Genomic DNA, 72,089 nt, shown 5'->3' on the forward strand with positions numbered 1-72,089 from the left:
TAGGTAGCTCTAGGAGTTACTAGAAATTCTATGATTTGACTATAGAGTTTCTGGCAATTCCTAGAGCTATGCTATGTCACTTCTTTCTTGCCAGTAGGAACGTAGCACCTCATAGAATTACAGAATCACAGAATCATAGAGTTGGAAGGGGCCATACAGGCCATCTAGTCCAACCCCCTACTCAACGCAGGATCAGCCCAAGCATCCTAAAGCATCCAAGAAAAGTGTGTATCCTCCCCGCTGTCAGTTAGGGGGAGCTCATAACCTCCTTAGGCAGCCTATTCCATTGCTGAACTACTCTGACTGTGAATTTTTCCCCCCTGATATCTAGCCTATATCGTTGTACTTGTCGTTTAAACCCATTACTGTGCGTCCTTTCCTCTGCAGCCAACAGAAACATCATCCTGCCCTCCTCCAAGTGACAACCTTTCAAATACTTAAAGAGGGCTATCATGTCCCCTCTCAACCTCCTTTTCTCCAGGCTGAACATTGTATAAGCATGCCTAGAAAGCCTTCTGGTTCAGCCAGGGGAACTGCAAGCCAGGGGACCAAGTCCCTCAACCTATCTTCATAGGGCTTGGTCCCTTGGCCCCAAGGCACATGCAATGCTACAGCTTTGAAAATTTTCTCTTTCTGCTCCTCAGAGTGGTGGCGGGCAATGGGAGTCCCCCACCAATCCCATATTGGGAAATATCTGGAGATCTAGGGATACAACCTGGGGAGTGAGGGATCTGCCCAATTCTAGCTTAAATGCTAAACAGAAAATATTTTAATAACTTTATATCAGTTCTGTCTACACTCCTATACAGAGAAGAGAAAGAATAATCCAGCACTCCTTTGAATGACTCTCATTAGCGCAAAGACATTGTCTTACCTTGCTTAGTAAAGATTTTTGCCTTGGATCTTCGGTTTTCATTTTAAGCTTTTGAATTAAAAACAGCCTAAACAAAGATTTGAACTTTTTGGATTCAAACAACCCCAGTATTTGCTGATAAACTCTGAAAGGTATTTCTTTAAATCCTGAGCTCAGGTACGTTCTTGCAAATCCCACTGAAACTGGATGATGCTGGCATGCACAGGACTTCAGCAATGTGGCCTTCCTGTCATGCTGAATTTGCTGATGCATTCACATTTCAGTCATTTAAAACCATGGTGCTTAGAGTCACAATATGAAAGAAGGCAAGATTTGAAAGGTTATAGCTTGGAGGAGGGCAGGGAACTGTTCCTGTTGGCAGCAGAGGATAGGACCTGCGAGTATGGGTTCAAACTTTGTTTAAAATGATATTGTCTAGTTATCAGGAAAGGGTTTTTCATGGTCAGAGTAGCTGACTGCCTATGGAGCTGGTGAGCTATTGTTCATTGGCAGCGGCTGGACAAATCCTGGATGCTTTAGGCTGATTCAGCATTGAGCATGAGGTTGGACTAGATGGCCTGTATGGCCCCTTCCAACTCTATGATTCTATGTGCAAATCGGGGGCATGTAGGTGCTGGGTATAAGAAAGGCATAAAGGTCCCAGTAGTGGACAGATGGAGACCCTGGGACATTGTTTGCCCAGGGCGCCCCAAAAATTGCAACCAGAATCTGCTGGAGGGCCTCCATTGGTTACACATCTCATAGTGCTGGCCCCATCTCATGCATTTGTTGATATTACTTAGGTGAACATTGGAACAAGACACTACCATAAAATCTGAAATCCCAGGAAGGTTCATATGAGCAGAGGGAGCTTTTAGGAGCTTTGGTCCTGAGCCAATTTGGCATTAATGGTCAGCACCAGCATCTTGAAATCTAGAAAGTAGTGAATTTCTTCTTCTACTTTCCTGCATTTCTTCATCCTGTGCCCTAAAAACTTGTTCACAAAGGAAAAGATCATTCAAAATAGTCAACACTTTTTTATTCTGACTTAAACCATACTCTGCACGATCGGTGGCTGAAACTCACAACACAGATTCTCTTGAGTTGTGTACCTGTGACAGATCTCTGCCTGCCGAAAGTCCACTGGGACTTTATCTTGAGAGCAACTATTCTCCATCTTTGACACTTCTTTGATATGCTAACAGCTTCTTGTCAGGAGGAGACATGATGTACTGAAATATTTGTACTCTTTAGTATGTTTGTTTGACATTTCAACTCCTGTTTCGGTTGCTTCCATTACTTCACTGTTCTGTTTTATATTTCTTCCTCGTGCCCAGTGATATTCATGTGGCTCAGATACCAGAACACTCTCATCTTGAAGGACAGTGGTCCAAGCCAATCCTTGGAGGATCATCTAGAATTAAGGGATTGATGCACACGAAGCTGCCTTCTACTAAATCAGACCATGAATCCACCAAGGTCAGCATTGTCTACACCAGGGGTAGTCAAACTGCAGCCCTCCAGATGTCCATGGACTACAATTCCCACGAGCCCCTGCCAGCGAATGCTGGCAGGGGCTTGTGGGAATTGTAGCCCATGGACATCTGGAAGGCCGCAGTTTGACTACCCCTGGTCTACACAGACTGGCTGCAGCTCTCCAGAGTCTCAGGTGGAGGTCTCTCACATCATCTCTTGGTTGATCCTGTTCACTGATGATGCCAGGGACTGAACCTGAGAACTTCTGCATGCCAAGCAGAGACACCATCATTGACCCATAGTTCCTCCCCCAAATAGAGAGTACCCTGGCAACTAATCCGCCCTCCTACATATAATGATTGAGGAAAGTCTGCTTCATTGTATCCAATGAAGTGTCCTTGCAATGAAAGCTTATATATATTTTGAATAAAAGTTTATTGGTCTTAAAGGCGCTACTGGACTCAAACATTGTTCTACTGCTTCAGACCAACACGGCTACCTGCTTGAATCTATAGTAGTCTTACTCAACTTTTATACCATGAAAACCTCCTGAAACATTTTTCAGGCTTTGAGAAACCCCAGAAGTGACATGCTTGTGCAGAATATGGTTGGGAAGCATAGCTGTGTGGATGCCCACCTGGGGCCCCTCTCTGTCCCACCCCTTCCAGGCCTATCACTGGCCGTGGGGGGGGGGTGTGTGTGGCATGACCAAATATGGTCATATCATCCAATAAATGTTTAACAAACTTTAAAAAATGTATTCAAAATTAATTAACTCCCACCCATTTGGGAAACCTTCCAGGGCTGTCATGAAACCCTGGTTGAGAAAGCCTGATCTATAGGGACAGAGATGATTTGCTTGAACCAGCGAGATCAATAAGGGCAGCAACAGGCATTCAGCGTTTTTAATCATTAGAACTGTTTGTTTGAACTGTTTGTGTGTTGGGATGACATTTCAGTGCCGTTCATCAGCAGAAATACCAATCATTTTATCGAGTCCTTCTATCCAATCAATTTGTAAGAGAACATTTGAGACACTGATCGGGGATTATTAGCAATTTACAGGCTCGTGTCTGACGGTTCTCACCTGAGGGTTCTTAAGTAATTCGCATATAAAATTGTCAATCAACAGAAAAATATGCAACTTGCAAATCGGCCTCCTCAACAGAGGAATGGAAAGTAACAGACACAGGCCTGATTTTAAAGTAGGACTCAAGGGCAGATCTTGGAAATTATAAAGTCATTAACCTAAACATCTGTTCCTGAAGTGGCTTTTGAAGAGCCCCAGGAGGATCTCTCCAAACTGGGTGAGTAACCTGGTAAATGAGATTCAATGTAAATGGGAAATATATACATTAGGGAGTCAGGCTTTTTAAAAAAATCCCCTTTGCTCTATGTATATAGGCTTGGGGGTCTGAACAGGCAATGAAGGATCGGAAGCTGCTTTGGGTATCCCACTTGACTAGCTGAAGGAGTTTCAACGAGACTTATTACTGGCCCTTTCCCACCCCACAGGAGGGAATCAAACCTGGTTCTCCAGACTAGAGACCGCCACTGTTAACCACAATACCAAGCTGGAGAAGAAAGAGGATACTGGACTCCATGGAAGGAAACTTTGGCAAGCAACCTTCTTATTTTTCTAGAATCATGAAAGGAGAAGGAGAAGGAGAAGGAGAAGGAGAAGGAGAAGGAGAAGGAGAAGGAGAGGAGAAGGAGAAGGAGAAGGAGAAGGAGAAGGAGAAGGAGAAGGAGAAGGAGAAGGAGAAGGAGAAGGAGAAGAAGAGTTGGTTCTTATATGCCGCTTTTCCCTAACCGAAGAAGGCTCAAAGCGGCTTACAGTCGCCTTCCCATTCCTCTCCTCACAACAGACACCCTGTGAGGTGGGTGAGGCTGAGAGAGCCCTGATATCACTGTTCGGTCAGAACAGTTTTATCAGTGCCGTGGCAAGCCCAGGGTCACCCCACATGGGTGCATGTGGGGGAGCGCGGAATTGAACCCGGCTCACCAGATTAGAAGTCCGCAGTCCTAACCACTACAACAAACTGGCTCTCAATACATGACATCAAACATGATAGGAAGGGCTGTGAAGAAATCCAGGTGAAAAGGTGCTTCTCAGGAGTCCTTTCCCCCCCAAGCACAGGGAGATGTTTTTTTTAAAAAGAGGCTGTTCATAAGCATGACTGACAGGCTCCTGAATATAGAGGCGCCGGAACGCATGGCTATAATAGCAAACATTCCCTTGTCTCTCTTTGTCCTGGTTACTTCATTGATCCATTTTAGATTCAGTTACTCAGTGTGTCCTCTCTTGATATCTCATCAGTACTGGAAATCCAGGGTGGATAAATGCATCAAATACCATCCAGGGATGGACAGCCTCAGCCGTCACACTTGTCATTAGAGTCAGCCCATTAATCATCTGCCTCATGTCCCCCTTTGCAGTCCAGCTCAACAAAGCAAAAGGAAGAAAAATCCCATCCTAGCAAATGAGATGGATGATGTAAGGTCTGTGGTCATTTCAACCTCACTGATGAAGCTGAGGCTGCTTTTTAGGAAGGTTGGAGATCATCTGTCTGGGAGTGAAGGCTATGTTCTTTCTTCATGGCTGTGCTCAATATGTTTATACCTTGAGCATCCTGCATCTTCCTTTGCATTCGTTTTTGCCTGCCTAAGGATCAGGCTATACATCAAGATGTGATACAGAATTGGGAACTGTGACCAGAGCAGTTGGGGAGGCTTTAGTGAAAATGGGAGGCAATGCCCTGGAATGGATGGAAATACCTTTCTTCTTCCCTTAGAATCACCTTGGAACCAGTTCTCGAGAAACAGGCATTTGTGGAGACTTAGGGGAGCTTTAAAGCACTTCTGTGGAGGGACTGTAGCCGGAAAAGCCTCGCTGGGTGAATGAAGCCTCGCTGGTTCGTTGCTTTCCCCGCTCGCTCCGAGGAAAAAAAATGGCGATCGCTTTGCTGGAAGTTTGGAGGAGAGAGCCAGGGGGAGGGACTTTGTTGCAACCGCTACATTGAGAATGCACAGGTCTTTTTTGCAAGTGTTGCAGGTTGTTGGCAAGAGTGTAGCGATTTTCTGAGGGTGAATCCATTTTTCTGGATTCTCCAGAAATCGCTACAATGAAGCGATTTTCACACTAGTGTTGCAGGAGTGTTGCAGATTGCTCACGACGTCATGCGGAACGTAGTTTTAGTGGCGAAAACAATATGCAAGACTAGTGCTATATTAAAGTTGTGCGGAATGAACCTCATAATTAGCATCAACCAAAAGAATCACATTTACTTCCACGCTTAGCTAGGGGGCTGCATTTCAGGAAGATATGCAGCATGCCTGTTGTTCCAACAGCTGCTTTTATGAAAGAAGGGCTATAGCTCAGTGGTAGAGCTCATGCTTGGCATGCAGAAGGCCCCTGGTTCAATCCCCGGGATCTCTAGTTAAAAGGATCTGTGCAGTAAGGGATGTGAAAGGCTTTTACCTGAGATCCTGGAGAGCCACTGCCTGTCCCAGTAAACAATACTGGAGACCAAGTTGTATGAGGAAAGGTTGAGGGAGCTTGATCTGTTTAGTCTGGAGAGAAGACTAAAGAGATGATATGATAACCATCTTCAAATACTTGAGGGGTTGTCATATAGAACAGGGATAGTCAACCTGTGGTCCTCCAGATGTCCATGGACTACAATTCCCATGAGCCCCTGCCAACATTTGCTGGCAGGGGCTCATGGGAATTGTAGTCCATGGACATCTGGAGGACCACAGGTTGACTACCCCTGATATAGAAGATGCAGCACAGTCCCACTGCTATAGACGGTGAACCACTCACATTTGGTCTTTGAGCCTAACTTTATGCTCATGACCTGGATCCAAAGGCTAGTTTTACAGTCCTGTCTAGCTTTATAGTCGCAATGTGTGCTGCAAACATCAGCGAAAGGAGGGGGAAAAAGGAAACATTATTGAAATATATTCACGTAGTGGGACCTCACCTCATCACAGCAGATTAAAAGGAAATCTTTGATTCTATTTTATGGGTGAATTATTGCCTTTTGGTCCTCTTTTTGATGTTATCATAAGATAACCGTAGGGATGCAGGATAATAAGGTACCCTCTGTAATGCTTTGCATTATGTTGTAGTTCCATGTATTATTAATACCAAAGGCCAAATGGATAATGAAAACACAAGCTGGGAAGTCACATCTCCTTTCTGTTTGCTGTGTTGTTTTGATCTAAGCAACATAATAATTGCACTCCCTTCTGTAGTATGGATTGATAATTAGCCAAAGAGGAAGGGGAAAGCAGATATTGTCTGGGTTCTTCTTAATTACTTGTTTATGCAGCCACTTTCATTAGGCTGGATTATTTGCGAAATTTTATGGTTGTGTGGGTCCCACAAAACATTACGTCTTTGGTGGCGGGGGGAGGCACACTTTGATAAATAGTCCTATAGGGAATTTTCTGGAATTTTCCTTATCTTTATTTTTTGTCTCTAGGTTTTTGAATTTCCAGTTACTTGGTCATACTTATAAACAGATGCACTAGGACAGGGTTAGTCAAACTGCGGCCCTTCAGATGCCCATGGACTACAATTCCCATGAGCCACTGCCATAAAATGCTGGCAGGGGCTCATGGGAATTGTAGTCCATGGGCATCTGGAGGGCCGCAGTTTGACTGCCCCTGCACAAGGATTATACTGTGATTTCTTTTTAATTGTGTTTAGAATTTGTGTACACAGTGCTGCCTGTGAGGCTTCCATTGTGCTGGTTGTGGAAAGTACCATTAAGTTGCCGCTGATTAATGACAACCTTATAGGATTTCCAAGGCAAGAGATGTTCAGAGGCTATTTGCCATTGCCTGCCGACATGTCATGACCCTGGAATTCCTTGGAGATCCCCCATCCAAATGCTAGACAAGGCATTTAGATTAGCTTCAGAGATCTGGCAAGATCAGCTTAGCCTGAACTATCCATCTCAGGGAGTGGCTTTGCTACTTTTGATTAATGTTAACTTTCCTCTTCTTCTACATTCCTAATGCACCTTCGGATAGAACACCACAGAGGAGCAATTGGAATGCGACCATGCATATGGTCCTATTGAGGTTGATTTTGTACTGTGTTTTGGCATGGTCTTACCAATATGAAGATTAACAGAAGAAAAAAATTGATGCAGTCCTACGTTGGATCACATCAAGAATGCTTGAAGCCTAGTCTCTTCATTAGGATGCTAGTTTTGGTGGTGGGTTTGCACCTGGCTTATGCCTTCTCTTGCCATTATTTGTACTTTTCCAAGAAAAGAGGATACATGGCTTGTAGGAAGGGTGGATCTGTGTGGGCTTCATTTTTGCCGCCAATGATGTCCTCATCAGGGAAAGGGTATGCATCCTGTCAGCTGCATGGGTTCCTTGCCTCATGAGCTGGGAGGACCATACTCCTATGGGAGTTGTCTTGTTGCTGGATCTTCCTTCCCTGTCTGTTGGCTCTCCATGGTAGGAGGAATGGAACTGAGAGGCAGTGGCTAGATTGGCAGGTTTTGATTGGCTGCTGTTGTGTGTGTCAATTACAGACACATCACTGAATGCCACTGTCCGATTGGTGGGTGTAGAAGAAGAAGAAGAAGAGTTGGTTCTTATATGCCGCTTTTCCCTACCCGAAGGAGGCTCAAAGCGGCTTACAGTCGCCTTCCCATTCCTCTCCCCACAACAGACACTCTGTGAGGTGGGTGAGACTGAGAGAGCCCTGATATCACTGCCCGGTCAGAGCAGTTTTATCAGTGCCGTGGCGAGCCCAAGGTCACCCAGCTGGCAGCATGTGGGGGAGTGCAGAATCAAACCCGGCATGCCAGATTAGAAGTCTGCACTCCTAACCACTACACCAAACTGGCTCTCTCGCAGTTGCTGGGAATCAGAGGGACCAATCGGCAGGCGCTTCGCGCCTGCCGATTGGTCCCTCCAATTGTCTGTTATGAGGAAGGGTCCAATCCGGACCCTTCCTCATCCCGGACACATCCCGCCCCAGGAGGGCTTACAGTTTTATTTAGTCCGTGGCGCCCGCGGCGCCACGGGCGGTGTACAGATAGTAGCAAAATAGAAAACTGTAGGCCCCTTTGACGAGAACTCATGGAGAATTTAACTGCTGCATTTAAGAAGAAAAGGGGAATCAATCATCATAAATTTATACTAATAGCATATCTCGGTAAGATTCGGGATTTTGTTACCCTACTGTAAGTTGGTAACCGCAAAACTGATGGCAATGGGGATTATTCTGAACCCACATTTGTGTAAGGCAAAGCAGAATCGGCTGGTTTTATAGCCACTCTATTGCGTTTGCCATTGATTAAGCAAAAGTTATATTAACTTTATACAATAAATGTTACCAATATTGATTCCTTGAGCCCAGTAATTGTGTCTCGAAGTGGCCCATGTGAACTATTCACTCTGGTTTCTTTATTGATCTCCCATATTAAAAAGCACCCTACAACAGTATAAACTACTATACACAGGGGTCAATAAAAATTTATGCAGTAAGAGGCAACCACTGGCCCAGGAGTCTATTTGAGACATGCTCAATACCATAATTGAATAGATAAACCCTTTACAAGGGTCTTTTGTACTGCAGAACAGTTAACACAACATGAGCTAAGTTATAAGCAGAGACCATAGGACAGAGCCTCAAATAAGGGCCAACGCAAGCACGATTTAATGGCACACACAGGCTTGCTGGAGACTGCAGTCCACATGATCCCAGGTACACATCTCATGGGGAAAAGAAAAGACAGTATATCTAAGCAATGAAATCCCACCAGGTCCAAGTGGCAAGAAGGTTGCAACATTTGTTCAAAAGGGCAAAGCTGGCTTTAACGGAGAGTCTTTCCAAGAGAGAATTACCTGCACAGTGTTTCTTCTTTGTATTCAGGGAAAAAGAGAAAAACCTCATCTGTCCCTGTAATAAAGTCATTTCAATAAAAAATAAACTCTATTTCCTTCTGTCCTCCACAAACAAAATTGTGATAAAATATCGGCTGACCATTTAACTGCAGGATTGTCCTATTATTCTACTTTAAAAAAAAATGTGGGGTGGTGGAACGTGCTGTTAAATCACAGCTGACCAGTGCTAATCCTGTAGGTTTTTCAAGGTAAGACGTTTGCAATTGCTTGCCTCTGCACCAGGGTCCTGGACTTCCTTGGTGATCTCCCCTCCAAATGCCAACCAGGGCTGACCCTGTTTCTGAGATCTAATGAGATCAGGCCATTCAGATTTGGTCTACACTGGATCCCAATTTGCTGCTGGGCACAATTCAAGGTGCTGGGTCAACCTGCAAAGCCCTATATGGTTTGGGACCAACATAGCTGGAGGACTGACTTATGAACACACCTAACTACTAGAGTCATCTTCACAGCCCATGAGAATCAATGTTTCATCTAGGAACTACTAGAGCACATCTGTCTGATAGGAACCAAGCTAGATCCAGTATAGACGTGGGGAAAGCATAAGATATAGTTAGATCCATCTAAAAAAGGAATAGCAAGACAGTCACTCTAGCACTGTAAAAAGAGTTGCTGTAAAAAATGCTGAGTAACTTGTGTCACATTTTGGAAGCTGTTTTTCCCCCTAACAAATGTCAAAGCTATGAAGGGGGAAATGATGTCTAGATTATTATTTCAGCCATGTCGAAGCCAGAAAAGGAATCTGGACTTTTGAGTCAAATCAGAATAATCCCAAAATTCAGTCATATTCCAGGAAACAGTCGGCAACAAATAGCACCTCCTGAAGCTCAGCTCAGGCGACAGCAAATGTCAAAACTTAAATACCATCAATTTACACTAGTCAAAGCTATTTTTTAAAATTTCTTAGCACTTTCATCTAGCATTGCCAGATGCCTGGAGGGAAGAAAACGAACACACTCCTGTCCCAGTAACAGAGGTGTTCATGGGATGTTATTTACAAGGTGATGCTAGTTACCTCCATGCCACACAAAACTTTACCTCTTTATTTACATACAGCCTTCCGCTATTAAAGGGACAGGATGTTTTTCTCCAGGCTGGTTCTAGTAATGCATTCAATACACAGTTTTCAAGAGAGCTGGGTGATAACTAGGGTTGAGAACCTTCAGGTGCTGGCTGGAGATTTCCTGCTATTACAACAGATCTCCAAGAAGCAAAGACCAGTTCACTAGGGGGAAAAGGCCACATTGGAACGTGGTCTCTAACCTATTGAAATCCCTCCCGCTTTCCAAACCATGCCCTTCTCAGACTCCACCCTCCCAACGCAGAGCTGGCAACCCTACCTAGTGATATCTCTGGACTGTAATGACAGGGAGAAAACCTTGATGAACAGCAAAAAACATGAGGTGCTTGGCCATGATTTTGGATCCCTCCTTATCAATGGAGTCCCAAATCACAAAGGCCTGGCATTTTCCCATCGGCACCAGGTGAGGCATCTTGTACCTTATCTCCCAGAGCTACATCTAGCCAGAGTGATCCATATGACGGTCACCTCTAGATTAGACTTCTGCAACTTGCTCTATACAGGGCTTCCCTTGAGATTGTTCCGGAAACTCCAGCTGGTCCAAAATGCAGTGGCCTGAGTCCTGATAGTGACCTGTTCTGTTCATATTGTGTTTTGGTTTGAGATGAGTGAAAGCTGTTTCTTTCCTGATGGGTCTGGCACATTCCCAATAATTGTACATCTTCTTTTCCTTCCTTTCTTTCTTTTTTTAAACCATGCCCTTGTTTTCCAGTTTTGTTATTAGACATGACAATATAAAAGATTGATCTCAGTTGATTGGAGGGAAGTGCCATGCTTTGCAGTGGCTTTGAGGCAATGGTTTTTGCAGCAGATAAAATGATATCACAACATCTGTTATTATCTTGATAACTTTGAACGGTGAAAAGACCAACATATTTCTAAAGTGATTCTTTGTTGTTGTTTTTTTTGGGGTTTTTTTTAATGAAAACTTTCAAAGATCAGATGGGAAAATGAGATAGCTATATTAATAGTTCCCAAAGATTTCCTTTGTGGTAAAAGGACCGTTAAAAGTTATAGGAGACAAATGTAAATCGTTGAAATCACAGAGAAGCCGTAAAGAACACACGTCGAGCCCAAGCGATCGAGAATAAAGGTTAAAAGAAGGCACGTTTGACAATTGGTTGCCTGCTTGCATTTTTAGTAGAGGAAACCATGGGGAGCGAGCTCATATTTTGGTGCGGGGGGAGAAGATGCTCAGCAAAGTTTAAAAGCCTTCAACATTAATTACAGAAAATTTCATTCAAAATTAATGAGGGGGGAAAACAGAGCATGTTGTTTTGGTTTCTTTTCTTAACATCATAAATGCAGTTCAAAAATCACCTTTGTTGAGGTTACTTTTTGTTACATCATTAAAGTACCACCCATTTGTGGTCTGGGCCCAGCATACCGGAGGGACCGCCTCTCTGAGTATATCATAGAATCATAGAAACATAGAGTTGTAAGGGGCCACACAGGCCATCTAGTCCAATCCCCTGCTCAACACAGGATCAGCCCAAAGCATCCTAAAGCATCCAAGAAAAGTGTGTATCCAACCTTTGTTTGAAGATATCCCATGAAGAATGTTGTGCTCTGCTGGTTCCAACAGGCTGGTGGTCCCTGGCCCACATGGAAGTGTGGCTGGCCTTGACCACAGCAAGGGCCTTTTCCGTCCTGCCCCCTATCTACTGGAATGAGCTCCCGAAGGAGACATGGGCCCTGTCGGAGCTTACTCAGTTCCACAGGACTCTTCCACGAGGCATTTAATATCTAAGAACCCCCCACCTCCCCCTAGAAACACTTCCTCCTGAAACATCTAGATCTGGCAACCAATAGGGCAGAGCAATGTGGGAAAGGCTTGGAAGCATGGGATGTCAATGCCTTTTCCAGAGAGTTTTAGATCTGGTTTTATGTTGATTTTAGACTGATGTACTCCACCCAAGATGGCTGGACCAAGATGGGCGGTCCTACAATTATAAAATAAATAAACAAGAAACCAAGCTTCAAATCAATAATTCTGTCTTTAACAATCGTTTCCACCAGTTTACCTATAACCGCTCTCACTTGCCATTTGTTTTTCTACAGTTCAGTGCTGTGTAGACATCACAGACTTTTGGACTATGACAGGGGGACCAGGTTCATATTCTCAATCAATCTGATGAAACATCTATAAAATTCAAACAGCAGTCTCGAGCAACCTCAACATTCATTGACTTCTCAGGTCCTTAAAAAAGATCCTTCATTCTTTAAAATGCTAATAAAGGTGGAGTTCAGTTTTGATTAGTGAAACTTAGAGGACTTTTAGGGTTAAGCATCTTTCACACCCAGCTCTGATGTTAATTGGGGGGGGGGATGCAGAAGACTTCAATTTGTATTTTGTAGACAGATGATGGGGCATATCCTTCACCTCAACCATGAAGCTTCGTTGGTGACCTTAAGCAAATCAATATTTTTTTCATTGCCCTTTAGCATATATTATTTTACCTATATGCTAGACATTTCAGTGAGATTGTCTGCATTTGGGGGCTGGGTGATGATACCCAGTAGAGATACATGACGCTCCAACACTTCCACCTTTCTGGTGATCCTTGGCCCCCGGGAAACTAGCTTGACCTCAACCAGGGCCAGAGCTTTCTCCATCCTGGCCCCCACCTGGTGGAACAAGCTCCCAGAGGAGATCAGGGCCCTGATGGAAGTTGAACAGTTCCGCAGGGCCTACAAGGGAGAGCTCCTCTACCAGTCATTTGGTTGAGGTCGACCTGAACCACCACTTCCCACGGGCCCTCCCCCTGAGCCTCCCTCCTACGGCACTCACTACAATTCCGCCCAATCCACTGGGCTATCAGTATGAGTTAATTTAATGTTTTCCATATTTTTCTACTGTTCTGTGTTGCTTGTTGTTGTCACTTTATTATTGTTATTCAAAATTATTTGTATTGTTTCTGTTTTATGTGAACCGCCCTGAGCCTTAAGGGACGGCGGTATATAAATATAACAAGCAAACAAATGTTTTTTTTTACCCTGCTTTTTACTACCCAAGGGAATTTCAAACTGGCTTACAATGGCCTACCCTTCCTCTTCCCACAGCAGAGGTTGGTGAGGCTGAGAGAGCTCTGAGAGAACTGTGACTGGTCCAAGGACACCCAGCTGGCTGCATGTGGAGCAATGGGGAATCAAACCTGGCATTCCAGATTACAGCCCACCACTCTTATCCACTGCCCCAGGTTCGCTCTTGGTATCAGTGATTTCCATGGAAAAGCAGTCCTGATATTGATGAGACCCAAGTTCAAAATCCAATGAGATTTGAATATCTCAATCTCAGCTTCATTTTCCCTTTGCAAGAAATGCATCCAAAAGTCTTTGCCATCGCACACATTTCTCATTTTCGTATTGGTTTTTTTCCCCTCATTAAAGTGAATGCTAAGTATCAACAATGACATTTCAGAGCTCTGTGCTCTAAAAAGCTTTAACTGGCCATTTCTTCATCTTAAGCCTCTATTAAATGGACAGGATATTATTTCCCTGCCTGGCTGGCAACCTTTGCAATGCACACACTTTGGACAGGGATAAATTACCAGTTGATCCCATCATTAATGTATGAATCATTTTGGAAAAGCAGCCATGCTTTCATGAACAAAGAGAATATTACCTGATTTAAATTTCTCCTGCCATGACAACAGTTCACCAGGGTGAACTGAATCTATTCCCCACCACATCTTGGTGGTAGGATAATTTGGGCTCACCCTTCATGCAAAGATGGGAAACCAGATGCTGAGGGATACGCTGGCTGCTAAGTGCCTCGGCCAATAGGTCTACCCACCATCTTATCCTGGAAAAAGCCTGATTGCTTTGAGATCAAGCATGAAGTTGAGGGGCTTCCATCAAATTGACATAGACAAAGCATTCTTTCACCTACTTCATCCTCTGTTGATTGTTATTGTTAATATTTAATAGGCCCTCAGGATTGATATGTTTAATGGAATAGCATCAGTTGTACTAGATGTAAGAGGGAAATGGCAAATACCTTGAGATATCAGAGGATGGAGGTGACCATGCCCAGCTCCTTGTCAGCTGTTACAGCTAGTGAGCTATGGAAAGGGACTCTGTGGGTACTGGACAGCATCACCTGAATTCTACCTGCTCATGGCACAGGGAAGTGAAGCTTGGCATCCTCTCAGCACAGGCTTGTGTGCAGGCTGGGATAAACAAAGTTAGCAGGGATGGTTGATGGAGGTTGGAGCAAGGGGAACTCAAAGGCAGGCGATCTATTCAATGGCAGCCCATGCTGGCAAAGGAAGACTGCATTCAAATGGCTGTTCTAGATCAGGCATTAATGGGAAAGAACCTAGATGAACCTGGGCCTAGTCTGCACACAATGGATAATGCACTTTCTATGTGCTTTGGCAGCTGGATTTTCTTGTGCAGAACAGGAAAATCTACTTCTAAAGTGCATTGAAAGTGCATTATCCATTGTGTGCAGAATAGGCCCAGGCTTCTTCTCTCCAGAGTTTAGGAGGAAAATACTTCCATGTGACCATTCACACATTCATACAACTACGGCAGTGCTCCTATCCTTCTTTCACCTGTATTTGATAGGTTCCACTGTGCGATGTCAGCCTGCAACCAGCTGGGGTTTGCCGTTTCTGCCTTCTTACCTCCTGCCCTAGTTTTTCACACACTTTCGTTCCCAGAGCACTTTGCCAAATTTAATACAACGAACAGTACTCTGTTCTAACAGCAGGCTGCATTGACGGTTAGCTGCCGCTGTTCCAAGAGTGGATAACATACTTTTAGATTAACAGTGGAGTGAATAAGCAAAGCACTACTGTAAAGTTTACTGATCTGTTCCCAGCAGGTCTGAGCAGCGACCATTTCTCTTGAGGCAAAAATAATGCTGAAAAATCAATTGTCAGCTCGCTTTGCGAGGAAGACTGGCAGGCAGTTTGCAGAATGAATTGTCTCATGCTTTCTATCCACCTGTCTGTCTAACGCTGAACGAAACCTCATCAGCGACATTTAAGACACTGAGTTTCCACTGTTTTTGTAGGCGGTCTTCTCTTAGTCAGTGTCCCAGTTTTCCAGGAACAGTTTGTTCAGCTGTGGACAAAGGATACCTGCTGAGCTAGTGTTTTATTGACCCGTTCGGTTCAGAGATTCACAGGCCACAAGCAGATGCAGCAATGCAGATGGGGGAAAGATCAGGGCTTTAGCCATCAGTGGCCCCTTGAGGAAGCACCATTAACTGATGTTGAGGCCAGCATGAAATGAAATACAGCCAGTGTTTAATCATTTCTCAACATCACGTTCTTCATGCAAAAGCTGAACGCTTTCATATCTGTACAAATGGAGCCATTATTTTCAATGTTCACTATAGTAAACAGCTCTTTTTTTCTTACACCTCCATTCAAAAAAGAGGTTTATTTTGTGCATGGCTTCTAGCTCCGCAGTGGCATAAATTCCAATATGTTGCTTATTTCAATGAAACGTCTTCTATCAATGATACCCTAAAGCAGGGGTAGTCAACCTGTGGTCCTCAAGATGACCATGGACTACAATTCCCATGAGCCCCTGCCAGCATTTGCAGGGGCGTTTGCTGGCAGGGGCTCATGGGAATTGTAGTCCATGAACATCTGGAGGACCACAGGCTGACTACCCCTGCCCTAAAGAATGAGTGTAAGATACCTGACAAGAGAAAAAAATTCTGGCTATGGACCTCTAGCACTGCTATTGCTTCTCATTTCCTTTTGCAACCTCAGTATTGTGTGTTGACAGCGTCAGATACTGTCAGGGACAACTAAGAGGAAATGATAAAAATGTGGGAACATACACACATACAGTTAAGCCAGTATGACAGAGCCAGCTTGGTTAGGAGTGCAGAATTCTAATCTGGCGAGCCGGGTTTGAATCTGCGCTCCCCCACATACAACCAGCTGGGTGACTTTGGGCTCGCCACAGCACTGAGAAAACTGCTCTGGCCAAGCAATAATATCAGGGCTCTCTCAGCCTCAGCCAACTCACAGGGTGTCTGTTGTGGGGAGAGGAATGGGAAGGAGATTGTAAGCTGCTTTGAGACTCCTTCAGGTAGAGAAAAGCAGCATATAAGAACCAACTCTTCTTCTTCTTCTTCTTCTTCTTCTTCTTCTTCTTCTTCTTCTTCTTCTTCTTCTTCTTCTTCTTCTTCTTCTTCTTCTTCTATACTTCTGTAACTCTTGTGTTTTTCTTACATTGAGATAGGGCAAAACTGGTGGTAGGGACCACAACACTCCAGTCTTGGGACCAACATATCTCAAGGACATCCTAATCCTTTATGAATTCACTTGACCATTACAGTCAAAATTCATAGGTCCTACTTTGGGTGGCCCCATGTTCTGAGCTCTGGCAGGTGCTTCTCAGTCACAGCCCCAAAGCTCTGCTTCTCTCTTCCCATGGAGAGTGATCTGGATCCTTCTGTTGCTGTCTTCTGCCTTTGAGTGAAGCCTTTTTTGTTTTGTTTGGCATTCCTTCAATGATCCCTCCTTCCTAGCTTTTTATGTTTTGTTTGTATGTATGTATTCTGATTCTTTTCACATTTTCATTAATGTTGATTGATGATTTGAATGATTTCATAATGGAATGTTTTAAATGGCCTTGGCAGCCCTCCTCAGAGCAGAAAGGCAGGGTATAAATAACTAATACATGAAATTTTGTAAATAACTAATACATGAAGTCACTATCTGTAATGATTGCCATTGTAGATTCTTAAATTAGAACTACACGCATAAACAAGGAGACTCCTGGCTTGCAGGCCTGCCATAAAACCATAGCTGCAATTTAAAATACACTGCAAAGATACAACCGCAATATAACCTCTGCCAAAAGATTAAACTCTGAAAATCCCTCTTCACACTGATCTATATTGAAGTATAGAGTCTGCACAATAACTTGAGGATCTATTGGTATAGTTCCAAAGTTTCCCAGTGTCTCCTTAGAAACTGGAGTGTGTGGAAAACATGCAGCTCCAGATACCTTGAAGCTATAAAGGGCAAAATATATTAGAGTTTCTGAGACCAGTGTTACACTACTACATAAAAGTAGATTTAGACTGTTAGCCATGTGATGGTTGGTCATTATGCAGGAGTTTGCTCATTTGGAGCTTTTATCGTAGGATGCCTTTCTACTATCCCCTGGGATATGAAGTGTCCATAGACAGAAAGCACATTCATGAAGAGCCAAAAAGGGTGAAAGGTGGAGGGTGAGTGGAATGGATACCCTTGATTGGAGTTAAGAATTGTCTGCACTGATGATATACTTTGAAAGAGAGAATCTTCATCACTGGTATTGACATGGCAGGAGCAATCGTGACTTGGCTGGATCTCTTTGGTAATATTCTCTTAGTTGCAGCTCGGTTTGCAATCTTTCTTTTATCAAACTCCGATGAAGGTTAGGATCACTATAGTTGTCCAAGGTTCCTTCACCTTCCACAGATAACTGGTGCAGAGAGTAGTCGAACTTGATTTTATGTTCCTTGGGGTATATGCAGGGAGAGTCTTAGAAACTGGCTGTTCTATCTCAAGTTGACCTTGTCTGATTACCTAAAAAGCCCGAGGTCTGGTGTTGAAGGCAGGAGTAAATTTTTCAGTTGCAGCTGATCTCTGCCCTTCGTAACCCTCTGGAGTTAGCTACATTGATCCATGCTTTTGTAACTTTCAGCCTGGACTATTAATGCATTCTTTATGGAGCTGTCCTTGAAAGGAGGGAAACAAGCAGCTGGGAAAAACCAGAACAGGGGACTTTGTTTCAGTTATTTATACATTGCCTTTCTAATCAACTGCTTAAGGCATAGTACAAAGCCACGATAAAGCCCAGGCAATCTAGTAAATGGAAACTGGGAATGGCACAGGATAATAATGGGCTGGCTAAAGGTGCCAACAGGCCTTAATTGCACTTAGGATGGATTTAAGATTTTTAAAATTAAGGCTAGCAAGGTTAAAATCCAGGTTTAAGAATCCAGTTCTGCTCAAGAAGAGATTTAGAGGGACTCATATTTTCTTCAGAAAAAATGACCAAACATTACATTCCATCCGATTATTGGAATATACAAGATAGATCTGTAGTGTGCATGATTCAAAACATATGAAGAATATCCTACAGAGGAGGATGTGTATTTAGCATAGTTAGATTAAGAACTTCCTGATATTTTACAAATAGTTTTCTCCAGCATCCTGATTGGCTCCAGCATCCTGATTGGCTCTTCCTGATATTTTTGGCTCTTCCTGATAGTTTTCTCTAGCATCCTGATTTGCTCCTTTGACAATGCTTCCTCCCCACTTGCTTACAGAACAGAACAAATAGACTGAACGAATACAGAACAACAGTTAGACAGGTGTCTCCTCTCTCTTTTGTTTGCAAAGTTGTTGCTTTCTAAATAAAACTTTTATTCTCTTAAGCATCCTGGTACTCCACACGTCTTTGCATATTAAACTCTGCCAACATCAATGACTTTTCCAAGGCCATGCAAGAACTAAAGGGAAAAGTCAAGGGCCATTTCGCACGGCTTCAAAGTAGCAGAATGGTTGCTATTTGGAAACGCTACTAATTTGCCATAACCCACGACGTCGTAGACAATCTGCAACAATCCTGAAACCAATCAGCAAAAAGCACTTCGTTGTGGCGCTTTCAGGGGAATCCAGAAAAGTGGATTCACCCTCCGGATAGCGATACACTCCTGCAACCAATCTGCAACAGTAGCGCTAAAGACCTGTGCATTACCATTGTTGCTGGTTCTTCAAAGTCCCTCCCCCTGGCTCTCTCCTCCAAACTTCCGGCGAAGCGATCGCCATTTTTTTTTCTCCGAGCGAGCGGGGATAAACGCACTGGCGAACCTCTTTCTGTTTAGAGGCTTCCCTGGCTTCAGTCCTTCACCTTTAGTCACTAAGCACAAACCACTGAAAAGCCCGTTTGCTGAAATAAAGTCCCTTTATTTTTTACAAATAAATCCAGCCGAAAATCGGGCCCGTGAGAGGGGGGGGGATTTTTTTTTTATCACTCGAGGCAGCGTGCCAACGATCATACAATCAAACGATAGCTCACATTAGGCAGCTGGATGGGTCTCTCCGTAGCAACGAATCTACCTAGATTCGTTGCTATGGGTCGGGTTTTTTTTAAAAAAAACCTTTCTTAAAGGGAAAGGGGCTGTTTGGGAGCATGCTAACGGCTGCCCATTGGCTGCTTGACGGCCAGGGGCGGGACGAGCTTGGCAATAGCGCTTCCTTTCTAGCGATTTCTGCCAAGACCGGAAGCCTGTGGGAAACGCTAAAAAACGCAACTGATTCCACTACAAAGGCAGGTATGCATAACGACGAATTCCACTATTTTAAATGGCGATTTTTCATTCAGTGACCAATTTGCAACAAAGATCCCTGTGCGAAAAGGCCCCAAGTTTTCATGATCCAGTACCCACCGTTTATTACCACGGCAATCAGCACATTAATTCATGTTGGGCAGAATCCATGTTTGGGAGGCTTCACCATATGACTTATAAATTCATACTGTCAATCAAAAGAGATCCGACTGCCTCGTGCCTGAGACTGTTCCAGCACAGGTATAGGCAAAGCTCTCAGGTTTCTAGAAAAATCAATATGACTCTCTTGGTGGAGCAATATTTGGAAATCCCTGGTATGGTCAGCAGAATGAAAAGTGTAAAGGTAATGCAAGAGAGATTTGATTACAGTCCATAAATTGCAGGTGTTTGTTTTGCCAATAGCCCACAAGATTTTATGGCTTGCTAAGGAAAGCACTAGTAATATTTCTTCAAATAGTAAGTGACATCTTAAGAAATAGGAAGACTTTAAATTATTGATTTCTCTATTAACCCTTCTCCTCACTAAACAATTGATCAAAGACAAAAGCCCCGCTAGCCAAATCTCGCCAAGTCTAAGTCATACTCAGGTCTTTGGTTGAGCATTCGCTGGCAGGGGCTTCTGGGAATTGTGGTCCATGGACATCTGGAGGGCCGCAGTTTGACTACCCCTGTTTTAGAGGGTTTCATGGGTTTTAGTATTGGGGATTGTGATTTATTTTATTGGGGCCTAATTCTGTCTTTTGCGTAACCCGCCACGAGTCTCCGGAGAGTGGCGGGATAAAAATCTAAAAGCAAATAAAATAAATAAAAATCCAAACAAGACTGTACAAAGCTATTGTAACATCTCTGAGTCTTCCAAATTTAAGAGGAAGCGATTTTATCTTTCTGTAGCAAATGGCACAATAATGAAGTTACGAATTCCCTGTAGAATGTCATCCTTCTGATAACAGGCAGTTTGGTCTCTCCTTGTGTTTTTGTAAACTACACTGAATTCCAGGGGATTGATTGGCTGTTTTTACAAGGGATTATCATTGGCTGTATTTGGTTGTGGCACAGTCTACTGATATAATAGAATTGATTTTTTGCTATATATCCCCTGTCATGTAAGGAGATCATAGTCTGATGAAGAGTGCTTGCACTCGAAAGCTCTCGCCCTGAATAAATATTTGTTGATCTTAAAGGTGCTAGTGGAGTCTGATTTTATTGTGCTATTTCAGACCAAAATGACTACCCATTTGCATCTATCTCTCTGTTAAGAATATTCACTCTGCCCTCAGCCTTCATGGAAGGCGGATACCTTCATATTCCTTACTCAGGATGGCCGTGTCCCTGCCAATTGGGAAAGACTGAGATTGTAGAGTATGTGCTGTTGCACTGCTCCTTCTGTAATATAGTTCACTCACAAACTATTGTGCTTGTATTAGCAATCATAGTCTACATGATCACGCCACCTCTGGGGTTTCTCAGAGTCTGAAGAACATTTCAGGGGCTGTTCTATGGTAAAAACAATAGATATCAGGGGGCTTTGGTCTCCACTGAGAAGTAATTTTGCTGTATCAAGCAACACAGAGGCCCATTCCGCACTAGGAGCAATGTGGCAAATTGATTACGAAAAGAAAAAATGGAATTTAAAATAGTGCAATTCGGCGTAATGCATATCTGCCTTTGTAGTGGAATCCAGTTGCGTTTCAATTGTTTCCCACAGGTTTCCGGTCTCAGCAAAAATCTCTAGAAAGGAAGTGATATTTGCCGTGCTTTGTTTCGCCCCTGGCCGTCAATCAAACGAGCAGCCAATGGGCGGTTACCATGCTCCGGAAAAGCCCCTTTGCCTTTAAGAACATGTTTTTTTTAAAAAAAAAAGAAAAACACACGTTGCAACGAATATGCCTTGATTCCTTGATTCCTTGCTTCCTCCTAACGTAGAGACCCATCTAGCTGGCAGCTGACTTGTGAGCTGCCGTTTCATCGTTGCCACGCTCCCCCAAGTGAAACCCCCCCCCATGCACGGGCGCGATTTTTGGCCGAAAATAAAGGGAACTTGAAACCGGGCTGTGTTGTGCTTGGTGACTTAAAGCAGCTCTGAGGAGGGAGTGCAGCCAGAGAAGCCTCGCTGGGTGAATGAAGGCTTGCTGGTTCATTGCTCTCTGCTCGCTCCAAGAAAAAAAAAAGGTGATCGCTTCACTGGAAGATCAGAGGAGAGAGCCAGGGGGAGGGACTTTGCTGAAACCGCAACAATGGTAATGCACAGAATTTTTCGCTAGTATTGCAGATTGGTTGCAAGAGTGTAGCACTTTCCAGAGGGTGAATCCACTTTTTGGGATTTCCCTGGAAGCGCTACAACGAAGCGCTTCTAGCGGGACTGTTTCAGGAGTGTGGCAGATTGTGTACGATGTTGTGCATAACTACATTTTAGTAGCGATTACAATTTGCCACACTCCTGCAACATTAGACTGGTGCGGAATGGGCCTGATTCCTCCCCATTTCCCTCTGCCACTTCAATGAGCTCTGGTGGAGGATCCTGGAGATGGCCGACAGTGGGTTGCCCATCAATATTAGGCAGATGGTATTCCAAGCTCAGTGCTACCCAGCTATCACTACCACTCATAATGGGGTGGATCCTATCCATATCCTACCACTTCACTGACCAAAGTCTATTAATCAAATAGCAATAGGAGTGAAAGCACAACACTCTTGCTAGACCCAGAGTGACACTTGGAATGTGGATATGAATAAATATATTAGGAGCAATGCAATAAGCAACCATTGGTTGGCATTATTTTGCTTACTATATTGTATCAGAAGAAATATATGCATGTGGGCTGTCATAAATAATGGTACTTGAATCTCATATAAAAGACACAAGAATCACAGAATATTAACTCTTTTGGCCCTTTCATTGTATCAGCCTACTTTATATGGGTGCTGTAAAGTTCAGAACAAGATGGGTGAAGATCTTGGAATGCTGACCATGCTACAAATGCTAAGTATGAAGTTGTTCATTACATCACTGGCATTTGGAATTCAGCTTCTCCAAGTAGAAATAAAGGATACCGTGGAGGTAATCAATGCCCCTAACCGACCCTTTGTGCTACCCCTGGGCAATGGATATGCTTGTATAGATTTTACCCAACAGACACTGCTATTTTCATTATCAGGAGCAACAAAGACTGAGGCACAAAGAGTGCTAAACTTTAGGAAATCCCTCACTGTCAGCTGCTATGTCCTACTTTGTGTAACTTTGCCTCTGCCTTGTTTTGAATTCAGCCTCACTCTACAGAGTCATGTCTACACCCACCCAAGGACATACCCCCTACTGGATCCAGAGCTGGGCTCCATAAGAATGGCATCCTTTCAGGCTTTACAGTGACCTCCAAGAACAGCTTTCTCAGAGAATAAGTGCTAGCTGGGTGGGGGGAAGCGCCGTGGTTCTCTTTTCTCTTATCGAAGAAATGGAAACCAATATGATTTCTATGAGGCCTGTAAGACCGTTTATGCACTGGGAACTTCACTGCCCCAGCTTCCATGCAGGAACACAAATCGGGGGCAGATGAGGTGCACCAGGCTGAATGCTTCCCCATTTGAGTGCAGGAAGAGGTGGGGCAACCTGCCACGTCTAAAACTCCAGCCTGCAGCCTGGCATGAAACCTCCAGTACATAAACGGTCTAAGTGAAGCACCCATTAACTTGCACCCTTTTGCCCATTAAAAGGGAATTTTGAACATCAGTGTCAGACCCACATAAACATGAATGCATACCGCATTGTTTTGCATCCACAAGCAACCAGACATTAAGAGCATAGCCTGGTGTAAAGTGGTGCCTTTCAGATCTACTATGCATTGTGGCAGTCATGCCAGGCCAACTCCAGTTTCTGGCAGCAGGGCAGCATGTATATGAATGGGGCCTCCAAGCTGTTACTCTCCTTCTTTACTGAGAAACAATGTGCAGCTAGGATTTGGATGCAATTCAAAATGGTGTAATTTCTAGAGGGCCTTGTGTGAAAAAGGAACCGTCTTTGGGACAGATATTAATTCTGTCCTTCATGTCTGCTTGCATAGCATTTACAAAAGCTTTATCTTCATTGGTTTTTGTATTTTATACACACACCTGCTATACATTGTTTTCCTCTTGAGATCCTAAATAGATAAGTTGGTTTTGTTTGCAGTTATAATATCCCATAGGCAGTTCAGAAGACTGGAAGCAATGCTTTAAAACACCAACTTTTTTTTTTTTGATTGCCCCTTTACTTTTTTGAAGATTGCACAGTGGAGGTGTGCTTCTTAATCTTCCTTTCAAATCCAATTTGTATCATTCTGTTCGGCATAACGATTCTCTTCCTTTGCCACACAATCTGTTCTGTTTTGAAACAAACATCACAGATGTAGAGAGGGCTGTTTGCGAGCCAGAAACCCCATTTACTTCCATCTGCCCCAAACTCTCAAATAATGTCAGAAAAGAGAGCAGCTCCAAAAGAGTTCCTGAGTCAACTGAAGTGGAGACCACTTTTCGGACTCCAGACTAGCTGGGGAGACAAACCATGAGACCTTGCGAAGTGACAGAAGGAAAGGTGGGGGAAAATGGATGACCGCCTTTCGACGACTTCTAAGAACAAGTCCTTTTCACCTCACAGCATAAAGAGGGCTGCGCCATTTAATAATGCACTTCCAAACAGACTTCTCTGTTACATCTACTGGCCTGTGAGGCCTCCACCTCCAGTAATGCCACCAGGTGAGCTGCTGATATATTATTATTATTATTATTATTATTATTATTATTATTATTATTAGATTTATATCCCGCCACTCCCTTGCGGCTCGTGGCAGGTAACAATATCACAAATCCCCATTAAAACCCCATAAAAACAATAATAACATTGCCAATATTGTCGGCATGGCAAGAATATGATGGAACCGTCATCATATATCTAATTCAGAATATATCCCACCCTGTACAGATCAAACAATCTGCAGGGAGGTACCCGGGAACAGGAAACAGCATCAACAGACTCAAAAAGTTCCGAGCTGTAATTAGGGTTGCCAGCTCTGGGTTTGGAAATACCTGGAGGCTTTGGGGGTGCAGCTAGGAGTGGGCGGGATTTGGGGTGAGGAACAGCCTCAGCGGTATATAATGCTATGGCGTCCACCCTCCAAAGTGGCCATATTCTCCTGGGGTTCTGATCTCTTTAGTGTGGAGATGAGCTATAATTTCAGAGGATCCCCAGGACTCACCTAGGGATTGGTATTCCTAGCTGTAATGGTAGTCATCTTCACATAGGGACAGCTGCTTTAAATGATCCAGCTCCTGTGCAGTAACTAACCATCATATGAGTAACACTAATCAGTGTAACCCTGTTATCATACAGTAGCAATGTATTGTTGGGTGTATATAGGGCTTTTATCTCCCCTGTAGCTGAAGCCATGTCTACACTTGCAACTTCAAGAGAAAAACAGAAATCTTGCATTGCTGCATTGTAAGAGCTCAGCTGACGTTCTCTGAGTTGAAACTCCAATACAGAATTCTACAGCCTAACCAATCAGAGGAGGCATTTGGGGAAACAATTTAAAGCCAGCCTAAATGGCGTTATCTAAACAGGAACTCACAGAAGTCAATGATAGCAAGAGAGGGTGTCTCTATTGGGCTTTCAATGCAACATCCTTCTAGGGATGATTGAGTCCTAGAGTTGCCAACCTTCCTTATTCCCAGTGGGTTTGTCCTTGTGAAATGGGAAAGGCTGAGACAGTTGATCATGTATTATTACTCTGTCCCTACTATAGTGCTATGCGTTCCCAGCATATTACACAAATGTTTAATAAACCCCCCAGGAAGATCAGAGCAATTTTATCCTTCCCTCCTGATTTCAGACTTCTTTAAAGAAATCACTCATAATCTAAAAAAAAATTGTATGATGCCAAGCCCGATATGAAAGCAGATGGTTCAATCTTCAAACAATTGACCCCCTTTGTGAAGAAATGTGTGCGAGAATTTTGAAATATTGAATTAGAATGGCAGATATGAGTCTTTTGTGTTGGTCTTGGTATTGTACGTGGCAGTTTTTATTGTTTTTATTAATACTTTTCAAGATGATTTTGCATCAATCTGAACTACTCTGGATCCAACCTAATGAGAAAACAACAGCATAAACATTCAAACTGGCCAGAGTGGATGATATATGCTGGCCCACAATCACTTTAATAGCCATTCCCCCCCTCCAAAGGTCAAAATTCTATGGGACATGCCATGCTCTGGATTGCTCTCTACAAACCCAGAGTATCAAATGTAAAAAAGACATCATTACCATCATGGGAATCTAAGGGAATCTTCTCAAGATCTGGAATGTTATTTATAAGCAGGTTTCCAGTGGTTAAGACTGGCAGCTTCTAATCTGGTGGGCCAGGTTTGATTCCAGCTTCTCCACATGCAGCCAGCTTGGTCACCTTGGACTCAACACAGCCCAGGTAGTGCTGTTCTCACAGAGTAGTAACATCAGAGCTCTCTCAGCCCCACCTACCTTACAGGATGCCTAGTGTACGGAGATGAAGGAAAGGCGATTGGAAGCCAGTTTGAGACTCCTTCGGGTAGAGAAAAACAGTGTATAAAAACCAACTCTTCTTCTTCTAAAAAGCCTTATTTGTGGTAATTTGTCAGATTTGGAGGCTAATGAGTGACCTTGTGAGTAACCATTATGAAAGCTTTCACTCAAGACAGCCCATCAGCAAAATGTTGGCCAGCTTCAGTTGGTAGGTACTGCAACCGGAATGATGCAGAGCATACTATAAAAGAATGTTAGGTTTGCTTTTTTTCCACTGAACTTAATGGGAGACCTGACATTGGATATCTGAGTCAGACATTGCAGGTACATGCATTTTAGCAACATGTGCATACTGTGCACTGCCCAAGGCAACATCTGCTATTTCAGATTTGGAGACAGAAGCATGTGTTGACACCTTGTCCTTGCTATACAATATGTCCGTTTTGTTAAATGTTATTAGAGTGGAGAGTGGTTTGCTTGAATTTGAAACATCAATGACACACACACAAAAAGAATATCTATGAAATCCTTGCATTCTGCAAAGTGTAGGACTCGGAGAAGGGATCAAGAAGCATTATTTAAAAACAAGTTTTTATTCTAGCAAGAGGCTTTGAAGAAATGTATTAATGTTATTTGAAATGTATTTGGCATTGGGCGTTTGGTGTTAAGATGTTTAATTACATGGTGCTATTTTAGTCTTTTACAAACCAACTAAGCTGCTGACCCTATGCTAAGATTACTATCATGATAAGCTTTTTCTTCAGATTCATCTCCTTCTCTTCTGGCCTTTTGCTCTGTGCCTAGTTTTTCATAAGATCTGTGTTTTGTGTTAGAAAGACTGACTAAATTTGCTGAAAGCTAATTTTTTGAGTATCTTTTGAACACAGATGTGCAGGATCCAAGGTCTGATTGGAAATGTAGAATACTCTAAGTGCTAGTAAGGGTATGGCAACTTCGTTACACATCAGTTCTTGCTGCATCAAAATTCCTCCTTTCAGGAAACAGCTGGTCTTCTGAGGAGCCTCTGAAGGTCTGCCATCTTTGCTTTGCATTGGACTCTCAAGCATTGGACTCCCCTTTGCTTCCTTTGCCTCAAGCTCAGGCAAACCAAACTATATATGGATAAATCATCAAAGAGTTTGTGTTGTTCAGACTGATTCTGAGAACTCAAAACACCACAATGCAGCACTGGATGATGTAACCCAGAATCCCATACAGCTCCCTCAGAATGTTCCAACCTCCTCCTGCCCCACCCCAATATATCCACTTTCCTAGTGGTGAATGAGTGTTGGAGGCAGGAAGCAGTTGAGAGGAAGGGAAATGCTTGGAACATCCCTTTATTATTTTTCTGATCAACTCTTTTCTTCCTTTCCTGCCTAATGGCTGAGGTGCAAAGTGTACATGACACTAAGTGCGTTCAAGCTGCCAAAGCTCACATTCTGAATCAAAAAGCATCTCTAATCTGGGGTATTTTCAAGGAAGCAAATACAAAACACATCAGGGATGCTGCTTTCTGAACATTCATGACCGAAGAAAGGGCTCATAAACACAGACACTTCTTCCATTCATGAGCACCATGCTCACAGGCTGCCAATGATGTGGAGCTGGGGGAGCAAGGCCAATATGTGCATTCAGTCCAAGTTTGGAGGGGTCATGTATGCTGGGCTTCTATAAAGCACCTTCATGAATTTCATGTGCATTACCTAGAAGAGCAGCGTGAAGGCTCCAAGGAGTCTGCATGCTGTTTCTGTGACATATTCAGAGAAGCTGGGAAACATGGTGGAGCTGGAGTATATCTACAGCAGCTTTGGAGATTTGGTTTTGGCCATCTATGTCCTCTACACTTATGTGGAAAGGTTTGTTGGCAGTTCTGTCCCATGCTTGGAGCAGATAACTCCTTTCAATGATGAAGCAGCCCCGTGACTCCATTTACCAAGAACACATATCCTTTCAAAGACCTTCAAGCCCACATAATTTCCCCAATTTGCTTGTGTAAATTGACTGAAAATGATTGTCCACAGTGATCAACCATCAGGTTGCCTTACTGAGACCCAAACATTTCCCTGGTTGATCATCTCTCACATTACACTCCTGATTTATTTGGATATTTTAAGAAAGAAGTTGGAAGAAAGTGTCCCAGTCTGCATTTCAACCCAAGAAGCTTTGTAATTGCTCTGTTGACCATGGCTTGATAGGCGAGGGCAGAGACCAATGGAGCAAATCCCTATTTTCCCCCAGTGGGTTATCTGTATAGGATTCCTCTCCTAAGGAACTTAACCATGTGTTTTACATTTTGTTTCCCACAGTTCTCTCCTGCCTACTTTTTATTTCCACTCTTCCTTCCAGAAAGAAGAATTAACACTGTTGGCTGAGTCACATTTGCATTGTTGCATTTCTACATTGGGGTTCAAACAATGCCTCCCCTTGGTTTAGGGAGGCCTGAGGTGTGCCAGCTTTTGAGAACACCCAACAATTGTCTGGAGCATCCTGAGATTTCCCTTCTAATGGGTTTGGTGGCATCTATGGGTTTTTAGGCAAGAAACAAATGAGAAGTGTCTGACCTACGGCAAGCAATGGGATTTACCACCCACCCAGAGCAGCATGGTGGGCTTTGAGAAATGGATGTGGAAGTGGATCGAATGCTGGCATTTGCATGATGTGCCAAGAGGAGGAGATAATAGGACACATGATGCAGGGACAAGAGATAAATCAATTGGACTAGCGGCTGGGGCTTTCCTTATCTTAATGGAAGGGAAAGGGGAGATAATGCAAAACAAAAGAGATGAGTGAAGAGTGATGGGGAGGAAGGGGGAGAAGGACAGAGAGTGATGAGGGACCAGGGAGACATACCATCTGTTCTAGTAACAGCAACACTAGGAAGGTATCTGCCCTGTTCTTTTGGCATCCCAATGTACATGAACATCTCTAACCTTTCCGAAAGTCTGAGCGCTCAGGATAGTTTTAGTCTAAGTTGGCTCATTCGTAACCGGTACCGACAGCCTCCATGGCCAATCCTAGAAAGGTGTCTATGTCAAAGCAAACACCACTGGCAACAACAACCCAATATGTCTCTATTTTCTTCTGGACCGGCATCGTACCGTTTGTAATTGAGAAAGCGTTTATGTTGTTGAGTAATGCAAACAGATGGAGAGAGAAATTAAGAGGAATTGGCAAGGTAGAAAGATGAATGTTCAGTTGAGATTTGAAATGAGATGGAGAGTCAATGAGGCAGAGCTACGGGAAAGATGTTCCAGATGGTCAGACCTGCTCAGGAAAAGGCAGCGACAGTGGTGAGAGTCACGGGTGAGAAAAGGAGTGAGCAGAAATGGAAGTTGAACTCTGGGTCTTGAAGATAAGCAGACAGACTCAGTGTCGGCCTACACTGTTATTTCAACATAAGCCCATTGATATCAATGGTTTTATGCTGGAGTAACTCGGATTGTACCGCACATGGATTCTGAAAAACAGTTGTAAGCACAGTAACATTACAGTTCCCATAGGATTTCTCCCAGCATAGTTTCTAAAATCCACAGTTAGCCTGATGATAGGCAGATTCAAGTGCTGGTCCGAAGCAAAAGAACACAGCAAGCCAGTAAGTTCCATGGCACTTATGTGGATTTCTAACATTCTCACAATCTATTGTTCTTATTGCTGAGATCCCCCTTTCATTCATTTTTTAAAAATGTACGTCTCTGTCTAGCCCAAGGTCTCCAATATGCCATGCACAGGTACCATAAATTCATGGAGAATTTCTGGAAAGTAGTCAGGGCCAGGTAGGGCTTTTTGATGTTTATTATATAATATAAATTGTGGCTTTATAAAAAGTGCTTTTACTGTGTAAAAAGTGGAGCAGTGGTCTAAATATATAGGCAAACTTAATCCTGACTCAATGTGATTGGTGTGATTAGCGCACCTAAGTAAACCTTCTGTTGATGTCATCAGATCTTCTCAATTTCCATGCATTTTTACAATTCAGGGGAAGTGGATAAGAAGATCACTACAGCAAGTTCGTCATGCTGCAGGTTAAATATGGCTGAGCTTATGAGAAAGAGCTCATATGGACTGGTAGGCAGGAGAAGAAGCTTTTTCCTCCTTTTCTTTTCTGTAAGGGCACTAGATGATTGCAAAATGGAGCCAAATCACTGCCAGATGAGGATTTCTTAGACTGCTCAGTATGTATACTCATTCTGTGGGTATGCAGGACAAGATTTTTTCTTTAAATACGATTTTGTTTCTTTGACTTTATATGTCGCCGCTCCCAGGGTTACCAGCTCATGGCAGCTTCCAATGTCCTTACAAATACAGTACAATATCATTCAAACCAGTTAAAACATTCTAAAATATATAATAAAACCCCATTAATAATCAGCAGCAAGCCAGGTACTTCTATAGTTTGGATGGTCTAATTTGCCTTGGGGGGTGCCACAGTTTTGCGGGGGAAGCCCCAAGATGTTCCTGGCCCTACCTGGCCTCAAACATGTACCTGGCGGAAGAGCTCTGCCTTGCAGGCCCTGTGGAACTGAGAGAACTTCTTCAGGGCCCTGAGGTCCTCTGGGAGCTCATTCCACCAGGATGGAAAAGACTCTGGCCCTGGTTGAGGTCATGGGCCTGTCTCAGACCAGGGACCACCAAACCTGTTGGTATGGGAGGAACAAAACATCCTCAGAGGGACATAGGTGGATAGACTATGCTGGACCCAGACCACGTATGGTCTTAAAGGTAAAAATGGTACCTTGAACCAGATTCAGAATTCAACGGGCAGTCAATGTAGCTGCCTCAGCACTGGCTGGATGCTAACTGTCCAAGGTGCAGCTGCTTTTTAAATGGCATCATGGTAAGCTGATTTTCTACTTGAAGTCTGCTGCCAATCCCTCAGTAACTTCAATTGTTAGACACTTTCAACACAAGATTTTCAGCACCTCTACAATTCACCTGGCAGAGGTAAGTTCCATGGAATCCACAGGGGGTTCTCATTAAAAATGGGATTGGGCTCGATCATGCACCATCAAGTTTTGTTTTCCAAAACTGGTATAAATTCCCTATCTGACTACTTAGGAAATCACAAATATTTGCACATCCAACAATGCCATTTGCATTGAGCCTCTTGTGGCGCAGAGTGGTAAGGCAGCAGACATGCAATCTGAAAGCTCTGACCATGAGGCTGGGAGTTCAATCCCAGCAGCCGGCTCAAGGTTGACTCAGCCTTCCATCCTCCCGAGGTCGGTAAAATGAGTACCCAGCTTGCTGGGGGGTAAATGGTAATGACTGGGGAAGGCACTGGCAAACCACCCTGTATTGAGTCTGCCATGAAAACGCTAGAGGGCGTCACCCCAAGGGTCAGTGCTTGCACAGGGGATACCTTTACCTTTATTAAATTGATTCAAACTGGTGAGATGTATTAAATGCAGTGAGTGCCTAGACCAAACCATGGCACAGGGCCATAAACCAAACTGCCTTTCAAGGCAAAAGCCAACAAGCCTTCTTTTTTTTAAAAAGAAAAAAAATTAAAAGGCAAGATGCTTTGGTTTTGGTGATCAGAAGGGGAAGGGTTATTACTCCCAATTTTCTAGCCACACTTTTGGTGATGAGATCTCTTATGTAACAACCTTCCACATCAATTTCCTTGATTATAAGCCTGTGTCACTGAACAAATGGCCATCAAATGCCTCTCCACCCACTTCTGATTTCCTGAATTTCAAAATGGAACATTAAGTGCCATTTAGTCACTGACAGTCGCAATACACCATTTATCAGCCTATTAGGTACACCTAGTAATGCTAATGGAGGTGAATGTAAAATAACAAAAGCCCAGCACTGAGGCTTCCCTTTCCTTACTGAAAAGGGCTAATTCAGTAATTACAGAGCATGCCTCATTTAGTAGCTTGGCCAGCGGATGGGAAATGGGTTACTCAGAAGATTTCAGAGGGTCGAAACGAAACACCTGCTTTTAATATGATTTTTAAAACCCCTTTGCACTGTATGCTGTATTTGCAGCATGTAGGGTTAGAAAGCTCATTTGGTAGAAGATTCTCGAGCATTTATGGACCTCTTGTAGATTTAGAGATGTTCAAGAGAGCAGATTGTTAAGCTGCCCACCCGAGAGAGTTGCCAGATCCCCAGTGAACAGTTAGCTAGGAATATGATAGCCTTTCAAACTCTCAAGGCTGCTCTGGAAAAAATCTCCCCCCTCTCACTTTGCAAGATTTTTAAAAACATTCCTGAGAGTGTAAATCCCAGAACGATATATCAAAAAATAATACAATACAGCCATCTACGGTGAATGCTCCTCTGTTCAAATCACAATTGATTCGTAAATTGCATAGAGTTTGGCATGCTCAAGGGAACTTCAGATATCTGTCCCTCTTCCCAATGCAGCTTGGTGAACCTCCTTTCAAACTGAGGAATTCTGATAAACTGCTTGAGTTGAGATATGGCTGGGGGACATCTTCCATGCAAAGCAAAACTATATATTTAAAACCCACTAATAAACCATAGGCCATGCCCAAAGCTTCATATGTGTCTTCAAGGAACTCTTTGGTTTTCAGTTGTAATTTACACTTCATAAGAATTTATTATAATGTATTACTTTGTTGTATTTGCATCTCACAGCATTTTCTCCAAACCTGTCCATGTGAAGTTTTGCTTGTAAGTCATTTGCATGTGAGTTTGCTTTACAGTTCTAGGTCTTTGGAAAGAAGTTGTGGGTACAGGATACTTTGAAGCTGCCTTCTACTGAATCCGACCCTTGGTCCATTAAAGCCAGTATTGTCTATGCAGACCGGCAGCAGCCCTACAGGGTCTCAAGCTGAGCTCTTTCATATCACTTGCTGCCTGGTCATTCTAATTGGAGATGCCGGGGATTGAACCGGGGATCTTCTTCATGCAAAGTATGCAGAACTAGGTAGGGATGTCAGTCCCCAGGTGGAACCTAGAGACCGCTGGGTTTACAACTCATCTCCAGGCAAGTTCCCTTAGAGAAAATGGCAGCTTTGGAGTGTGAACTTCATAGCATTATACTCCATTGAGATCCCACCCCAAATTCCACCCACTCCCAGCTCTGCTCTCAAAGTCTCCAGTTAGTTCCCAGCCCTACCACTAAGACACAGCCCCTTCCAGTCCAGGAGTATCACTGTCAAGAACCTGGCTTTCTCCAACCATTTTGTGACCTTTCAATTTTTGGTTCAGACTTTTGGGCCTAGTTAAGTTACTATGAGCCTCTTGTGGCGCAGAGTGGTAAGGCAGCAGACATGCAGTCTGAAAGCTCTGCCCATGAGGCTGGGAGTTCAATCCCAGCAGCCGGCTCAGGGTTGATTCAGCCTTCCATCCTTCCGAGGTCGGTAAAATGAGTACCCAGCTTGCTGGGGGGTAAACGGTAATGACTGGGGAAGGTACTGGCAAACCACCCCGTATTGAGTCTGCCATGAAAATGCTAGAGGGCGTCACCCCAAGGGTCAGACATGACTTGGTGCTTGCACAGGGGATACCTTTACCTTTTAAGTTATTAAAGGCTTCTTTCTAGAAGCTTATGTCACAAAGACTTGCAGTTTCAAGTCTTTGGATGAAGACTTCAAGTGAGTGGATGAAGTCAAACACAAGTGCAAGTCAGATCACAGGCCAGACATTCAAGGGGAGTTTCACACCTCCATTCTATCTCATTAGCACAAGGATCTCTGGGGTTGGGTGAATTGTTTGACTGTAAGGACTTGCTAGCTGCAGAGCTATGTGGTCTTAGCAACACACCTGATTGGCCAAACAGGACCAGGCCAGCTGTAGGCAGTTAAGGATAAAGGAGGACCATTTCTTATAGTTTGAAACTTCAGGAATGCCTTCCTTTTGACTGTAGATTGGTTGTTATGTGGCTGGATCACCTGCTTCTTTGATTTTCGACTTGGAGTTTGTACCTTCAGCCTGACCAGGTAACATCTGAATAAATATTCTAGGCTATTTATTTAGTTTATTATTTTCTTTCCTGCTTTGTACTGTTTCTGTATTAGTATACTTTTGCTAATTTCTTTAATAAACCTTATGAATTTACTCCTGTTGTGTTATTTGGGGCTCCAATCTAAACCTTGGCTTATTTTGGCTACAGCTACCATGCAATTGTTTGAGAAATTCAGCTTGAAGGTGTCCTACCTTTCAGTGCTGGCTTCTTGTTAGGGTGGTCAGTCTCCAGTGGTGGCTGAAGACCTCTTAGAATTATAACTCATCTCTGGAGGATGGAATCTATGGCATTATGGCCCACTGAGGGTCCTCTCTTACCCAAATCCATCCCTTCCCAGGTGTTTCCCAAGTGGATGTTGGCAACCCTTTTCTTGATTAGGGCTAGATACTTGGTTCCTCAGTCTCTAAAATAAAGATTAGTTAGAGGGACCAGTGGTGGCTCATTGCCATGGGCAATGACGATATCTTCCCCAGTATTTTGTGCTTTGCTCCTGGCTTTTACCCAAAACCTTCTTGTGGGACAAGGGGCTTTGACTGTCACCGCTGAGCTTCTTAAGATTGTGTGTTCTGAACCAGTTTTGCCTAGTCTTTGTACAACCCCATAAGAACATGATAAAGCCAGGTCACGGAACTGAAATCTTAAGCTACTATGAAGACCAATGAGTGGACCCACTAAGGAACCGTTCATGGTTATAAGAAAACATATGAATCAGAAAGAAGGTAGCAGATACACAGTGTTGTTTGCTGTGCTTTCCCTGCTTAAAAATATTTAATAGTGTCTCGTAAAATGGCTGAGATGTTTTGTCTTTGAATATATGAAAGGGTTGAACGTTACCTCCAGGAATCATTATAAAAGCATTTTTTTTTCACAGATAAGAATTTCAGGTACCCAATGGCCAAAAGTACCACATTACCTTGTTCTAAATCCTCTTTAAAAAAAAAAAACAGAGAAAAAAGCATGTGCTGAAAGGTATCCTCAGAATCAGCAAGTGAACCAGACATGCTTAGGTTATCTCCTAATAGGCAAGGGTTTTATTTTTCCCCAATGCAGTCCAACAGAAGAGAGAAGCACTCCTTGTAATTTTTAAAGTCCTTTTAAAAGCCCCACTTTCTGTTTTCTGTTTCTTTGTTCTGTATTCCCAAGGAACAAGAGTCCCACTGGGTCAACTTTCTCATACACCATCTCATAATCTCTCTCTAGCTATGTTCACGTGGGTAGCAGTATTGATCTGAAGCAACAGAACAAAGTTTGAGTCCAGTGGCACCTTTAAGGCCAGGAAAGTTTTATTCAAGGCGTATGCACGTGCATGTCTTCGGACAATGAAATCACCAGACTACAAATATGAAGCGAGAGTAAAAATTGCAGTAAATTAGTAAACAGCATCAGGAAAATAGCCAACAAATATGCAGTATAATGAAGAGGTTTGGCTGATTTAAGAGCGTTGCTAGAATAACAAGCTGAGTTTATATGGCTATCAGGGTTCAACTCCAGTTCAGATAACATTGTAGAGGGAATAAAAAATGTCCAGGTAAATGATTAGTGTCCGATGCATTCCCAGCAGTAGGACAGAGGACTTAAAAGAGACCTGTTACTTCATTAGTCTGGTGATTTCTATGCCATTGTCTGAAGAAGTGTGTGTGTGCCCATGAAAGCTCACACCTTGAGTAAGACTTTGCTGGTCTTAAAGAGGCCATTGGACTCAAACATTGTTTAGCTATTTAATATCTATATTAGATTTTTTATATTGCCTTCCCATTGGCCCGGGGCGGTTTGCATGGGAACATTGTGGGATACATAGAATGTTATACATTAATAACAGTAACAACAATATATCAATAACAATTCCAACAATAAATGTAAGTTTACAGGTTACCATAATGAACACATTGAACAATTTCAATAGAACAACTTCAACAGAGCCCCTAGGGAGGTCAGAAACGTTCAGATTGTGGAAGGTATTTATTTATTTATTTGTTTGTTTGTTTGTTTGTTTGTTTGTTTGTTTGCTTGCTTGCTTGCTTGCTTGCTTGCTTGTTTATTTATTTATTTATTTATTTATTTATTTGTTTATTTGTTTGTTTATTTATACCGCTGGATGTTTCTAGGTAGGATTAACCTCAGTCAAATGCCTGGTAGGGGACATTTTCCCATCATTCTGGAGGAACTGAATCGTTGTAGGGAGATCACAATGGCAGGATCCACCAACTCCCTTTCACATATTCACTTAATGGTGTAGCCTGGTACAGAGGACAGTCGCTGAATTTGCACAGAGGCCTCAACTTCTGCTTCTGTAGGATCACTTGGTCTACAGAGGTGACCGTGCAGAAGCAGTGGCCACACCAGCTCTCTTTCAGTGACGTTTGAACCATGAATGCATAGGGCTGTCGTCTGTACTGAGCTTGCGTGAAAGCGCAAGGGCAGTTGCCAACTTCCAGGTGAGGCTGGAAATCTCCCAAAATTACAACTGCTCTCATAACTAGAGTGATTAATTTGCCTGAAGAAAGTGATTGCTTTGGAGAGTAGACGCTACAGCATTATTTCCTGCTGAGGTCCCCTCCCCTAACTCCACTACTCAAGTCTCCAGGCATTTTGAAGGTGGAACTGGCAACCCTAACATAGGGTTTCCTCTATTTTGTATTATCATTACTTCTGATTATGCAAAGAGGTTCCTCTACATCAGGGGTAGTCTAACTGCGGCCCTCCAGATGTCCATGGACTACAATTCCCTGGAGCCCCTGCCAGCATTCGCAGGGGCTCCAGGGAATTGTAGTCCATGGACATCTGGAGGGCCGCAGTTTGACTACCCCCTCTCTACATTTATGCATTTAGGACTTTTATATACCTTCAAGAGGGGGCTTGTAACTGAAGGCCAACGGGCCATTCCTTATGATTGTTTAGTCCCCCCCAATGACAAGTGAAAATAATTGCTATGTCTGTGATTTGCCTACTCCAATAAATGGTAGCATGATCTTTTCAGCTTATTCTCCAGCAAGTCTATGCAGAATCCAGGCCTGTCAGACATTTAGGAGCCCCAATATACCTTGTGCTTATTTAAGATTATTTCCGCTCTACTCCACTCATAACACAGTCAAGTATGAAAAACAGCAATTTCTGGTGGAATAATTGTAGCTTGGTTATATTTTGACACTCCATACTATATCTGCCTTTTACCAGAAAAGGGAGCTTTGTGAGGCCTGGGGAGAGAAATGATGTCCTGAAGGAGGTTATATATATATAATCTTTTTTTGCAGAAGAACTGAGGTTCTGACTGGAGTTGAAAACTGCCTAGTCAAATTCCAGGTCAGAAAGTGCTGGTTTCTCTTTAGAAAGAGCAGCATCCGGGTCTTTTCACTCTTGGTCCTGTGGACTGCCATTTTCCAGTCCAAACTAGAGGTCCTGTTTGATTGCCTGAAATGGCCCCACCTCCCTAAAGGTAAAGGTATCCCCTGTGCAAGCACCGGGTCATGGCAGACTCAATACGGGGTGGTTTGCCAGTGCCTTCCCCAGTCATTACCGTTTACCCCCCAGCAAGCTGGGTACTCATTTTACCGACCTCGGAAGGATGGAAGGCTGAGTCAACCTTGAGCCGGCTGCTGGGATCGAACTCCCAACCTCATGGGCAGACAGCTTCAGACAGCATTTCTGCTGCCTTACCACTCTGCACCACAAGAGGCTCATACAGACCACCATATCAATAGAGTTCATGGATCTGAGCTTGTGCCAGAACCTGGCTCTTCGGTCCTCAATTGAGTTTTGCTAGAATGTTTCATGCAGCCAATCAGCTAAATGTGTTTTGTAGCCAATTGCAGGAGTGTGTTAACAGCCAATAATGTGTCTGGGGGCGGGCTCTGAAGCAGTTCTCCCTGTTCCATTCTCCCTGTTGCTGTTCAGTTTTCTGCCTTGTTGATAAAAGTTCTCTTCTTGTTGGAGTTCAGGGTTGTGTCCTGACTGAACTCACAGATTTATGAATGAGGAGTTTCTGTCTCATATAACCTGGAGAGAATTTTGATGGTGTGCGAAAGAGAGCCAATCTGACTCTGAGGATTCCAAGCTTCCTTCTCCCCACAAAGACAAACTCAGAGAAATGCCTCAAAAGGTGGGAGGTTTCTGCCCCTCCCGAAGGCAGTTCTCCCCCACAGCCTTCTGAAACAGAAATAATCCTTCAGCCACAGCCTTTAGAGAGAATTTCACATGAAATCAGGAGAGAACTTGCCTCTGGGTCCTAGCCCTGGGTTCTAGGCCCTGTCTGTCTTAATTACATCAGGATGAACATGAGATTGTTAACAAGCTGCACACAAACCTAAGTTTGTTTGTTTTTTAGGGTGAGAAGTTTCAAACGCCCCCAAATTGCCAGAATTCTGAAATTCTTAGCCAAATATGGAAATCTCTGCTAGGGAGGGGGGAAAAGCAAGCCATGTCTAAAGGAAGTAAAACTATTTTAATAAGACTAACAGAATCTCTCAGATTTGATGCATCTCTATAAATGCAATTACAACACCATTACTTCACACCTTTTCAGATAGGTCAGTAAGGGAGTGGGCCTACTTGGTAGTAAGTCCCATGTTATTTAACAGGGCTTACTCCCCAAATAGTGTCCTTTCGGATTACACCTTAGATCATAAGAGTTTGAGTCCAGTGGAACCTTTAAGACCAACCAAGTTTTATTGTGAGTTTTGTGCACGTGCAAAGACTCCCTGCCTAACCTACTTTGCAGAGTTGGTCTGAGGACAAGACAGGGTAATCCTACACATGATGTGGCGTGCTCCTTGGAGGGAGAGTGAGATACAAATCTGATTAATGAATAAATAATGGTACATAATACAAACAAGGCCGATGCATGAATTATATCTCACTTCAGTTCTGAAATGATCTTGGCACAGAAGTGGGTCTTTCACTTTGCCTTAAGCTCTTCCATACCAGCCACCCAGAGAGGGAATACAATTCTATTTGTTAAAACATTTTTGAAGAGGATTGCTGTTGCTGCTTTAGAAGGCCCCCAAAATGTTTTATGAGTCCTACATCTCTGATGATCACAGAGGCATGAGCTCCAGTGCGTTATTCGGAAACCCGTAGTGAAAGAGAGCAAAAAAGGTTTGAATAAGTTAGACATGCTTCTATTGATCAGGATGCTATAGAAAGTGCAGAGAGCTAGACAAAAGGCAGGAAGCCTGAAATGGAGCCTGAAATTGCCTCTCTAAGGACAAGGTCCTATTGAAATCAGTACTTTGTTTATCATCTCATGCTGAACTACACTCACTCTTCAAGTACCTGATGATGCTGTTCTTTAAACCGTGCATATTTCCAAGGTAAATGTCATTGACAATTTCTTTTCCTCCTTCAACCACAGCCTGGTCTTTGGGGGTGAATATCTATTAGGCGCTATGAAGAAAACCCTTTTCTATCTATCACTCTGAGGACACCTGAGTAACTTCACTGTCACTGATGTCTCTGGCTTCTTCCTCATCTTCACACGCTGAAGACTGCAAGTTAATCCTGCTGGTGACATGCTTTGCTGCCAATGCTGTTTGCAATTTTTTTTTTTAAGTTGCCAGAGAGCTGATGTTTTTTACAGGTTGATTGCAGGGCGAAATTTAGGGGCACAGACACACCTTAGTTGGCCACTCTGTTGGCTGGCCCTCATTTAGCTCACTCAGTTCTGTTGGCAGAATTTAAGTATACAAAGATCCATTATGCATGGGCCGGAATGCCCACGCTGGTGGTGGTAGGGCATCAGGGTAAATCCCAATTATGCATGCCGGGCCAGGGCCATGGAAGTCCCGCGTTATGGGAATGTGGGAACTTCCGTGGTTCCTGGAATATCGCAGGTGCCAGCAGGGGCTGGGGCATGCAGGCACCATGCATAATTGACAGCACCAGGCATTTCAGCCCGCCCGCCCCCATCTACAGTGTCCCTGTAGGGACATTGCATGCCCCTGCGAGCTCCACGGAGCCACAGACCTGGCAGGGGCATCCCGCTGCCCCCACAATAGCGTGTGGTGTTGGCCCGGCCCCTCCCCACTCCCCCCAGCCCTGGTGTACAGCATGTGTGCATGTGCTATGCCGGAGCATCCATGTATGACAGGGGAGCCCTGCCCCTCTACACAGGGAACGGTAGGGCATCCTGCCCTGCTGCAATGGCATGGTGGCTGCCCAGCGTTGTGGCCACTGTGCATAATGGGTCATAGAGAGTGCAGCGTCAAGCTATTGGTGATGATATTGGAGGTGAGTGGGAAGAAAGCACATATTCCCAGAATACGTTAGGAGAACTATTAGAGGTAAGCCTACCTGTTCAAAAGAACATTTAAGGAAAGCTACTTTTTTCTTCTGCCAGTAGCATATTTGGGGAACTGCATATTGAACAGGTTGTTTCTACATGTCTAAAAGGGTCATAGTTCAGTGGCAGAACATCTACCTTGCTTATAAGCTCAGTTTAAACAGATATATCCAGCAACAAATAATGTGAAAGACCCCTACACCCTGGAGAATCATTGCCAGTCAGGAGGGGTATGTATGTATGTATGTATGTATGTATGTATGTATGTATGTATGTATGTATGTATGTATGTATGTATGTGTGTTTGCCACTCTCCCCTGACTGAGATTCAGGGCAGTTTACATGGAACATGGAAGAACATGGAATAATACAGCATAACTTAGTAAAAATGTCAAATAAAAGTAATAACAGTGGTTCTAATATGTTCAGCAACTAGTTGAACAACATTAACGTGTTAACAGTCCCAGAGGTTGGTCAATTCAGGATGTTTATGTCATGGAGAGGGGCTTTGGGCAGGGGTTAGTAGATGTTGCCAGTTCAGTCGACCTCAACCAAATGCCTGGTGGAAGAGCACCCTTTTGCAGGCCCTGAGGAACTGTTCTAGCGCTGGCAGGGCCCTGGTCTCTTCTGGGAGCTCATTCTACCAGGTGGGGGCCAGGACAGAGAAGGCTCTGGTCCTGGTTGAGGTCAGACAAGCTTCCTTGGGGCCAGGGATCACTTGCAATTTGGACATGGTGGAGTGTAAAACTCTTTGAGGGGTGTTGACAGTGTGTTTCTCAGGAACCCTTGGCAAATACATACTGGGGGTAGTCCTATGGTCTAACTCATATAAAGCACCACCATGAATTGTTATGGTTATGTTCATAGAATCATAGAATCATAGAATCATAGAGTTGGAAGGGGCCATACATGCCATCTAGTCCAACCCCCTGCTCAACGCAGGATCAGCCCTATGTTTTCACAGTGTGTATGATGTTTTCTCAGCACAGTTTTGTGGCTGGTGGGATTAATATTTTTAAATAATGTGGAGAGTGGGGAAACAAAGATTACAAGGTAGGTTCTTTCCAGAAGGTTGTGCGTGTTTGTTGGTGAGATTTTAAAAAAATCCTTTGTATGCTCTATCATTTACCGTTTATGCACTGGAGGTTTCATACCGGGCTGCAGGCTGGAGTTTTAATCGTGGCAGGTTGCCCCACCTCTTCGTTCACCCACACGGGGGAGCATTTGGACTGGTGTACCTCAGGCACCCTCCTGCATGGGAGCTGGGGCAGTGAAGTTCTCAGTGTGTCATAGGGTCATAGTGTATACAATAATTCAGTAAAATGGCATCTCTTTTAGAACCTCACCTGTTCAGCAAGTGGTTTGGGAGGGGTTTCTGGTATCGTATGCCTTTGCATAGAAAGAGGAGAGAGAGTCCTCTTCTCATTCAGTGCTTGACTATCTCACTACAATACAGGTGATCACTGGCAATTTTGTGGAACAGTCTGCACATACTGAAAAGAGTCTTTTGCAGCCCTAACTTTTATTGTTCATTTGCTGACCCAAGGCTCAGCGCTTTGAGTTTGGTAGGCTGGTTGTTGACTAGATCCGTATTCAGTGTGGTTGCTGTTCAGGTGTGACACTTCCAGTCTCAGTCCAGCCTTAAAATCAAATTGTTGTTATAGCGACACAACTGAAGAGGGCCGAGCCACTTAACAACAGCAGAGCCATTACTGCTGCGAAAGAATGAATGGCGAAGAGAATTGAAGCCTCACTTGACTTAATGAAGAAACTGTGGTTTTGATTTCTGAAGTTGCCACATTTGTTTTGGCTGCTTCCGGTAGATGTAAAGGCTCAGGCAAACAGGGCTGTGCCAGATACACTTTGTAAATAAGCAAAAGGCAGGAAAAATGGCTCACTTTTATCACTTCTTGAATGCTGTTCCCCCCCGCCCAAGCATAATCACTTCCAAGCAGGCGTTTAAAAAAAAAGAAGATAAGCATTGTATTTATTCCCATCAGCATCATAGAATGAATAATTTAAAAAATTCTCTATTTTTAGACAACTTGCATTAGTTTCACAATAGGCAGCTTGCGGGGCTGTGGAACTCCTCCCCAGCCACACACAAATGTTCCCTGTGACAGGGCAAATGTGTGGGACATCTCAATGCATCTGAGGACACATGTAATGGTGGGGATCCTTGTTCACTGGTAAACCTAGTTAGAACATCATGGAATCACAGAGTTGGAAGGGGCCATGCAGGCTCTCTGGACCAACCCCCTGCTCAACACAGGATCAGCCTAAAGCAGGGGTAGTCAACTTGTGGTCCTCCAGGTGTTCATGGACTACAATTCCCATGAGCCCATGGGAATTGTAGTCCATGAGCATCTGGAGGGCCACAGGTTGACTACCCCTGGCCTAAAGCATCAAGGATAAGTATCCATCCAGGCACTGCTTAAAGACTGCCAGTGACAAGGAGCTCACCATCTCCTTAGGCAGTCTATTCCACTGTTGAATCCCTCCCTCCATATCTAGCTGGTTCCATTTTACATGTAGGTTAAACCCATTAATGTGGGTCCTCTCCTCTGCTGCCAACAGGAAGTACTCCCTGCCCTCCTCCAAGTGACAGCTTTTCAGATATTTAGAAGGCAATCATATCCCCACTCAACTTCCTCTTCTCCAGATTGAACATTTCTGAGACCCTCAGCCTTTTGTCATAGGACTTGGTCCCCAGGCCCCAAATCATCCTTATCACTTTCCTCTGGACCCTCTCAGTTTTGTCCATGATCTTCAAGTGAGGACTCCAGTACTCATCAGACTCAAGCTTTGTTCTATTGCTTCAAACCAACATGGCTACCCACCTGACTAGTGCAAGGTCACCCAGTGAGTTTCTGTGGCACAATGGGCCTCCCACCCTGAGTTTCTGAGATCCTACTGTGTATGCCACAAGTGCTAGTGTGATGATGTGTGAGGACACGCAGTAATGGGTTTAAACTTCAAGTACAACGATATAGGCTAGATATCAGGAAAAAGTTTTTCACAGTCAGAGTAGTTCAGCAGTGGAATAGGCTGCCTAAGGAGGTGGTGAGCTCCCCCTCACTGGAAGTCTTCAAGCAAAGGTTGGATACACACTTTTCTTGGATGCTTTAGGATGCTTAGGGCTGATCCTGCGTTGAGCAGGGGGTTGGACTAGATGGCCTGTATGGCCCCTTCCAACTCTATGATTCTATGATTCTATGATTCTATGATCCAGTAGAAAACAGCCAGTACTGCATAAGTCATGCAAGTAGCATGGTATAATCACCCAGTGGTTGCTGGGGTCCATAGCCCCAATGAGAGCAAACCCAAAATCTGCCTAGGAAAGAGCCCCACCCTCTCCCTTTTACTGACAAATCTTGAAGGCTGGAAAAACTCTTGAAGTTGCCTAGCAGTGGCCATTGAGAACATTAATTTCTTGAAGGTACAGATACTACTTCCATTTTCAGGGTCCAGGTAAACCGCCCATTACACAAGAACACAGATTTTTTTCTGTGGAGAGGTCAGCATTATCTGCTCAAGGCTTCCATCTCTGATTATGATAACAGCAGAAGCCTGAAGTATTGAGATTTCTGGCTTGAGATTACATTTCTCCTGTTTTAGATTCCAGAGTGAATTGAAGCTTCTTCTCAAACTCATTTCAAGATGAAAGTGGCTTCTCTGTATATTAGGTTCTAAGGACAGATTCTGCCGAGAGTGTCTAAATAAGAAACAGAAGTGGATATTGTGAGAACGAGAATTTTCTCAGGGAAAGTAAAGATCATTTGGAGGAACAGTTTTGCCTTAATTAAGTCTTAATTGATTTGAGGATGGAGCATCACTCTTTAGTTACAGTCATAAATGGGATTTTCCAGTAGAGAGATCAGGCAAAAATATTTTCATTTTACAATAAGCAGCAGTTTAAATGTAACACTGTATGTTTGGGGGTCCAAATATATGTGGGGAATTGGTGTTTTTTTAAGCTACCATTATAATGAAGTGCATTCCTCTGTAACAAACAACTGAAGTCTGAAGACGAATTATGGGGCTGCCTATTAAGCTATTGTGTTTTCCCCCACATTTGATTTTGCTTTATCCATTGTGAAGCAAAGCTTAAATGCTCATTATTTCACAGCTCCAAGTCTGGTCAAAAGCAGGGTCAAGCAGAAGAACTGTGCAGGACAGAAAGTTATGGATGTATAAACGAAACAAATCCCTTTTTCAAACCATGCAGATTTCTAGCTATAAGCGTAATGCTAACAAGATAGTGAGATGCTATTCAATATGCCCATAAGGTGGACAATTGCTGCTTGATCAGCCCCTGGGTCCATTTCTGTTAGAGTAGATTCAAGTGGCGAAGCAGAGCAAGGTGAAGCAGAGTAGCTATCTCCATTTGTTTGCCTTCCAGTCCACCAAGAAAGGGGGTTAAAGGGTCCAAAGGGTCTGTGCTCCTGCAGGAGCCAGTCAGTGCTACAGCGAACCCCCTATAACAGTATGCTTGTACAAATCAAGGTGTTGAATGTGTTCTTCTGAATACAACGGAGGGGTGGTGTCCTATTATTGCCTAGGGTTGCTAACTCTAGATTGGGAAATTTGTGGAGAGTTTAGGGTAGAGTGCAGGGCTGAGGGAAAGACAGTTCAATGGGAGTATCATCCACCCTTCAAAGCAATCATTTTCTTCAGGCGAATTCTTTAATCTGCAATTGTGATTCTGGCTAGGGATGGGCATGAATTACATTTCTGCAGTTTGGTTTGTGTCTCAACCAAGAACCTACACAAACTGAGAGTTTGATTCATAAACTGAACCAGTTTGTGTGGGTTTATGACCCCTCCTTTCTGCTCCTCGCTGCTTTTCACAGGGAGCGGAAGGTTGGGGTTCACATAGCTCTTAGCTTTTTAAACCAAACAGCGGAGTGGGAGCAGGCTGGTGAGCTGTTTGGTTTAAATGGCTCTGTGCTGAACCCAAACCAAGCCCCTTTAAACACTTGGGCAACACTGAACAGTTTGCTCCGCAATGCTCAGCTGTTTACAGGGGCTTTCTGGGAGAGTGAGCCCCAGAGACTGGCTGCCCAAGAAAGACCTTTTAAACAGCTGAGCAGCTGGAACAGACTGCTCCCACTGCTCAGCTGTTTTGGCATCTTTTATGAGGAGGAGAAAACAGAGGTTTAAACCTCTACTTTTTGCACCCCAGAAACCTCCACAAACTATCTTAACAAACCATGGAGGTTCATAGCTGGACTGCAGTTTTAGAACCATGAACTGGATAAACTTCGTCATGAGCAATGGTTCAAGCTCATCCCTAATTCCATGAGATATTCTGAGAGGGACCATGGCTCAGTAATAGGGCATATGTTCCAGGTTCCAGGTTCAGTTCCTGGCTTTTCCAGGACTAAGTAGCAGGTAATGTGAAATGCCTCTGTCTGAGATCCTGGAAAGGCACTGCCAGTCTAACCAAACAACAGTGACATTGATGGACCATGGGTCTGATTCAATATCAGGCAGTTTCATGTTTTTATGAGATCACCGAGGCCCACCTAGAAGTTGGCAACATTGTTACCATCCAGGAATCAGAAATATGCAGCCACTAAATGAGAGAGACAGACACAGAGACATTTATATGTTGAGGGATGTATACATGGCTCCTTCCCCTGTTTTCTCCTCCCAATGACCCTTTGGGAAGTGTTAAACTGAGAGAGAATTAGTGGCCCAAGGTTAGCCTACCAGCTTTCATGGCAGAATGGGGATATGACTCCATGTCTCCCAGTTCATAGTCTAACAGTCCATTACCTGCACTGCATGGCCTCTTTTCCCCAAATTGTCATGGCCAATTGGTCTAACCCGTTTTAGAGCATTCCTCCCTGAACTGCTTTAAAGCTAGAGCTGTGAAGCCCTGTGTCATTTTCCAGCTGATGGGGACATGAAATTGATCTTTACAAGAATGTGGGTTTTCTTGATTGCCATTCTGAAGCTTTGGGAATCTCTCCTGTGGGCTGCATTCAGCTGACATACTCTTGGCATTTCAGTAGCAAGTAGAGGCTCTCATCTAGCTTTTGCACATAAGCCATTATGTGCATGTGCAGGCTGGCTTTTGTTTCAGATTTTACCGTGTGATTTTAAGCAGTTTTGTCTGATTGCGTACATGCTGGTAGCAGCAGTCTAGAAATCTTATAAATAAATAACTTTAACCTCCTAGCATCCATCCAGCAACTATGCCAGGTGCTCATCTGGACCTGGTTACCCAGCCTCATTGACAGAGAATAAATATCCCCATACAGAAGTAGTATAGAGATTTGAGGATTGCGCTAAGGCCATTTGTGAAGTGTTTTGTATATTGTTTTTCCAAATCACATGCTCCTAAAGCCTTTTCTGTTCTCCAGGACCAGAATTTTAAGGCCATTTTGAGCTGCAGAAAAAAGGGGGGAGGCAAAAACATCCTGTTCCATGGGCAGAAATGCCTTCCAACAATAACGATTAAAGCCTATAGTTTGCTGTTGAAGCAGAAGAGTTTGGGGAGTTGACTGGCTGGCGCATGATGGGAAGGGGCATAAATACATAAGCCTAAATGCATGAGCCTGAGACTCATATAGTAACAGTTTCATTTGAACCATTCAATGTGTCTTTTTTTAGAACCTGAAAACATTTTTCCTTAAGAATCTTACTGGAGTTATGAACAAATTGTTTTTTAATCAACAAAGACCATGGCCAACTGGATACTGTCTTCATGGCTGTCATGTGTGGAGCCTCCATCCAGAAAGAGCCCACTGTGAGCTTCTGTGATGACACATGATGTTCATACAAGTTTTAACTTATTTGAAAAGATGGCCAATAATTGGACATGCACACATAAATCAGGTTGGTGCTGTGAAAGAAGTAGGTGGGAGATTTGCCTGGCTTGAGGGGTACCTTAGCCTAGGGCCCAGGTCCAAAAAGTTTGAGTGTCATTGGTGAGATACGTGATTTGGAAAACGCTAACAACGAAGGCTTCCAAACTGAAATGTGTGTAGATAATCTGGACAGAAGATATCTAGTAGGGATTGGAAAGGTTCTATAGGGATATGGAAGTGCTTTGGAAGGGCTTGCAAGAGGAAGAGAAGGAGAACTCTCATGTGGAACTTTCAGACAGGAAGAGTTGAGAGGTTCTGATGGGACAAGTTAAGGGATGGCAAGAAACACTGAATGTCACTTGTGAGTTAAAAATAGGCTATTGACATGAATGACTGGATCATTTAAAACAGTACATTCTTTTGCCCAAGGGATCTCTTCCCACAACTGGATTTGAAACACATATGTTTTAACAATGGTTTCTATTCCAAATATCACTTGGTCCTGGGTCCTGATGCCATGGGAGTCTTTAACAGGTGTCTTAGTGCACCCAAAGTACTACTTTTTCATAAAGTTGTGCCTTCATAGCTTCCAGTATTGGCTTGACAGCACTAACTCATAATATATCCAAACTCTGTGTGCTGCACTAGACCATAATGGATCGAATCGCCAGATAGCTGTTTAAGCATGAATCTCTCAGTGCTCAAAATCTAAGCATCATAGAGCTTTTATCGGCAGTAAGGAAAGGAAGCTCTGCGAGGCAGCCATAAAATAACAATGGGCTGGATTTCATTGCTGACATTATTCCAAGAACAGGATTTCCTTTTCTGCGGTGATGGAAACTGCCATCAAGTCACAGCAGGGTTTTGAAGGCAAGAGACATTCGGAGATGGTTTTGCCATTGCCTGCCTCTGTGGTGGGATGATAGTATTTTTTGATAGTCTCCCACCCAAATCCTACCCAGGGCTCACCCTGGGTGTAAACTGCACGGAACTTTTATTCCAACCCCAGATCGATTCAGTCCCTGCCCTCTACACAGAATGCGATTTCCGTTTGGATTTTGGGCGATTTTAATTTTCCTTCTGCAGCAAGAAGGATTGATCCGGAGTGACCCTACCTTTATTGTGCGATATCTCAGAGTGCTTTTAATCCTCAGTATCCGGATTGGGAAAGAAAGCTCCGCGGTAGAGAACCTCTGATAGGCTACACCTGGTCATGTGACACGCTTGCTTTAAAGGAGAACCCCCTAATTTCTCTCAACTTCTGTCAGTGCTGGATTTTTCCTCCCTCCTCTGCCTTTTTCGATCCTCTCCCCCTCCTCTCCAAGAAAAGAAAGAGGCTCCCTGCCTGGCTCCTCTCCCCCCCCTTCAAGAAAAGAAAGAGAGGCTTGGCTCCCCCCCTTCTGAACCACGTGCAGAACACTTTCCCATTTCAGTGGGGAGGGGGGGAAGAGGAAGATCCGAGTTCAAAGCGATCTGAATTCAACAGGATTGACAATGGAATAAAGAAAGTAGGTGCAGATTCTGCCCTGCTTAGCTTCTAAGATCTGAAGAGACTGAACCTGAGCTCTCCACGGTCTCAAACGTTCCTAGTTTGGAATAGCCCATACAGACAGCATGTATCCCTGACCATTTTCAGCTAACAATAGCATCCATGAAGGAAATATCAGCATAATGGGCCAATTAGGGGAGGGCTCATGGTCTTTCCCCCCCACTATTGCTCTTTGTTCACTGCCCGATGTTTTGCCAGACACCTGTACTTGGCACTTTGCAGGAGAATGAAACTGCTTGCGGAGATGGCTGGAGAATTGGATCCTCGCAAATAAAACCGTAAAGTGGCTCCTCTCCGCAAAACAGTGCCTGTTTTGGCCTTCAAAAGCTTTCTCTGCCAGGCTCAGCGGGAAAGCTGGAGGATGTCAGGTAACCATAATCGTGCTATTTATGCACAAATGGGAGATGAGCAAGGAGGAAAGTAATGAAGCGTAGCTACAGCAGTGTGCCGTTTCGCAGTGTATTTAGGTAGATTGTCTTTCTCTAATTGTTTTTTTCCCTGGAGACCGGGGGGGGGGGGGAGGAGAGAAAAAGACAAAATACTGAGACTTTCCCCCCTCCCAATATTATAAAGCCAAGCTTTATTACTGCATTTCTAGCCTTTTGCTTCCCCCCCCCTCTATGTCCTGTATTAGAAGCGACTGTGCCCAGTGGAATGATAAGCTGGATCACATCTGGAAAAGTGATCAGTACTTAGCAGCGAAAATGAGAATGATGCTATAGTGAAAGATGCTTTTTAGAAATCTATTGCAGGACTTTATTTTGAAAGGCCTGTATTCACTCTGGGAAGAATGGGTGTTATCACAAACATGTTCTTTCTCTTGCAGGATGTACCCCTCTCCTTTTCATCAGGTTTCCAGCAGGGGTTATAATTCACGGTTACGCTTCATGTCTCCTCAGTCCTCAGCATTCTCCCTTCACCTTGCCTGATATTTGGTTTGGCACCTGAGACAAAGAAGGTGAGATTCATTGAAAAACTTTGCCTAGTTGGGATTACTTTGTTCCAGACTCAACCAGAACTGGGTAACCTGACAGCACCAAAAATTCCCTAATACAGTACTGGGTAACACAGTACGCTACATTTTCTGCCCGGCTACTTTTCTCTCCATATCTGTGAAGGAGAATTTTGGCCTCACCCATCCTAGCTATTGTAAATTAATGTAATCAAAAATGTCCTATCATTAACAGCCTTTCAGAGATCCTGTAATCTGAAGATTGGGGTTTCCTGGATTGAGTAAATCCATCTCGACTTGGGTCTTTTCCATCTGCCTCCAACTTTTCCTAACATTATTGTCTTTTCCTGTCGCTCTTTTGTGCTCAGTGATGTGACCAAATTTAGTCAATTTAGCTTCAGAGTTGATCCAGAACACATTTTGCTCTCCCATCCTGTTGTTTCTGTTTCATTCCACACTTGGGATAAAGTTGTCTTTAAGGATTTTCCTTAGTTCAGTAGCCCTTGCATGCTATTTGCAGTCTTGAGATCTGTGGAAGGGGGGGAGCCTTTTATCATCAGATCTGTTGCTCAAAAGAATTCATCCCTTTGAGAAACTCAAAAGAGCTTTATTCCTCAAAATAAATCTCTGTAAAAGCAGGAAGAACAAATAGTTATGAATTTCCTTATGGCAAAAGGGAAAAAATAGCAGGGTTGCCCAAAGAAAACAAGCATTAAAAGGTGCTAATTAGAGTTAACATACACTCCGCTGAATATTGCAGTGGCTGTCCTTGGCTGATTCTGCACTTACTTTGTTTATTCTGTTGTGGATCCTGCTGAATTCAGATTGATTTGAACTCAGGTCTTCCTCTATCCCCTGCCCAATTGAAACAGAAAGTTTTCCTCACTCGATTGGAGGAGCTCGGAATGGGCAGGGTGGGAGCCAAGCACAGCACGAGCCTCTTTGTTTTTTGAATGCATGTGTGTGTGTGTGGGGGGGGGGGGGGCGGGGAGGATTGGACACAGCAGAGGAGGGGGGAAAAAACAAGATGCAAATCTCTACTGAGAAAAATTAGGGCTTCCGGAGTGCAGTCACTTTAAGACAAGCCTTGCAACCGGGAACCAGGAAGACTTTGAACTGATGCCTTGGCCAGTCAGAGAAGACTGCTTTGCTACAGCATTGGAGTCATGGGAAAGCAAGTTAATTCGCAAAAAGCAGAGAGCTGCACATTTACTCATGGTGGTTTTTGAAATATCAAGGTTTATATCTACTCCAGGATATCATGAAGGAAAGGTAGGGTCACTACGAATCAATCATGCAGGTTGCAGAGGGAAATTTTAATGCACCCAAAATCAAAATGCAAATCGAATTCAGTGTGGATGGGATTCATTTGAACTGGGAATAAGTAGAAAGCCCCGTGCAGACTACACCCTTGTCGCAGTGACTGTCCTGAGCTTCATTTCCCCATCAGTGTTTCAAGACTTGAAAGAGGGCACAGGACTGTCTGCATCCTTTACAGACTAGGAACTTCAGGGGAATTGATCTCTGCCATCAGAAGATTCTTGGCCTGAATAGAAGTATATGCCTGCTTCCCAAACCTCCTTGCCAACTTTCCCCCAATTCTTCATCTGTGCTAAACTGCTGTCAGCTAAGTCTAGAATTAGACTCATTTTCCTCAGCATTCAATTCAGAAGTCTTTCTCAGCTCAACTGGTACTAAGCAGTCAGATTATTGTAGCAGCCTCCCTTGCTCTGTGAAGCATTAACACAGTCCTTGTTAATCAGTCTCTAGACACACATTTATCCAGATTCTAATAACTACAACCCAGTTGTACAAAATTAATAATTGTATTTTTCTCTTGAATTCCTTAGAACTGTCCTCTTAAGTCTTTGTCACCTAAGAAAGCTACCATTTTACCTTTCTTTGCTAATCTATATTTTAGTCGAGTCATTAAAATGAAAATTTGGTTAAATGATAGTTTGCCTTTCCCCCTTCTGGAAAGGCAAATTATCCTCTAACCAGTCCTCTGGAGTGATATTTAATTGCACCAATAACTGTGATTACAACAGAGTTGAAGACCCCATGGGACATGTCTGGGTCCTATTTATGTGGGGATGTTCATATGTGTGCACCCTGAAAAGGGTCTCCATTTTGGGAAACTGTGCCGAAGGAGAATGCAATTCAGACACCATTAATAAGGCATTTTCTTTCTTCATGCTTCTTTTGGTCTCATTATAATACCATGAATGAAGTAACCTGCAATTACTTATTGGCTTCTACAATACTGGCCAGGCTCATGAAATGGATCCATCATGTCATGTGGCTCTTTGATTAACATAGCCTTTCCTATCTTGGCAAGCAAATGGACTCCATTAATGAGAAGGATGCTTCAACTAAGAGTAGAGAGAGAATTTCCCCCCCCCCCTCTCTTATTTAGTCTTCTTATTGCCTAATTAAGGCTAGTAATTAATGTGTGACCTTTGAGCCACTGTTAAAATGGAAGCCACTTAATGTTAATCATGTTAAAGAGTAAAATCAGCAGAGTTCTCCTACTGGCAAAATCAAAGCTGCTGCTGCTCCACTCCTGGCAGTTACAAGCAGAATGTCACTGGAAGGTAAATGTGAGAACAGAAGGCAGAGCAAGGTATAAAGAAGGGGAAAAAAATGATCCGGGAACAAGACATTTAGAGACATGTTCATGCTAGCAAAAAACAAAACAACCCCCCCCACACACACACAGACACACAAACATAGCAAAGGAAAGGTAATAGCTGCTCACCTGAATATTTATGAAGAAGGGTGAGTCAGACTCAGCAACATAAAGACAGTGTGCAGCCCACAGAGGAGCAGTTAACAATATAAAATTTTCACCTGCAGTCCAGATCTTTAGAAAAACCCATTACTGTGTATGCCAAAAAGTGAACAGAGGTGCACACCAGTCCATTTATTTTTATCCTTTTTTTCCTTCCATGGAATGCGTAAAGTGATTTACAATAGCTGAATACCATTGGAATGCATATTCAAATGTGTTTGCCAGCATTCGCCATTTGAAATCATATCATAATTGACAGGGAGTTATTGGCATATCTTTGGGACAGCACGTCCTTGGACTGTTCCACATGCCACTCCCAAGTCATGTGAATAATCCCCTGCAGGGAGGGGCATGTGAGCTTCTCAAAATGGCATGGGAGGCCGGAGCTGCCTCTTTTCCCCATACCCCCCCTTCCAAGCAGAAAAGAGAGCTTTAAAGTGACCTTCTCTGCAGTTGCTGTGCGGCTGCAGGGAACATGAGTTGGTTTGCATACAGCTCACCCCCAAACACCTTCCCCCATGGTAGCAACACATGTGGCTGCCATCTACAGATATCTAAATCTGAGGATCAAGGCAACATCAACACTAAACGGATTTTCCTGCAAACATGCCAAAAACATGCCAGATATAACAAATAATACATTGAAAGGTTTAAATTCCTCCCATAATCAGTGTTACATGCATAGGTGCAGTCAACAAAGTTACTTATAAGAGATAGTGGTGACAGCCAGGTTAAGGGTGGGGGGTGGGGGGTGGGGGGTGGGGCCTGGAGCCACACCAGGCTTGGCAATGTGGGGAGACAGTGGTATTCCCTCCCTATGAGTCTTGTGGGCAACCCAACTGTAGCACCTAGTTTGACCTGAGCAAGCCCTAGCATATAATTTTCACCACTGCCACAGTCACTTGATCTTGCCCAATTCCCTTCCTACCTACAGGGCCCATCCTGCAGGGCCTTAGTTCATAGAATCATAGAATCATAGAGTTGGAAGGGACCTCCTGGGTCATCTAGTCCAACCCCCTGCACTATGCAGGACATTCACAACCCTATCGCTCATCTACTGTAACCTGCCACCCCTTTGCCTCACAGAATCAGCCTCTCTGTCAGATGGCTATCCAGCCTCTGTTTAAAAAAAGATGGAGAACCCACGACCTCCAGAGGAAGCCTGTCCCACTGAGAAACCTCTCTAACCTTTGACCCCTTTAATCCACAGCATAGCTTGGTGGCAGGTCAACACAACGGCCATCTTTCCTTTCTCGTTGGTGGAAAAGTGGCTGCATTTTTAAATCTTAAAAAAAATATTGTTGAATATTTTGATATATATTTTTAATTTGAAAGTAGTTAGTAATTCTGCATCCTATAGATCAGATGGAAACAGCATCGAAATATTCCCAACAAAATAAATTAAAATGTTTGAGGGTGACTTAATAAAAAACAAAAAAACAAAGATAACCTTAAGAAAATTGAACTTTCTTTGTAATAACCACAAAATTCCAGTTGATCTTGGTGGGATCCAAGTTAATTTTTAATAACAAAAATTAAAAACAATGAATATTAAGCTCATCTAAAATGCACTCGCTGGTGTACAGTATGCAAAGTATATCCACATAACATTTATTTCGGAGGGCTGTGGGAGAGAGGAAACCTACTGGGGCATGCATTAATGATTTCCATTGCACCAAACCTCAAGATATCATTTTGAACAAATGCCTCGTCTACACCTATTTTCCAAACCACTTGACTAAGCACAGTTCAAAAGAATAGATCAACTAAAGGAAACTTCTTTTGGCTTTGCTGAGTGTCGGATTATTATTTAACACAGATGCAAAATCTATAGCGAGGGATTTGTTTATACAGCTAACCAGGACAAAACATCAATTTGATGCCTTTCCCCCACTTGCTTCCGTGCAGGCGTTCCTTGAAGAAGTAGAGGGCTACATCTTTTCCTGTAACTGCCCTATAATTTTCACAGACCTTCGGCATTCATGTTGGATTCTTATTGAGCACCGCAGAGTTATTCTTACACCTACCATTACTGCCATAGATGAAAGTGTTCTGCTCAAGCAAGGAATCACTGATTGGAATCCTACAATGATGACTATTGATTTTGAATTAGCGATCATGAATGAACAACCAAAGCATTTCCTAGTGTTCAGGCATCTTCCTCTGCATTGTACTGTGTACTAGAAGAGCTATATATTTGAACTCTGGTAGATACTTTTCAAAGAGCCTCTTGTGGTGCAGAGTGGTAAGGCAGCAGACATGCAGACTGAAGCTCTGCCCATGAGGCTGGGAGTTCAATCCCAGCAGCAGGCTCAAGGTTGACTCAGCCTTCCATCCTTCCAAGGTCGGTAAAATGAGTACCCAGCTTGCTGGGGGGTAAAACGGTAATGACTGGGGAAGGCACCCGTATTGAGTCTGCCATGAAAACGCTAGAGGGACGCTGTACTTGCACAGGGGATACATTTACCTTAGGTACTTTTCATAATATCATAGGGATATAGAAACTGCTCAGAACTGCCTTCCTGATTTATATAGAAATCTATGTGTTGTAGCTAACCATATCACTGATTGCTAACATGGCTTGTTCCAGTGACTGTATCAACATTTCCCAGCAGAATCTTGTATTAAAATTGAGAGTCTAGTTGTATGGTGGGCACAGTGTCCAGTTAGGATCTGAGAGGCCCAGATTTCAAACCCAACTCTGCCATAGAGGCTCATGAGTTGACCCTGGGCTCATTACACTGTCTCAATCTAAGGGCATTTCTCTGAGCTCTTGGGGAGAAGGGTAGAATAAAGATGTATCAAATGAATGAAGAGGAACATGAACACTAAACGGATTTTCCTGCAAATATGAGGCTGATCTGCACAACCATCTACAGACATTGCACAATGTGTAGAACTACCACTGTGCGGAGGCATTTAGGAGAAGGCTTTGTTTATCTGGTCAAATACGGTCCTCTGTGACTCAAGAATGCTACAATATTAGGATTATATTGGTGAGTATCCTAGCATCCCTTGGATAAGGAGGACCTATAGCCAGCGGCACTAGAAACATGGTTTTTAAATATATGAAGTATAAATTATCCGGTAGGCTAAAACTCCAGTTTGCTTACCTTGGCTATATCATGTGATCCAACTCAATTCAGGAAGCAATTATGCTAGGACTGGTCAGTGGTAAAAGGAAATCAGAGCAACAAAGAATGCAGGGTTAGATACAACTCAAATGGACACCAGCCAGAACATGATACAACTTAAAGAAGCCGTGCAAGATTGAAGATTGTGGCGAACGTTGAGGCATCGGATTGCCAAGAGTTGGACTCAACTGAATGGCTAGGGTCATCATAAAAATTATTGTTGCACAGACCCACATGATGAGTGCTTGCTTGGAAAAGTTTGCAGAGAATGGCGAGCGATACAGTGGCTGCTACCATCTTAGTTCCTCACCCTGCAGCTGGTGCTCAGACACAGCAATGAATAAATGTGTTAGCAACATAAAGAGAAATTCTCTTAATTCCTCTTCATCTAGTTTCTCCCTGAAATCTAACAAATCCATTCATTCCTTTGCATCTCTTCAGGACTTTGGAATCAATTTCTAATAAGCTATGTCTTGAACAAAAAGGACATTAAAGAGGTGAGAGGCTGGATAGGAATCATAGAATCATAGAGTTGGAAGGGGCCATACAGGCCATCTAGTCCAACCCCCTGCTCAATGCAGGATCAGCCCTAAGCATCCTAAAGCATCCAAGAAAGTTCCTCCACACTGTAGAATTTCATTCTGCAGATGTTCTGAGGCAGGCAATGTTTTCCCAAAGCTTCCTATCCTGCGAGCTGCAAGGGCTGAAGTTACAAAAGGGAGCACCAAAAAATGGCCCATAGAGGAAGTTCAATCTGATGGATGTAGAACAGTTCCACAGGGCCTGCAAAAGGGAGCTCCTCTGCCAGGCTTTTGGTTTGAGGTCCTTTAGCTCCAACTTCTTCCACTGGGCCCCCGAGCCTCCCCTCCTATGAAATTGAAGCCAATGCCTGTACCAACCACTCATGGGTCCACCAACAAGTTCCAGTTATGAATTACTGTTTTCCATTACTCTTCCATTGTTCTACTGTTCCATGTTTAATGATTTATGACTTCTCTGCACTGTTACTGTTCTTGCCCCATGTGCACCACCCTGAGCCTTTGGGAGTAAATAAATAAACACATGCATTTTGGAAAAAAGAAACTGGGTAAAGAGGAATTAAGAGAAGTTCTCTTAACAATCCTTGAAAGCAGCTGGGAAAGTCAAAGTATATAAGGAAAGAAAGCCAAGCGGATCAGAACCCACAGGGACAGTGGTGTAAGAAAGCTTGGGACAGAGTAGTCCAGAAATTTTGTCTATGAGTCATTAATGTATCTTGAAAACAGATACATGTATCGTTCAAAAAAAAATAGCCTTGCCGCTATCCGAAACCTTCCTACATGGCCTGAACCTTGGAAAACCTCAGAACTGCTAAAGGCATACTTAAGAGTTTGAACTTTTGACCTACTTTACTTTCCTGATATCTGTTTTCAAAATGTTTTTTTGATACCTAACATTGAATCCTCCCTTGGTATAAAGTCTTCGGTAGTGTTCTTTGCTTTCACACAAACACAGATCTGACAAAGCAATACTCTTGGGTCCCTATACAATAGCTAACTAACTCATTATGTTTGTTTATGGATGAACAAAATGTTAAAACACGAGAAAACTGGAGAGACCTTCCTTTGAAGGGCTCCGAAATATAACTGAGAGCGAGCTGAACTTGAATGTATTTTTGGAGTCGTGAAAGATAACTATAGCAACAGCCTGTGCTGATTCCTGCGGTAATTGATTTTGTTATTATTTCAAGGCGACACTAACTTTCCATTTCTATCGCATGTGTTTTACTCCATTGCCAGTGTTAAATTCTGAAGATAAATTTTCCCTTTTATTGCCCTTTCGTACCTCTAGGGACTCCATAGATTTTAAGGTCACTGAGATCTAGTCAGCTGATCTCCTGTATATAAACAAAAGCTATCAAATTTCCTCCAGTGACTCTTACATCAATCCATTCATGTGAATCCAAAGCATGTATCTTAGAAAAGTACTTGGCCGTAATCCAGGAACCTCGCCAGGATTCCTTCCTCCCCAGTGGGTGTAAATTTCCTGGTATATAGCTGGGGGTGGGGGGGATAGCTTGGTGAGAAGAAATTGCATAAGCAGGGCCTGCTCAGAGAACTAAAGTTCTTTAAAAGATGTTCTGATGGGGATGCGGGATAAAGAATGACTAATATAACAAGTTTGGCCACAATTTATACATGTTCATTGGAATGAGCCAATGCACATAAAAATATAAACTAGGAACGTGCACAAGAAAAAAAAATCATTACAGTCTCAGATATGGACGGAAGAGGTAAGTTCTATTGTAATTGTTTCATTTCTGGTAGGCCATTGCTGGTTTACTTTAGAGATCTATGTGTTATTATAAGATTACAGAGTTCAGGGATTATTCTTTACTACTTTGAGGGTCTGAGTCAGCAGACATTGGAGACAGAGCCACTAAACTTGCTCTGAATACAGTCCTCTGTCTTTTTTCATGAACCCTCACATTTCAAGCACATGCAAGGCTCCATTTTGCCAGACCCACAAAGTACATACATTTTTTGCACACTGAATGCATATGAGTATATGCATACGAGTATGGCCCATGCATATATTCCACTGAACACATAAATATCAGTGAGCTTCTCACTGTCCTCTCTGGTGTGTTTCAGAGCCTGAAAAAAAAACCATTTTATTTCTCAGTAAGGTAAAATGTTGTCATTCTGCCCCCAACATACAGCAAAGAGACTACATTGGGAAGACTGAGGTAAAGGAAGCTTTGATCCAAGAAGGCAAGCATGAGTTGAACCTGAAATTGGATGTGCTCTGGAGAGGGTCCAACATTTATTCATTGTCCAACATTTATACCCATTTCCATTTATTTTTGAAAAAGAATGAAGATAATGACTATTCTGTGAATTGGGTTGCTGGAAGAAGGAAGTCGAAGGGGAGAGAGAAAAACCAGGAGAAAGATTGCGTATGTGTGAGTGTTGGCGGCTGGAAAGATATGTGGACTCAGATTTTCTATTGAAACCATGGCCCAACTGAGAGGAAGCTTACAAGATCAGTCTGCTTTGTGAGACATTGCCATGACTGCTTGCTCTTCCATATTATGACACTTCAGATTTGCATCGAGGTATGCCTCTCACAGAGAGTCTGCACTATAGCATATGTGTGAATCTATAATAAGGGAAGTAGGAAATTATTGGGAAGCTAAATGCCTCCCATCGCCAGGCTGTCCTCACTGTACTCCCACTTACTCCCTTGCTGCCCATCAATAGAAGATGGCTTTGGACCAGTAAGGCCACACTAAGTATGGGCATAGGATTGCCAACAAACTGGGCATGGAGATCTCCTGGAATTAAAGTCTATAGAAATCAATTCCACTGGAGAAAATGGCTGCTTTGAAGAGTGGTCTCTATGCAATTATATGCTACTAAAGACCGTCTCCTCCCCAAACTCTGTCCCCCAAATATCCAGGAAATTCATAACCCAGAGTTGACAACCTCATGATAGGCAAACAGAAGTGAAATGGTGAGCAGGCATAAATGTAACATTATATGACACTGTAGTTGTATGTGGAATTCTCATATTAAGGAGGGAGCTCAAACTCTCAGTTTCTGCATTCTTGGAAATGTGTGTGAATCTATAACTCTTAATTTCAAAAGTTTTAAATCCTAGATTATGTCACACATATGCACATGAACGTCTCCCCACTCCCCCCCCTGCTTTTTTGCAAACAGACCCAATAGACCTAAATTAATATTTATCATCATTAGCAGTCAGACAGGAAACTGCTTAATGATAGGGTAATGAATGACTCCGATTTGCTGAATTAAATCCGCTCCCAAGTCCCTACTATAAAAACCAAACAACAGAGACAGGAATTATATACTTTGGAAATATGGCCTTGATATAAACGTTAGCTAAGAGCCCTGTCGAACAACCGGGCCTAAACTAAATGGCGATAGTGAACATATTTTTATGAGTAACATGAACTGTTTTGCGGGATTGCCTGCACAAAGTATGTGCTTTTTCATTTTAAAGACCTGTTTTCTGTCGGTGTTCAGGGAACAGCCTTTGCTGATCTCTGTTGCAATAGACCATGTATTTAAACAAGGGTATTTTGGTGATGAATCCAATGCTTGAGTCTTAAAACTGCTGATTTCCTCTTGCTGCTATGTAACAATGGTTGCTAGTAGCTCATTAAGGATCCTTTTTCCTCCCTTAACAATGGTCCCTGACGGTTTGCTCCATCGAAATGGATGGAGATTCTGCTAGTGCCAATAATTCACGGTAACTGGTGTAACATTTCTCATGGGAAATGGGAAGGAGCCTCGACTCAGGGGCAAAGCACAAAGTTGGCGAGTCATCATGGCGTAGTAGTTAGAGCATTGCACTGGGATATGGGAGACCCAGCTTGGAATCCACACTGCCCACAGAAGCTAGATGAGTGACATTGAGCCAGTCACACATTCTTAGACTGACCAGCCTCATTAGACTGCTGTATGGATAAAATGGGTAAGTGGAGCCTATTCTAATTGTGCTAATTGTGAGAGAGCCACTTTGGTGTAGTGGTTAGGAGTGCGGACTTCTAATCTGGCATGCCAGGTTCGATTCTGTGCTCCCCCATATTCAGCCAGCTGGGTGACCTTGGGCTCGCCACAGCACTGATAAAACTGTTCTGACCGAGCAGTGATATCAGGGCTCTCTCAGCCTCACCCACCTCACAGGGTGTCTGTTGTGGGGAAAGGAAAGGGAAGGTGACTGTAAGCCACTTTGAGCCTCCATTGGGTAGAGAAAAGTGGCATATAAGAACCAACTCTTCTTCTTCTTCTAAATACACATCTCCTCCAATGCCCCCTGTAAGGCATTCTTCATATGCCTTTGAATCATGCACATTACAGATCTTCTATATTTCAAGAACTGCAGCCCACCTTGGAGCCTATGGGCCTTGCACAGGAAAAGGGACTTGTCAAGAAGGGGTGTGGCTTAGCGGAAGAGCAACTTCTTTGCAGCAGAAGGTCGCACGGGCACTCCCTGGCATCTCCTGTTCAAGGGACTGGACAATAGGTGAGGATGGGAATGACCTCTCTGACTGAGACCCTGGAGACCCGCTGCCTTCCAGCCTCTGGAGTGGCGGAAGAAGAGGAACTGGGAACTTGAACTTGTGACCCTGCCACTGCCAGCAGCCCATGAGGGAGTATGGCATCACGACACCTCGAGAGGCTCACTAGCTTTTGAGATGCTCCTGGGATGGAGGTGGGGGAGATGGAAAGCAGGTAAAGCAGAAAGGGTGATGCAGACTGTCCCTTATTTAATCATGCAATGTCTATCTGTGATTGGATCATGTTTGATAAAAAAAGGAATAAGCAGAAGAGTTTTATAGTCCCTCCCTCAAATGTCAAACAAGACAACCCTTCTGCAGCCTCATGACTGGAGGGTTCCTCTCCTCAGCAACAACATCTTAGGCTTGCCTGCCTTGAAGAAGGTTTAGTGCCAATAGTTCTGGAAATTAAGAAAATAACAGCCTATCTTGGCCCCAGATATTTCTTCTTCTTCTGCCAAGTCATCTATTTTGATGATGATGATGATGATGATGATGATGACGTTATCCATTCAGTTGTGTCCAACCCTCGGCGATTCTATAGGAAAGTTTTCTGCATTCGTCTCTCTCAATGACCACTTCTTTCAGTTGGTTCATGGTCATCCCTGTATCGGCTTTGATCGTGTCGAGCCAGCGGATTCCTTGGCGACCACGTTTCCTTTTGCTGCTGACCATGCCAAGCATTAATGATTTTTCTAACAAGTTTGATTGCATGATGTGTCCAAAGTAAGTGAGCTTTAGCTGTAATATCTTCTCTTCTAATGACATAGTTGTTTTGCTCCTTTCTAAAACTATCTTGTTGGTAACTTTGGCTGTCCATGGTATTCGCAGCATTCATCTCCAACATCAGAATTGGAAAGCATCTATTCTCCTGTCTTTCTTCTTCAGGGTCCAGCTTTCACATCCATAGGTTGTTATGGGGAAGACAATGGCATTGACTAGCCGGCACTTTTTGAGGGTATCACAATCCCCCCCCCCCACAAATCCATGTGCTCCATGACTGAATTTGAATCTTTTGTCTTTACAAGACAAGCAGGTGCTTTACAAGACAATCTCAAATTTGGCTGCCATTTCACAAAAATAAATATGTGGGTCAACCGGCATCAGTTGCAACCCAGCCTTCCATCCTTCCGAGGTCGGTCAAATGAGTACCCAGCTTGCTGGGGAGTAAACGGTAATGACTGGGGAAGGCACGGGCAAGCCACCCCGTATTGAGTCTGCCATGAAAACGCTGGAGGGCGTCACCCCAAGGGTCAGACATGACCTGGTGCTTGCACAGGGGATACCTTTACCTTTACTAACCACCTGTACGTTTCACTGCCCACAAATACACCATTGGAATAAATCAGCTTCACATACAATGACAAAAAAATAGAATAAATAAATCCAGTGGCAACTTTCAGACCAAGGCAACCTTATTCAAGGTGTAAGCTTTTGTGTGCATCACACACTTTCTCAGACACAATGAAGAGGGATTACAGGTCCACACGAATAGGCAGAGGGTGGGCAATAATCATTGCACAGCATAATGAAGAGGTTTAACAGGCACATGGGCCTTACAGGAATAACAAGCTCTGTTCATAAGGTTCCCATTTGGCCAGAATTCCCCCAGAGCTGACCAAAGTACGTAAGCCTCAAGTTTAGTCATCTTAGCTTCTCCATAGAGTTCACGCTTGTCTTATTTTGACCATATGAAAATCACTAAACTAGAAGATGCCGGGAGAACAGGTCAGGATGGCCCATGAATGATAAGCAGAGTTAGTAACACTGCTGATTTTAATACTCAAAGGGAAAAAAGATATGAATGTATCTCTCCATTGATAAAGATGAGAATGCAAGGGCTCAAATGAAAACAAAAGCAGATAGCGTCTCTGCACTAGATTCATAATAAAGAAGATACTCAGGCTGTGATGCTTCCCTGATAAGGTGCATTTCATTAAGAGATTCACATTAGATTTAATCTTTGATCTCTCTGAAATGCTTTTAATAAGCCATTTAAGGCAATCCCTAATTCCTCGTGGAAGTGGCTATATAATTGTTTATGGGGAAGACTTTCCCCTCATTTGTGACCTTTGCACCACCTTTCAGAATTTTAATTCCTTTTGCTATTTTTCCTAATCTGGCTGTCTTTTAAAAGCAGCCTTGGAGATTTTCTTCAACTCACATTATCATGCACAAATCCCGGTTAAAGGGCTGTGGTTTTCTTGGATCGGTGGTGTGCTGAATGTGGGTGTTAATAATAATAAATAACAATTTGGGGGCAAGGCCAGTTCCAGGTTTTTGTGGGCCTTGGGTGAGAGAATATAACTGGGGCCCTTTCCCCACTTTCAGTCCCTGTTGGGAAGAAAGACTGGGTACAAATGAAGTGAATTTCTAAAAATCTGTGAAGAACCCTGAGAGATAATTTAGAAAAAGGTATACGGACTTGGTCACCTTCCCCCCCACCTCCCCCACAACACACACATGGTGATATGAAGATACAAAGGGTTTCTATGAAAGTTTCAGGGAATTTGGCCTCCTGGCCAAACAGAGTTCAGTGACTGGGGGTTGACAACCAACTGAGATAGAGGCAGTGTTGCAAGATGCAAAGGAAAACAATTATTTGTGATCACAAGGAGAGCCCCACCACCACTTAGAAAAGGGCGGGGGGTGTTGTCTGGACAAAGCATGTATGTTTTCCTGCTTTCTGCATGAGTGCAGATTTTGCTGGTCATCCTTTGGCAAAACTGACACACATTTGTATTTCTCCGGCACTGAGATGCATCTGCAGGCCCATATGACAGCAGGATACAAAGGGTGTTTGTGGGCCAACTTCTCCTCAAAGCAAGGAGGGGGGTCTCACCACTAACACTCCAGAGTTCTGAAAAATACTGCTCAAAAGCCAAAGGTATTAATTATCTGGAAGATGGACAGATCCATTTTATTGATACATTCTCATGCATGGAGTTGACCCTCATGAGGTGAATTTCCTCCAAGCCAGACTGGCCAGGGGTTCTGTTTTTTTTGGGGGGGGAGGGGGGCACAATCAGGATATAGAATTGGGGTCACTGTGAGCTGGCAGGTAGTTGTGAATTTCCTGCATTCTGCAGGGGGATGGACTAGATCAGGGGTAGTCAACCTGTGGTCCTCCAGATGTTCATGGACTACAATTCCCATGAGCCCCTGCCAGCATTTTCTGGCAGGGGCTCATGGGAATTGTAGTCCATGAACATCTGGAGGACCACAGGTTGTGACTACCCCTGGACTAGATGACCCTGAAAGTCCGTTCCAACTCTATGATTGTATTCTATGATTCCTCTAGATTAAAATTCACTGGCAACTCACTCAGCAAACTGCCAGATCCAGGTTGGGAAACTCCTGGAGATTGGGAATGGAGCCAGGGGAGGGCTGGGGCCTCAGTGGGGAGCAGTGCCATAGAGTCCCCCCTGCAAAGCATCCTTAGTCTCCGGGGGGGACTTATGTCTGTAAAATGTATTTCTGACAGGATCCCCAAGACCACCTGGAGGCTAGCATCCCTATTTGAATAAGAGCCAGTTTGGTGTAGTGGTTAGGAATGCGGACTTCTAATCTGGCATTCCGGGTTCAAATCTGCGCCCCCCCACATGCAGCCAGCTGGGTGACCTTGGGCTTGCCACGGCACTGATAAAACTGTCCTGACCGGGCAGTGATATCAGGGCTCTCTCAGCCTCACCCACCCCACAGGGTGTCTGTTGTGGGGAGAGGAATGGGAAGGCGACTGTAAGCCGCTTTGAGCCTCCTTCGGGTAGGGAAAAGCGGCATATAAGAACCAACTCTTCTTCTTCTTCTTCTTCTTCTTCTTCTTCTTCTTCTTCTTCTAATGGAGTATCTTTGCTAATTTTGGTATACCTATAAGAAACCCAGAATGACATTAAAGCTGTTTTGCAATGCTTTCTTTTAAATCTAGATTTCTGTCATTTCTAACTGGCTCCCAGGGTCTTGAGTTTGCAGATTAGACAGTTTATTTCCATGTGGGATTTTTTTTTTGGGGGGGGGGGTCAGTATGTGTTCCAAGGTGGTAATAAATTTGACAGGCTACGCTGTGCTGTGCTGCTGCCCTTTTGTAGCTGAAGTGCTTAACTGCCAGTGATGTGGTTGAAGAGATGGGATTGTAAATCTCCAGTTCTCTTAAATGTCCAGCAAAATGATTCACCAGCCACCTTAGGTATTTGATGCAGCAAACGCCACAGCCAGCCTCTTTGAAGCAAACTGGCCAAACCGTTTTCTGTTTTCTAAGGAGACTTAAGGGAAGAAATTTATCTGAGGCATAAAATGTCTTGTGTTTCAGTTAGGCCCAGCTATTAGAGCAGCCAGGGCATTTTGCCTGAAGTGAAACTCAAAATGAGCTTAGAGAGCCCTTCCCAAATAAGTCAGCATGCGCACACACACACACACACACGTGTTAAAATAACACTATTGAGGTTCCTCAGAACAGTTCTCACACCTGAGCCTTCGGGGAGGGCGGTATATAAATCTAAATAAATAAATAAATAAATAAATTCTCATATAGTACTTTCTTGTGTATGTTCCTATATTGTTATTGTTATTGTTATATTGCGATTGATTTCCTGCCACTCCTCGAAGGCTTGTGGCAGGTTACATGTGTCAGATAACCCCCCCCAAAAAAAAACCCTGACATAAAACCATAAATACAACAATATCAAGCCCTATACAATAAAGATACGGCAGAAACATCGTCCCATCCCTAGCAATCCCCAGCAACCATATGGTTCTTATTTATTTTGAATTGTGTTTATTTTCTTTCTATCCCGTCTTTCTCCCCAAGGGGAACTCAAAGCAGCTAATGTCATTCTTTCCTCTTCTCTTTTATCTTCACAATGGCCCTGTGAGAATGTGTGACTTTAGTGACAGAGTGGGGATTTGAATCTGGCCTTCTCCAGCTCTTAGCCTGACACTTTAACTGACTGTGTCACATGGATAGGGATTTTCGTTTTGCATGCTACTGATCTGTATTGTGCTGGGTTAGAACCTGTCAGATGCGGCACCAGGCTCTATAGAAGCTTGTATGGGCAATCCATGCCCAGGATCTCAAATTAGATCTGAATTGTCCTGAATTCCATGCAAACGGAAGTGAAATTCAGACTGAATCTGTAGGGTCTTGGTCAAGAGAATTTCTGCAGAAGCTAATCCCACAAGGAAATTTCTATGTATGCCAGAAATAGTGTCAGTTGCATGTGTAGGGCACATAATATATAAAGGTTTGATAATCACAATGGTAGCTCAGTGCATCCACTGGATATCGTTGGGTTGGATCTCTTCTACTGAGCGAAGTCTCCCTTAAAGAGATCCAACCCAACAGTTTTCAATTCTGACAGTAGAAAAAGAAGAGTTAGTTCTTATATCCTGCTTTTCTTTACCTGAAGGAGGCTGAAAGCGGCTTACAAACACCTTCCCTTTCTTCTCTCCCCAACAAACACTCTGTGAGGGAGATGAGGCTGAGAGAGTCCTGATATTCCTGCTCGGTCAGAACAGCTTTATCAGTGCTGTGGCAAACCCAGGGTCACCTAGCTGGTTGCATATGGGGGAGCGTGGAATCAAACCCGGCTCGCCAGATTAGAAGTCCATTCTCCTAACCACTACACCAAGCTGGCTCCCAAGCTGTCAAAGGAACAGGACAGATATGAGGGGTCTCTCTTTGGTGGCATCACAATTCCTGGCTTCTCCATTTAAGGGAACTCAGATCCATCAGAACAAGGGTAGTCAACCTGTGGTCCTCCAGATATTAGTGGACTACAATTCCCATGAGCCCCTGCCAGCAAACGCTGGCAGGGGCTCATGGGAATTGTAGTCCATGGACATCTGGAGGACTACAGGTTGACTGCATCAGAACATTTTGTAGTTGGGCTCCCTGTTGTTATTTTGTGAAATGGTATGTTCAGTACTGTCTGCCTTACAGAGCAATCCTGTGCAGAGTTACTGCACTCTAAAATGATTGAGATGAATGGCCTAGGCCAGAGCACCTTTGCACAGGACTGCACTGTTAATCTTCAGGATGCCAAGTGGCATAATACCAAATGAGGTGCAGACCTCATTAACGGTGCTGAGCAAAGCCTCGTTATGACTGATTACTGGAACTTGCCTAGGAGCATCAACTGACCTTTGCTTGTAAGAAACCAGCACCCCCAATAATATCTTAAAAGATTTGTTTTGAAAACACCTATCATCAGAAGTGGAAAATGAGAAGTGCAGCCAACTTTGGTGCTGGAAGCCTACCCCAAAGGCTACAGTCCTATCAACAGCTGCAATTCTATTAATTTCAATAGCATTTAAGCAGTCCCTGTGCAGTCTGTTTGGCAGTTCCATTGATATATAATAAGCATTATGCTTCGGGAATACAATCTAAAATAAATGTGTTTCTGTGGGGGTGGGGAGATAGAGGAAGAAGCCGTTATATCTGGGACTCGTCCCCTTTTAACGGAGGCAATTATTCTAGTAGTAAATAAGTATTAAGCAAGGCCCCAAAGAACTTGCAAATGGGCCTGAACAGTAGCAAGGGAATAATTGCCAAGTATTTCTAGGCCTGGGCCCTAAACTGACATGCCAACATTGACCGATCAAATCATAGAGCTGGATAAGCTTTCTGGCCCAGACTCTATTTACTGAGAATAGTATAGGATCTTTCTGAATGAAAATTTGGGAGTCATGGGATTATCTTTACAGATTATCCCTTACAGCAGGGGTAGTCAAACTGCATCCCTCCAGATGTCCATGGACCACAATTCCCATGAGCATTTGCTGGCAGGGGCTCATGGGAATTGAAGTCCATGGACATCTGGAGGGCCGCAGTTTGGCTACCCCTGCCTTACAGTCATGGGATTATCCTTACAGATGCCACCACAGATGCCTCTACAGATGCTGTCTCATGATGTGACTCGTCCTCGGTCCTATGAGGTTGCTCATCTTCCTCCTCATGCAACAAACCAGTGCCATCAAAGTGACCACACATGCCCACACGAGCAGATGAATTTTCAAGTGATACAGAACTGGATCGATCCTTCTAGCATTTCTTCTTGTTGATATTCAAGCCCATATGCCAGTATCGGCAATCAGTCATAACCTGATTTATTTGCCTAATCCATGTCATTTACCACATTTGACCTTCCTCCCCAAAAGCTTTTCCCTCAAGACATGTTATTTCTAGGGGAGGAAAGAGCAGCTGTCCCACATTCTTGCCTTAACTAGATGAGGAACAAGGGTAGCTAGGGCCACTCATCCCAACGACACGTGCAACAGAGGCTTCAACAGAAAATAATAACATTACAGAAGCTTTTAAACATAATTGGATTGCACATGCTACAATTACCCCTATAAATGTCCATCAAGTCTTCCTGTGACCTTCTGGATCTATTTGGTAAACTTTTAAGAAGACGATAGCGCAGTAATAAATACAGGATGCAGACTTGAGTGATCAGCATCCAAATGGGTTCTTACTAATAATATGATACTTTGAGCCCCCCCCCCTTTTTTTTTTTGCACTGCTAGAGAATTTTAGAAATACTTTGGATGCTTACAGTACGCAGGACGCGTGGATATATAAGAGAACAATTTGGATTTCTGCAAATCATAAACTGAGCTAATGAGGATAGGCTGAATGAGAACATTCATCCTCAACCAGCACCTTGGTCTCTGGAAACTTTGGTCTTTTCCATTAAAATTCCATTAAAATTCAGTGAAGCCTTTGGATACTTTACTGTTATGTTCTCTTTCCATTAGAGAAATAAATAAATAAATACATAATTAAAAGAAACGAAGAGGAATTCTGAAAGGTTTAGTTACATTTCCCAAACTACTCGCTCTGAGGTACACTCACTGAATAGATTTTTGAAAGAGAAAGTGGTATCTAGTTCAACTCTTTAGATTTTTCATTGAGTTGCTCATATGAACATGAAATACGATTTTCTCCCCATCCTTTTTACAGTGCTATCCTGAGCAGAGGTACACCTTCTAAATCAATGGGTCTCAGAAGGATGCAATTCTGCTTTGGATTGCAATGTTGGAAGTAAAAGATTGGTCCGGTCTCTCAAAGATACTTTTCTCATACTTTGAAAAAGAGTGAACATGTTCAAACTATAGGTTTAAGTATGTATCCATTTGTTGTTGTTGTTGTTGTTGTTGTTGTTGTTGTTGTTGTTATTTAAAACATTTAGTAGCCACCTTTCTACCTTACAGGAACTCATGGCGGCTGGCAATATAGATGGCAAGAAGGCACAATAAAATATAGAATTCATAAAAAATCATAATTTAAAGCTGCTAGTTGGTAAAGGAGCTAAAATAAATCAAATTACATTAAGAATGAAACCATTTTCAGCTGTCTTCTAAAAGTTGAGAGAGTGAGGCCTAGGCAGTCCTTCTTGGGGAGGCTGTCCTATAACTGTGGGGCCACAACTGAAAAGGCCGTCTCTTGTGTATATGTCAGATGAGCTTCTCTGGTGGATGGTACAGTCAAGTGGGACTTTCTCTGTGATGTGCCAACCCCCCAGTGGTGATTGAAGATCTCTGAAGATTACAACTGACCCACAGATGAGAGAAACCAGTGAGAGAAAGTGGCCACTTTGGAAAGTAGGCGTTAAGGCATAATATCTCATCAAAGACCCACCCCTCCACACCTTCCCCTTCTCATCCTTTCCCAAACCCCCAGGTATTACCCAACTCAGAATTGATAACCCTATTTTAAGCCTATTTTTTTCCGAGTGGTCTATTTTCAACCAACTGTTAGGAAAGGGGCTTCCTGGCCTATTTGACCATCACCATTTCTTATATTCTAAATGAAGTATGGAATCGCTTGTGCGAATGTCATTCAGGTGGCATCTACATTTCATTGGGAATTGTAGAATTGTGCAAAAGCATTTGTTCCTGAATTGTCTTTTCCACACAGTGAAATCCAGCTCATGGTAATTGTTGTCCATGGACATCTGGAGAACCACCGTTTGGCCACCCCTACTAGCAAAGCAAGTTCCTTGTCAAATCAAAATATGCTTTCCTTTCTTCTACAGGAAGAAAAAGAAAGAAAAAGACGATACAGAATTGGTTGTGAAGATTAATTATTTCAGTAAGATAATTTGGTTGAAGGGGCTATGCCAGGGACAAACAAAACATTATTAGACTATCCCCAGATAATAACAATTTGTTCTTATAGAAGATGAAAGCTCTCCGATCACTGGAATATATTAGGATATATTATCTGTCATAAGGTTATGGAAGGCTGAGCAAAGATGACATGTTTCAGGTAAATCTCTTGAAACAGATTGTGTTCAGAAAACTGTTTAGGAAATACATGTAACCAAAGAAATGTATTGCAGATACTTTCTTGCCCCTCCCCACCAAATATGGAAATTTCTTGTAAAACAATTTTATCTGGAAAAAATAGCCGTAATTTTCTGCATCAATTATTCATATTTTAGAGAGCTCTGAAAACTCTATAAACTTTGAAACAAATCATTAATCACTCTGAACAAAGCTATAAAATGGGGGACTTTTTTGTTGTTCTTTGAATTATGTACAGAGTCAGTTAAACCATCGGTCTTTAATTTATAGGCAATTATTGCAATGATTAAAATAAATGCAACGGGTTCTTCTACTGAAGGTACATCTCACCATGGTTGGCTTCTAGAAGACATTATGAGGCAAGTGGTCTTCTTGATGCTGATCGTTGGGGGTCAGAAACTGGTGGACAGTTCTGGAATCAGGGCCTGTTTCATTTGTGTTTTTTAAATAAAATTAAGTAAACAGACATCATGATGATGCAAACACAGTATAAGGATGAACATTACCTCCATATTTGTAGTTTTATATAACTATCTATAAACATGCCCAGTGTTTGCATTTTTTTCTTATGATCTTCCTTCATGAAGTAGCATTAAATTTGCAATTTTTCCATTTTGGTGATGTCTTTGGATTGCCAGCCCTGGGTTGAGAAATTTCTGGAGATTTGGGGAGGGGAGCCTGGGAAGGGTGGCATTTGAGGAGGGGAGGGATTTCAGCTGGACAGAACATCGTCGAGTCCAATTTCCTAAGCCGCCATTTTGACCAGGACAACTGATCTAGGTAGCCTGGAAATCAGTTGTAATTTCAAGAGATCTCCAGCCACCATCTCCAGCCACCAACTTTAGTTCTTAGACAATGTACTTGAAGGCCCTTGATGAGATCTCCTTTATAAGTAGCAGCTTTCAGGATATTCCAGGCTGGACTGAATCACTGAGAAACTGAGATACCTTCCTCCTTAAAAAAAAAAAGACTTGCATTGCATAGTCTGGTAGTTAAACCAGATGAAATGCTGGGTTGGATTCACTCAATATTGGCCAATCCCCCTCATTTCAGCCTTATTTCCCCATGTTGTTTTTGTATGCAAATCCCCACATAATCATTATGGTGGTCAAAAGGGACCGAAGTTCTCTTTCTCACCAGTGGAAGAGCTGTTTGGAGTAATTCTGGGAATTGGAGCTCCAGTAAATTTTTCTTCAAATAGAGTGGCCAAGGAGAGTTCACTTTACCCTCACATGCCAGTTTCCCACCCCCCAAACAGCTCCCTTTAAGTTTTACTTATTCATATAAGACAAGACAACTTGCTTGCACTATGCGTGTAAGTTTTCCTCAACAGGGTTGTGAGGTCAAGGAAGATCTGTTGCTTTCTAGTAGTGTCCCAATGCTGTTTCAAACATCTTCTTGTGCTTGCCATGGAAAATATACTAGAACCTAGAGCAGGTTCTAGTAGTCAAACTGTGGCCCTCCAGATGTCCATGGTCTACAATTCCCATGAGTCACTGTCAGCAAATGCATTTGCTGGCAGGGGCTCATGGGGATTGTAGTCCATGGACATCTGGAGGGCCGCTGTTTGACTACTCCTGATCTTCTGGCACCTCATCTAGTTTGAACCCCAGGCTCTGAAACTTAGGCATTTAAAAAAAAATAGTGCATCCTCCAGTTTTGCTATCCTTTAACCGTTTTGGATGAAGTTAATAGCTTACACTCTGCTCTGGAATTTTGTGTGGTGTTTTCACTCTTCCTTAATAGTAGTTTAACGCAAAAGTGTTCAAAAAGTTAATCCCGTAATTAACTGACATGTATTTTGCTGCACGCTTCAGATCCTCCCATTCCTTAGGATCTTATTTGCTGTGACGTTACTGACGCACACATGTATGTTGATAATGTACACGCACACTTCTGTGGCTTGGCAAGCCACCACACAAAAATAATCTTAATGCAATTGCATACTATGGTACAATGATCCTTTCATAATGTTTTATGATGTACACGTGCGCATTAGTAATACAAAGAAGAAAATTTTCAGTTGAATTGAAGAACATGAAAGCTGTGCCAAATTATTCATGTTCT

At 43.3% G+C, this 72,089-nt stretch overlaps 1 long non-coding RNA gene across 2 annotated transcripts; it reads left to right on the forward strand.

The window, feature by feature from the left end:
- Window positions 1–34,033: 34,033 nt before the first annotated feature.
- Window positions 34,034–58,940, forward strand: LOC143820005 (uncharacterized). 2 transcript variants are annotated; one of them, XR_013225200.1, is made up of 4 exons: window positions 34,034–34,107; window positions 48,997–49,142; window positions 49,601–49,732; window positions 58,506–58,940. It is a non-coding gene; the product is annotated as an uncharacterized LOC143820005 (long non-coding RNA). The 2 variants fall into 2 exon arrangements; XR_013225199.1 differs by lacking the exon at window positions 58,506–58,940 and adding an exon at window positions 58,353–58,464.
- Window positions 58,941–72,089: the final 13,149 nt, after the last annotated feature.

This window comes from Paroedura picta, chromosome 10 (assembly GCF_049243985.1).
Source record: "Paroedura picta isolate Pp20150507F chromosome 10, Ppicta_v3.0, whole genome shotgun sequence".
NCBI classification, from domain to species: Eukaryota; Metazoa; Chordata; class Lepidosauria; order Squamata; family Gekkonidae; genus Paroedura; species Paroedura picta.